The sequence below is a fragment of the Lactuca saligna genome, chromosome 3, assembly GCF_052625555.1.
Source record: "Lactuca saligna cultivar CGN05327 chromosome 3, ASM5262555v1, whole genome shotgun sequence".
Classification (NCBI taxonomy): Eukaryota; Viridiplantae; Streptophyta; class Magnoliopsida; order Asterales; family Asteraceae; genus Lactuca; species Lactuca saligna.
In genome coordinates, this window is record NC_136419.1 from 138284686 (window position 1) to 138356774 (window position 72089).

Below are 72089 nucleotides of genomic sequence, written 5' to 3' on the forward strand. Positions count from 1 at the left end.
TAACAACCACCGTAGCCAAAGATAATAGCCATAGCCCTATATTATGCTTCGGTTGAGGAACGAGAAACTAAATAATGCTTCTTAAGATAAGGGATCCTCCTAGAAGAACAAGTTAGCCAGTCCGTGGGCACCGTGTATATACATATCCTAGCCAATCAACATCATATTAAGAAACAAACTCAAATCCACCAGCTTTTCGAAAGAATTCACCTTGTCAAAACAATGATTTTAAGTAGCGTAGTACTCTATAAGTTAAATCCAAATGTTTTTTTCTAGGAATCAAGAACAAATTGGCTTAAAATGTTGACTGGATAAGCAACATCTGACCTTGTAACTGTTAGGTTTTGAGCACAATAACATCCTTATAGTGCACATACAACCCTAATGCTTTGGATCTAAGTTTTCTCTAATTATACATGCAGTACTCACTATATAAAGCATGAAACCTAACTAGCATGCAAAGGTGATATTTGAATCATAAAAAACTATTTAGAATATTACCTTTTGATGTAGTTTATAGAACTTGGCCTTAAAAGAGCTTAGTACCCCAAGTGTGATGCCTTAAACAAGTCACAAACATCAGTAAGCAATTAAAGGACAATGAGAGAGGTTTAGGAGACACAAAATCGGCTAGCTCTTCTTGGAATGCAAGTGGTAACCGATTTTAGGTCTTAGGATACACATTTATAGTGTAGAATTCCAAGAGTCATTTGTAACCCTAATTCTTACACTTAAGCTTATGATCCAACAATAGATTTGGACTAACACTTCATGGACTAAGTCATAAGCTTAGCCCATCACAAATCAATCATAAATCATTAGCCCAAACCATATGTATCACTGATTTACATAATCAGTCCCCATTAATTTAATTAGTCTCTTTTGATCACTGAATTAGTTCTTGATAAATACTAATTAAATAGTATGATTTCTCAAGTAACACTGAATTAGTTCTTGATAAATACTAATTAAATAGTATGATTTCTCAATTAATATATTGTTCTTCTAATATAATAATATATTACAAATAACATCTTTCTCAAATATCCAACCTATAAAATTGTTGGCAACCCAAAATGGATCATGCTACTATCGGTTCAAGTACATACCAATTATAGTTATGGGCTTAAACATCTAATCCAAAAATCTCCCACTTGGATAAGTCTAATAACTATAACTGACAATGTAACTTCAAAATCGGATTAGCAATTCTAACTCTAAAAAAGCCATTGTCAAACTTTCATGCGTCCAGTTGATAAGGGATCATATAATCCTCTGTTCTTCAAGATATCGTGTGGACAATGACATGAAATAAATCTATACTCATTGTCCAACAGTTTGTTTCCCGATTTCTTATTGGTTTGACATAGAACTTAATTGAACACATCAATTGAGTCCTGACCAGGCCCAACACATAAGTCAAAACAAAATCATCGAGGGGTCCAAGATATCGATTTTAATCCTCTTAGGATATAAGGAACATATAAAGTTCGATCTATATTCTTTTACTAACTACTCGTTAAATCATACACAATAATACGTTTTATAATATCAAGTTACTGATGTGGTTTCATATGATCAACGTACAACCAACTCATAATCAACAACTCATATATCTTGGTTTGAAGATTATATGATATTATCGTCCCACAATCACTTGTGATAAATTCCATGAAGCGATTTATGTGAGCGTGGGTTTAGTCCAATACTCAAATCTTATTTCAAGAGTACTCATGAATGTTTGTAGCAAACTTTTTCTATGTCTAACGCTTTAGAAAATCTTACAAAAACCCATTCATAACAGTCTACTTTCATAACCTACTTCCAAAGTATGATCGACTGTGGATGGTTTGAACAATCTTATTATTCAGGAAGTCAAAACATGCAAAAATGAAACAATAGTAAACAATTGACACAAGATAGTAACTTTACTTATTAGTAAAACTCCTTTTATTCAGTAATCAAACGTCAATCACATTTTAGCCATTACAAGTTTCTAAATATGTATCTAATCACTAAAACTAATATCATCCGTCAGCCCGATACTCATAGCATGCTACAAGTTTTTAACCTTACTCGATCCCTTCGTAAGGGGATCTGTTGGGTTCTCCTCTGACGATACCCCTTTCATTACAAGGAATCCTTCTTCTTCTCAATGTCTTATGAAGTGATATTTTTTGTCGATGTTCCTAGATTTGCCATGATCCCTTGGTACCTTGGCTAAGGCGACCGCACCCTCATTGTCATAGAAAATCTCCATAGGCTCCTATACAGCTGGTATAACTCCAAGGTCTCCGATGAAGTTATTTATCCATATCTCCTCCTTCGACGCTTCACTTGATGCTATGTACTCGGATTCGCACATTGAATGAACTGCAGTCTTCTGTTTGGAACTTTTCCAAGTTACTACTCCTCCATTTAGGGTAAATACCCAGCCTAACTGAGAACAGAAATTATCTCTATCGGTTTGAAAGTTGGCGTCACTATACCCTGTCACTCTCAAGTCATCACTCCCACCGAGGGTAAGGACCCAGTCCTTAGTCCTCTGCAGGTACTTAAGAATTTTCTTTTCAGTAGTCTAATGAGGTTTTATAGGATTCCATTGATATCTACTAAGCATGCTCAAACCAAAGGTTACATCAGGTCGAGTACATATCATAGTATACATGATCGAGCCAACAACGAAAGCATATGGCATTCAACTCATTTCTGCTATTTCGACATCTGTACCCAGACTTGGAGTCTTACTCAGTTTGGTATTACTCTAGATGGGCAATTCTCCTTTCTTGGAATCCTCCATGTTGAAACGTTTCAACACCTTGTCCAAGGAGGTATTTCGATTAACTCTTATTAATCTTTTACTCCTATTTCTCAATATCCTTATTCCTAGAATATAAGCAGCTTCCCCAAGGTCCTTCATAGAAAAACACCTCCCAAGCCAAGACTTAACCTCCTGCAAGGTTGGGATGTCGTTTCCTATGAGCAGTACGTCATCCATATATAATACCAAAAATCTAACTATACTCCCATTAGCTTTGGCATATACACAGGACTCATCATCGCTTCTCAATAAACCAAACTCTTTAACATTCTCATCGAAACAAAGCATGCATATGCGAGATGCTTGTTTTAATCCATAAATAGATTTCTCAAGATTACACACTCTATTAGGGTATATTGCATCTACAAAACCCTCCGGATGATTTATGTAAATATCGTTAGCCAACTTCCCATTAAGGAAAGCAGTTTTGACATCCATTTGCCATATTTCCTAATAATGAAATGCAGCTATGGCTAACATAACCCTTATATATTTAATCTTCGTTACTGGTGAGAAGGTCTTGTCATTGTCAAATCCAGGAGTTTGAGTAAAGCACATTGCAACCAATCACGCCTTATAAGTGTGTACTTTCCCATCTATGTGTTGGATTAGTGTCTAAGCCCGTAACTATGTTTGGTATGTACTTGACCCGATTGTGCATGGTCCTTTTGGGTTGCCTTCACCAAAGAAACTTGACAAGGTTATTTAGGAGAGAGAGAAGATATTATGATTTATTTATATTAATAAGAATAATATATTAAAGGAAAAATCATATTATTTGATAAATATTAGTCATAAACTAATTATGAATTAATTTGGTGACTAAAAGAGATTAATTGAATAAAGGGGCTTAAACTGTCAAATGTATAATAGTTAAGTTTTGGGCTAGCAAATGTAATGGACTAAGGGGGAACGAAATTATGATGGGATCCATCATATTTTTGTCAAAGTCCCTATTCGAGAAGGTACCATGGGCTGCTTGGTGACTAAGTTGTCTATTAGGGTTTAGACTGAAACCCTAGTAGCTTACAGTATAAATAGAGGCCCTTGCTTGCAATTTTCGGCACTTTGACTCCAAGAGAAACCCTAGAGCCGATTTTAGCATCCTCCCTCCTCTGTTATAATTTCCTTCTTGCTTGTGTGGTGTTTGTAAGCCATTAGAGGAGTTACAATTGTGACTCTAAGCTCAAGATCAAGAAGAATCAAAGGATCTCAAACCAATTGAAAGAGGTAATCACTTAGATATGTTCTTATAGTGTTAATTTCGAATTATACATGCTAGATCTAGGGTTACAAGTCTTGAATGAATTCCATGTACAATAGAGAATCCTAGATCCAAGCTTTAGGGTTTTGCATGAGCACATATGATGTTCTTTTGCATTAAAGCCATCAGTGGTATCAGAGCCTTGTTTGGTTTCTGTTATATGTGATGTAATTATCATGTTTTTGTTGAAAATCGTTTTTTCTAGCCTCTGCCTGACCCAACTCGGCGAGTCAGTATCTGCACTCGGCGAGTCAGTATCTGCAATCGGCGAGTCTGCCCAACTCGGCGAGTCCAGGTAGTGACTCTGCGAGTCCAAGTAGTGACTCGGTGAGTTCGGGAGTCTGACAGAGGATATCTCAGGATTTCTTGCTGTTTTGCTATAGAATAAATGCCAAAATCATTTTTTAATAATAAAATCCGAATTTTATTGTATTTAAATGATTATCCTTACCAAAACAAAAGATAATTTCAAATCATTTGAATAATAGTTTCTTTATATGATAAATTGGATTATTTAAATTATTTCGTAATTATCTTGTTACTAAAATTGGATTAGGTCAAATATAGATAATCATAAAAGTAATTGTTTAATTTATATTATTTGTTATTTGATCCTTTGTGTTTTGAAAAGTTCAAAACTTGTCCTCAAGTTTTGAGATTTAAATTTTATGATTAAAAGTTTTAATTTTCAATGATTTAAATTTCAAACCCTTAGAATTTTACAAGTTTAAAATTCAACCTTATTTTATTATATTATTACAAGATTAATATATATATATATATATATATATATATATATATATATATATATATATATATATATATATATATATGTATAACTTAAAGTGCTAGTCTTACCGTTAGTAGGCCTCATTCACGAAACTGATCTATAAGAGGGGGAGGGGGTATAAGGTAATGGCCAATAAAATGGTGGTTTAATGGGTGTCCACTCTTACCCACCGCTTCCTTGATTGGTGGAGGGACATTAGCCGAACGGGTAGGATAGGGCAATCCTCTCCTCGTTAAAAGTATAATGAATGATACAAAGTAACTACAATGTTTTTACAAATTCCCAATCTTAGTTACTTTAGGGTAAAATGTGAAAATGATGCTACTCCATGGAATTACACTTTGTACCCTTGTCAAATGCTAGTGGAGCGTGTTTCGTTAATCGGCACACTAATTTGGGATTGACATTGGTAGCAAAGGGTGGCTCGATGTTTTTCATAGATCAATGGAGCGTGTATGGTTTACCGACACTTTGATTAGGTGATAGGGACATTGACTACACCATGTTGATTCGCATGGTTATTCACACCTTGTTTGTGATCCTCTGTATCTTTGTCACAAACTTGAAGGGCATTAGAAATTAAAACATGCCATTGAAAAGTTCAATGAATCTCAAAAGAATCTAGGAGTTTTCAAATACATTTAAAACTTAATTTCCTTTCGTTTTGCATGGTGGAAATTAGTGAATCATCATTCACTTACCTTCTAATTATTTTCATTTAGATTACGGCATCCCTTTTCTAAGTTGTGAATAATGTTGTTGGATCCTAGCCCTAATTTTTCATTTGGGAGTTTTATTGGGGATTCATTTCTAATTAAACTTTGTTCCTTTCTTTTTTAGATGTCTGCTAACAACAACAACGCTTTTGGGTCATTCTCGCTAATGAACCTATCTCAAAAGGTGACATTTGATGGGTCGAATTTCAATGAGTGGATGAGATACATTCGTATGATCACTCACTACGAGGACAAAGAATATGTCCTCGATGAGAAGCTTGAAAAGATTAACCCATATGTTGCTACTCCTAAAGAGTTAACCGCCTTTGAGGCCCACGAGCGTGATGCTATGAAAGTTTATTGCATCATGTTGGCCACCATGAACCTCGAACTCCAAAAGTCCTATGAGGACATGTATCCATATGAAATGCATCAAGATTTGTTGGATAGGTACCACCAAAGCGCGAGGCAAAAGCGCTATGAGATCATTACTAACATGATCACCGCTAAGATGGGGAGTGGAGAATCCCTAACCTCTCATTTGCAGAATATCTAGAGGTATCTTGATCGTCTTCTCAAACTTAATGTTAAGTTTGATGAGGATTTGGCTATCGACATCATCCTCCACTCCTTTCCTTGTTGCTACAACCAATTCAGAATGACCTACCACATGAATAAGGAAGAGGTCTCCTTGAGTAAGCTTCAAGGACTGCTGAGAGCAACCTCACGGACAAATCTGTTACATCATCCCCTGCTGTGGCTATATCTGTGTTGGAAATTGGCCAAGGAAGGGAAAGAAGAGGAAGGCTCCTTCAAAGAGCCACCAAAAGGGAACGTCTCGTGATGGTTCATCCTCTACTGGGACCAAAGCAGGTTCTGCTAAACACTCCTCTGACCCTAAGGAAGCAAAGTGCTTCTATTGTCACGAGAAGGGCCACTGAAAACGAAGTTTCCCTAAATATATGCAGGACACTAAAATGGAAAGATAAAGCCCACTATCACAGGTATGTATTCTATTAAATCTAACAACTCATCACTTGCTACTTCATGGTTTATTTATATTAGATGTGGTTTCCACATTTGTTCTGGTTTGCAGGGCCTAAGAAGAAGTAGGGAGGTGGATCATGGGAAGATAAACTTGATTATGGGAAACAGAAGATCGTCGCAAGTGACCAGAGTCGGAGTTTATTCTTTAGTGTTGAGTAATGGGTTAGCATTAGATTTAAATAATTGTTGCTATTCGCCAGATATGGCAAAGAGCATCATTTCTTTTCATGGATTATATAGATAGGGTTTCAGATATTCATTTGATAATAGTAATGGTTCTATTAATGTTTATTTGAATGGTGTTTTTTATTTCAATGCATTTCCTTGCAATGGAATATATGAATCTGTGTTGGTTGTAGACAACTTAGGAAATGATGTGTTGAATATTGATTCGTCTAATAGTCTAGACAAAGCATGCTTGTGGCATTGTCTCCTTGTCTATGTCAACAAGAAACGCATAGCCCAACTCCAAAATGATGGAGTGTTGGAGTCATTCGACCTTAGGGAAGATGATGTGTGTGAATCTTGTTCACTTGGGAAGATGACCAATTCACCCTTTATTGGCACTTGTGATAGGGGTGAGGGTTTATTGGATCTCATACACACTGATGTGTGTGGGCCCTTGAGATCCACCACAAGCGATGCTTGCCGCTTCTATGAGACTTTTATGAATGATTATAGCAGATATGGATATATCTACTTAATCAAGCATAAGTCGGAAACCTTTGAAAAGTTCAAAGAGTTTAAGAATGAAGTGGAGAATCAGCTAGGCAGGAAAATCAAGATGCTTTGGTCAAACCGAGGAGGAGAGTACCTAAGTCTTAACTTTCACGACTATCTAAAGGAATATGGAATCGTTTCGCAATTGACGCCTCTGAGAACGCCATAATTGAATTGGGTGGCTGAGAGACGTATCGGACCTTGTTGGACATGGTTCATTCTATGATGAGTCGGGATTCGTTACCAATAGCCTTCCGGGGGTATGCCTTGGAGACTACTGCCCATATCCTTAACCTAGTTCCCACCAAGAAGGTTGTTAAAACGCCTCACGAGATATGGACAGGGAAAGCTCCCTCGTTGGCACATATCAGGGTTTGGGTTTTTGAGGCTTTCATAAGACGAGAGAATCACGACAAGCTTGAACCTCGTAGTGAGAAGTGTTATTTCATCGGCTATCCACATAAATCCTTTCGCTATCTCTTCTACAAACCGAGTGACAATGTTATCTTCATTGCAAGAAGAGGGGTTTTCCGAGAAAGAGAATTCATAATCCAAGAGGAAAGTGGGAGGCAAATTGATCTTGAAGAGATTCAAGAGCAAAGCGATGAAGGAACTTCTAACACTGGCACTCAACTTGAGGAGGAAACTCCTATTGAACCAATTGACGAGTCCTAACCTCTTAGACGTTCCAGTAGGGTTAGCATTCAACCTCAGTTTTATGGTTTTCATATTACTACTGAAAGGGATACGTTTATTAGTGATGAAACACTGATAAATTTGGACGAACTTAGCAGCTACAAGGAAGCCATGGCAGGCCTGGAGTCTAGTAAATGGAAAGAGGCAATGGACAACGAGATTCAGTCCATGTACGACAATCAAGTTTGGAATTTGCTTGACAATGTGTCGGGACGTAAGACAGTCGGGTGCAAGTGGATCTTCAAGAAGAAGACAGACATGGATGGGAATGTGCACAATTATAAAGCGCGATTGATCGCAAAGGGCTTTACTCAAACTCCTGGAGTTGACTATGATGAGACCTTCTCGACAGTTGCCAAGATAAAGTCTATTAGGGTGATGCTCGCAATATATGCATTTTGTGAATATGAAATATGGCAGATGGATGTGAAAACTGCTTTTCTTAATGGAAACTTGGCTGAGGATGTTTACCTGAATCAGCCAGAGGGTTTTGTCAATGTGAAGTATCCAAATAGAGTGTGTAAGCTTGAGAAATCCATTTATGGATTGAAGCAAGTGTCTCGCAGATGGAATCTTTGTTTTGATGAGAAGGTCAAAGAGTTTGGCTTTCTGCAAAGTGAAGATGAGTCATGTCTGAATGTCAAGGCCAGTGGGAGTATAGTGAGCTTCCTCGTATTGTATGTTGATGACATACTACTCATAGGAAACAACATCCCAACCTTGGAGGAGGTCAATTCCTGGCTTGGGAAGTGTTCGCTATGATGGACCTCAGAGAGGCTGCATATATTCAAGGAATAAGGATACTAAGAAACAAAAATAAGAGACTGATAGGAATCAGTCAAGATAGATACCTGGATAAGGTACTAAAGCATTTTAGTATGGAAAATTCCAAGAAAAGGGAGTTGCCAATCCAAAGCAATACCAAGTTGAGTAAGACTCAATGCCCGAGTATAGAGGCGGAGATAGCTGATATAAGCTGAGTACCTTACGCTTCCGCTGTTGGCTCGATCATGTACACTATGACTTGTACTCGCCCTGATGTGGCCTTTGCTTTGTGCATGGTCAGCAGATATCAGGGAAACCCTGGTAGAGCCCATTGGACTGCAGTTAAGAATATTCTTAAGTACCTTCGGAGGACCAAGGAATGGTTTCTAGTCCTTGGTGGGAGTGATGACTTAAGGGTACGGGATTAAAGTGACGCTAGTTTTCCGACGGATAGGGATAATTACCGTTCGCAGTCAGGCTAGGTCTTTACCCTTAACGAAGGAGCAGTGATTTAGAAAAGTTCTAAGCAGGAGATTGTGGCTGATTCAACATGTCAATCACAGTACATTGCAGCAAGTGAAGCATCAAAAGAGGCAATATGGTTGAAGAACTTCATTGGAGACCTTGAAGTTGTGCCATCCATAAAGGAGCCCATGGAGATTTTCTGGGACAATGAAGGAGCGGTTGCCTTAACCAAGGAACCAAGGGATCATGGTAGATTAAGGCATATCGACATAAAATACCATTTTATTAGACATCGGGTAAAAGAGGGAATCCTCATAGTGAAGAGAGTATCGTTAGAAGATAACCCAATAGATCCCGTTACAAAGGGACTGAGCAGGGTTAAGCACTTGCAGCACGCTAGGAGCATTGGGCTAAAGGATGATATGAGTTTGGATTAGATAGATAGGAAACATGTAATATATAATTTGTACTTGACAGTTGATATAGATAAAGGTGTTTTATTTAAGAGTAAAGTTACTATCTTGTGTTGGTTATTTATCTATTGTTTCAGTTTTGCATGTTTTTGACTTCCTGAATAATAAGATTATTCAAACAATCCACATTCATTCTTATGTTGGAAGTAGATATGAAAGAAGACTGTCATGAATCTGTTTATAGATTGTCTATAAAATGTTGTAGACATATCAATAGTTTGTTGCAAAGTTCATGAGTGCTTATGTATTGTGATTTGAGCATTGGAATAAACATGCATTTGTTGGTATCGCTCCATGAAATTTTATCTCAAGTGATCGCAAGGAGATAATATCTTATAGTCTTAAACTTAGAGATATGGTTATTGGTTGCTAGTTGGTTATGCATTGACGATGTGTAAATGCATTAGTAACTTGATGTTATAAAACATGTTGTTCTGCATGATTCAATTAGTAAATAGTAAAAGCATATGAGTCAAAGTTGATCCATTCCTTTTATTTTAAGAGGAAAAATGTGATATCTTGGCCACTCGATGATTTGGTTTGACTTATGTGCTGGTCCCGTTCATAACAAAGTTGATGTGTTCAACTAAGCTCTATGTCAAACGAATCAGAGATCGAGAAACAAAGTGTTCAACAATAAGTATTGTAAGGATGATATCTAGAACATAGGATTATACGATCCCTTATCTGAAGGAGAAGTTACTTATCAGAGTTGACAGCGACGTATAAGAGCTACGATTTCTAATCAGATCCTCAAGTCATATGTGAGATATAGTTACTAGAATTATCCAAGTGGGAGACTGTTGGATTAGTGTCTAATCCCGTAACTATATTTGGTATGTATTGGCCCGGTTGTGCATGGTCCTTTTGTGTTGCCTTCACCAAAGCAACTTGACAAGGTTATTTAGGAAAGTGTCACACCCCCGAAGCGGACGGCGGAAACGTTCGAGGGATATTGTGACTCCAATTGAATACTATCACAATGAATATACATGAATCATAACATAATTCATCACCATGCATTGGAATATTACAACTGATATTGTTTACATTCAGTACATTGTTTTAGACATTACAAATCCATAACATAAACTATCTGACATATAATTTAAGCAAAACACCATGACATTTCGTGATACTTATTCTTCGGCTTACCTGTTACCTGAGAATACAAGTTATTTTGGAAAACGTCAACATATGAAATGTTTGTGAGTTCATAAGTAATGTTATGGTAAAATGATCTGGTGAAGTTTGAAAAACCCAGAAAATCCGATATTTTCTGAAAAAAAATGTTTGTTTATAAAAAGTGTGAAGATCCGTAAATATGCTTGTTGATTTTCAAAGCATGTTTAATAGTTGAACTTTGTATACGTGACACAAGTGATGATGTTGAACTTCCTGGGAAAACCTGGTGTTTTCCCCAATACGTAAATTCCATGACTTGTTTATTGTTATACCAATACGACGAATGTTTTGATTACCCAGGTGACATTGGATTAATTAGGGTCTGTGAGTCGTTACAATCACGCATTTAATGAAATGACTAGTTTATAAATACAGATTACGAACGATCCTTAAGCCCAACAACTGAGGAAAAAGGAGGGTACGAAGCCCCCTTTATTTCCAGGAGTTATTCAAGGCTATCGGGAATGCGAAAGACACTTGACCCAACTTGCATTTGACTTCTCGTCCTCACTAGCAGTACTAATGGGCCATTAGGGCCCAATAACACATTAGAGCTATTGAAAGTCCTTTTACGTAGAATTGGGTCATAGAAGGCCCAATATCACGTAAGCATAATCCCTTTGGGCCCAAAGATCATGTTGATGGGCTAGCAAGGCCCAACAAGCATGATTTGAAACTTTCAAGCCCAAAGTTTGTATATTGACTCATTGTAATTATCGCGTGATTAACGAATTATTTTGGTTTAACGATTTTGTGTTGTTATTGATTCGAGACCGAATCAATTCGTTTTGTAACGATATGTGTTATTGAGAGTGTATTTCTTTTCCATTTCGTCGGTAGTTGCGAATCTTGTATCTTGATTTGATTTGTTTGTAAGTAAAATTTGACCCTTTTCATTACTCTTCCTTTTATAAAAATAACACTTTTGGTCCTTTTATATAAAAGAATTTCATTTTTAGTCCTTAAAACACTTTTCTTGACAATTTTGTATAATTAATTTGATGAAAACACGATTTTAACCCAAAGTTTATTTAGTTGATAGCTTCAGCCCCTCTAGAATAGTGATTCTCGGTTAAGGATCCATTTTTCACAACTTTTACAGTTTTGGCACAAAATTTAAAAAGTTTGCATTTTAAGTCCTTTTTGATAATGAAAAGCATTTTTGAACCTTATAAACATTCTATTATGCTAATTACTCCCTGTTTTACAGAAAATTTCATTTCCAGCCCTTCAACTTGTAAAATTTTTGCATTTTGAGGCTTATTGGGCCGAAAAGCCCAAAATTAGCCCATTAGGTTAAAAGTTTACATTTTAAGTCCTTAGAAATTTCTAAAAATCATGAAAATATTTATGGAAACTGTTTTGGCCCCTTTTAACCTTCCAGAAACCGTGACTTATTGATTTTTACCCCAAGTTTGCATTTTTAACAATTTAGGCCCAAAAATGGGTCTCATGTTCAAGTATGTTCAGCCTAACCTTATAAACTATTTTTCTTGACTTGATTAGTGTATAATAGCTTAAGTTATGTTTATTTACTTTCTCATGTCTTAGATATCGGTTTTTACACACTTTTTGATTACATATTCATCCCAGAACACATGATAACACACACATACATGCATCAAATCACACATAACATACATTTACACATAGATCTACACATTTTCTTGTATTCTCCCCCGTAAAACTCATAAAAACCGAAAAGGAAGGGGTATGAAACTCACCTTGAGTTGTGATTTCGGTTTTGAAGAATGTTGGGAGGAGTTTGATGTTACTTTCGACCCTAGCAAGCCCTCCTTTGTTGATTTCGAACTTAGGGGGTTTCTTAGAGAGTGATCATGATTTTGCATGGGTTAGGAAGAGATTTTTGATAAAAATGAGAATCTAAATCATAGATCCAAGCATGATCTTACCTTAGATGAAGAATATGTGGGATAATTTCCTTGAAAGGTCCTTAGATCTTGAAAATTTTAGAAAGAAATGGAGAGAGTTTCTTTGAGAGATTTTTGAGTGAAGTGTGTGTGTTGGTGTTGTTTTGGCTGAGAGAAAGAGAGAGGAGAAGATAGAGGTCTTGAGGTGATGTGTGCATGGAGACATGGGATAAGTTCCATGGAAGACCATTATGTAAATATGAGGTGGCCATGAGAAGTCAACTCCTCCTTTCATTTGGGCGTGGGCCGAGATTTGGAGAGGTAAAAGGAAAAGAATTGGGCCCTTAAATGTCTAAGTCCAAATGATAGATAATTTAGATAACTATTGGCCCAAAATAAATCAAGAAATGATTTTTATGGCCCATTAGGGCTAATTAGGTTAGTTATGGCCCAATGAGGTCCATTAAGGTATTTTATTTCATTCTAGGCCCAATATGACCCAAAATGTTAAAATAAATGAAATTGAGTCCAATTAGAGCCCATTCAAGAGTTCTAAGCCCAAGATAGTCCAATTGGAAGCTTATTGGTCCATTGGGCCCAATAAGGAAATCCTAGTCCAAAAACGGACTCAAACAAGGATTTTTTTAGGGTTTCCAATTGTTTGTTGGCTATTTGAAGTGCATGTATGATGTGTTTGATTGAGATTTTGTTGTTAATGAATAAGCATCTTACATGCTTTCCCATTGTTGGTTTACATTTGTTATCTTTTTTCAATGCTTGCAAGGCTTCAAATTCATAGTTGTGACAGAGAGTGAGAGAGAGAAGGTTTTATGATTTATTAATATATTATAAGAATAATATATTAAAGGAGTAATCATATTATTTGATTAATATTAGTCACAAATTAATTAGGAATTAATTTGGTGACTAAAAGAGATTAATTGAATAAAGGGGCTTAAACTGTCAAATGTGTAATAGTTGAGTTTTAGGCTGGGAAACCTAATGGACTAAGGGGGAACGAAATTATGATAAGGATCCATCACATTTTCATTCAAAGGCCCTATTCCAGAAGGTTCCATGGGCTGCTTGGTGACTAAGTTTTCCATTAGGGTTTACACTGAAACCCTAGCAGCCTACAGTATAAATAGAGGCCCTTGCTTGCAATTTTACCAGTGTACTATCATTGATACATGTATCACCTTCAGTAGTAATATGGAAACCATAAAACTTAGGTGCAATTCTAATTCTACTGGAACATCTCAGAGGTAAGGATTCGTCAACTGGTTTAACTGGAGTTTCCTCCTCGGGTTGAGCGCTAGTGTTTGAGGCTCCTTTATCACCTGAATCTTGAAGCTCTTCAAGGTCAATTTGCCTCCCATTTTACTCTTGGCGTATAAGTTCTCTTTTTCGAAAATCCCCTCTCCTCGCAATAAAGCAATATTGTCACTCGGTCTATAGAAGAGATATCCAAAGGATTTTTATGGGTAGCCAATGAAAATACAACGGTCACTATGAGGTTCGAGTTTGTCGTGAGTCTCTCGTCTTATGAAAGCCTCACAACACCAAACCTTGATATGTGCTAACCAAGGAACCTTCCCTATCCACATTTCGTGAGGTGTTTTGGTAACCTTTTTAGTTGGGACTAGATTAAGGATATGGGTTGTAGTCACTAAGGCACACCCTCAGAATGAGATAGGTAATGAAGTTCGACTCATCATGGAACGTACCATGTCCAACATTGTTCGATTGCACCTCTCAGCCACACCATTAAGCTGTGGTGTTCTAGGTGGAATCAATTATGAACCAATTCCACATTCCTTAAGATAGTCATGGAACTCAATACTAAGATACTCACCACTTCTATCGGATCGGAGCATATCTTCTTGCCCAATTGATTCTCCACTTCTTGTTTAAACTCTTTGAACTTTTCAAAGGTTTCTGACTTATGCTTGATTAATTAATTATACCCATATCTACTATAGTCATCGATAAAAGTCACGTAGAAGCGGTTACCATCCCTTGTGGTGGATCTGAAGGGTGAACACACATCTGTGTGTATGAGATCCAAAAAACCTTCAGCCCTTGCACAAGAACCAGTGAAGGGTGACTTGGTCATCTTTCAAAGAAAACAAGATTCACATGTGTTATCCGAATTTAAGTCAAATGACTCCAATACTCCATCCTTTTGGAGTTGGGCTATACGCTTCTTGTTAACATGTACAAGATGACAATGCCATAAGAATGCTTTATCCAAGCCATTAGACGAATCAATATGCAACACATTATTTCCTAATTTATCTCAACCATCACAATTTTATATATACCATTACAAGGCAATGCTTCAAAATAAAATTTATCGTTACTATAAGCATTAATACCACCAATCTCATTATTAAATGAAAAAGTAAAACCTTGTTTACACAAACCATGAGAAGAAATAATATTTCTCGCCATATCAGATGAGTAGCAACAATTATTCAATTCTAAATTTAACCCACTACTAAGCAAAAAGAAATAAACTCCAATCTTGGTGACATGCGACACTTTCCTATACTCCATGATCATGTTCATCTTCCTGTGCTCCACATCCCTACTTCCTTTTAGACCCTGCAAATCAAAACAAATGTGAAAACGACATCCTGTATCAAGGACCCAAGAATTAGTATGTGATGAGTTATTAGATAGAATAGTATAAATACCTACGAAAGTGGGCTTGGTCTCCTCATCCTTTATGTCCTGCAAGTATTTGGGGCAGCTTCAATTCTAGTGCCCTTTTTCATGACAACGGAAGCACTCAGCTTCCTTTGGATTGGAAGAGGGTTTAGCAGAATCAACTTTGGTCAAACTAGAAGAGGATCCATCATGGGAATTTTCCTTATGGCTCTTAGAAGGAGCCTTCCTCTTCTTTCCCTTCCCATGTTCAATACCCAAGACAGTGGTAGTAGCAGTAGGAGTAGGAACAACAGATTTGCCTTTCAAAATACTTTTAGTAGTTATCAGTAGTTCTTAAAGCTTGCTTAGAGTGACCTCCTCCTTGTTCATATGTTAAGTCATACGAAACTGATCATAAGAAGGAGGCAAAGAATGTAGGATAATATCAATGGCCAAATCTTAATCGAAGTTGACATTCAACTTTAGCAAGCGGTTCACAAACCTTTGCATCTTTTGCAAGTGGGTCATGATGTAGGCAATAATTTCATACCTTTCCTGCCAGGCACTTTGAGGGTACCTTTCCCTCAAGTCTTGGTGCATCTCATAGGACCAAAAGTCCTCATAGGACTTTTCAACTTTTGAAGCTCTACAGTCATGGTAGCAATCATGATACACGACACCTTTGTTGCGTCCCTCTCATGGGCCTTATATTCAGCAATTTGTTCATTAGTGGAAGTAAACTCATCAATCTCCTTAAGCTCTTTGTCAAGGACATATTCCTTTTCCTCATATTGAATGGCCTTGCGAATGTTTCAAATCCAATCATTAAAGTTCGATCCATCAATGATGTCCCTCCCACATAAGTTCATGAGGGAGAAAGATCCAAGAGTAGTTTACTTTGAAGTAGATATTTGAAAAGAAATACAAAGTTTTGATTAGATAAGGATACTTAATATAACACCCAAATGAAATATTAAGGCTAGAATCTAACACAATATTCTACAATTCAGAAGAGGGATGTCGTAATCCAATTAAAAAATATTTGAAGGTAGGTAAATGATGATTTACCAATTTCTACCATCAAAAACAAAAATGGAGATTAAGTTTTAAATGAATTGAAATTCTTATATTCTTTGAGATTCATTGAAATTTTCAATGGCATGTTTAAATCTCTATTATTCCCTTCAAGTTTGTGACTAGGATATCGAGGATCACAAACAAGGTGTGAATAACCATGCAAATGTGCATGGTACTCTTAATGTTACATATCACCTTATCAATGTGTCGGTTAACCACACACACTCCATTGATCCATGATTAACATCAAGCTACCCTTTTTCACCCTTGTTAGTCCCAAATTAGTAGGTCAGTTAACCACACACACTCCACTAACGACTTAACAAGGTGCAAAGTGGAATTTCATGGAATAACACCATTTTCACATTTTTCCTAAAGTAACTAAGATTGAGAATTTATAAGAGTTTAGTTACTTTATAATATTACTATATTTATTAATGAGGACTAGTGTCCGATCCTACCTGTTCGGCTAATGACCCTCCACTAGTCAAGAGTGCGGACGGTAAGAGTGGATACCCAATGGCGGTCATATTATAGGCTGCTTCCTTAAACACCCCTTATAGACTAGCTTCGTGAATGAGCCCTACTAACATTAAGAGTGACTTGTCTTATACATATATATACATACATACATACATATATATATATATATATATATATATATATATATATATAAGTATTAAACTTTAATATTATAATAGTATAGGGTTGAATTTTAAACTTTTAAAATTTTAGGGTTTTGAATTAAAGTTTCATAAATGAGACTTTTTAAATTCCAAAAGTTCATGGCAAGTTTTGAAACTCTTCAAGACCTCTTGAGTTTTAGAATTTATGTTACATAAATGAGACTTTCCAAGTTCCATAACTTGAGGACAAGTTATGAAACTCTTCAATACCTTTGGAGTTCTATAACTAAAAAAAGTTAATGTTTCATGAATGAGACTTTTAGTATTCCATCACTTGAGGACAAGTTATGAAACTCTTCAAGAAAGATTTATATCAAATTTAACTAATACAGTTATGATATAATTTATCATTTACTAATTTCACCTAATACTAGTCATATAGCAAGATAATTTCAAATTCTACAAATAATTAGTTTTTCACAAAACTGAGTAATTATCTTAAAATTTGACAATCATCATGTTATTGGATTGGGATACTCATTACCATATCAGTGAAATCGAATTTTATGAACCAAAATAGTTTGTGGTAATGATCTAATCCAAAACAGGCCACAAACTCAAAAATTCTACCAACAGATGATTCAACTCATCAAGCCATGCAATGGACTCGTCGAGTTCATCATCATATGATCCAAATCTTGAGTTAACTTATGGGACTCATCTTGTCGGCCTGGCAGAATCCAGAATTGCAAATTTTCAGGTTTGAAAATAACACAATTGCATCAATATAACAAAAAACTACCATAGGCACTAATACCACTATTGGGTTTTAAGCATAATAACATCCCTATGGTGCACATACAACCGTAATGCTTTGGATATAATTTTTCTCTAATTAGACATCAAATATTCATTATCAAAGCATGAAGCCTAACTAGCATGCAAAGGTGATATTTGAATCATAAAAAACTAGTTAGAATATTACCTTTTGATGTAGCTTGTAGAACTTGGCCTTAAAAGAGCTTAGCACCCCAAGTGTGATGCGTTAAATAAGTCACAAACCATATCTATCACTGATTTACATAATAAGTTCCCATTAATCTAATTAGTCTCTTTTGATCGCTAAATTAACTCCAAATTAATTCTTGATCAATACTAATTAAATAATATCATTTCTAAATTAATATATTATTCTTATAATATATTAATAAATCACCAATAAACTCTTTCTCAAATATCCAACATATCAAATTATTATGGTGAAGGCAACCTAAAATGGACCATGTTACTATTAGGTCAAGTACACACCAATTATAGCTATAAGCTTAGACACCTAATCCAACAGTAACATGGAAATAAAGTAATCTTCCTATCAGTATTTTATACTAGCTCGCATCAACATGTGGACTATGTTCACATTTGTCTAACTTTAGGTTTACTCCATAGGAAAAGCGCTTGCCATGAAACCTTGCATCCCATTTTCCTAAAGAATGTCAAGAATGTATTTTTGCTGACATATACCAAGCCATAATCTATCCTTGCAACTTCAATTCCCAAAATAACATTTTAATGGACCCAAATCTTTAATGTTTAACATTTTATTTAGATATTATTATAGTGACCTAGATTATGATGACATGTGTGGAATGGTAAAGATCAAGTGAATCCTACAAACATGAAGAATACAAGGAGTAAATAAAATTAATTTAAGCTCCATTAGAATAGTAAAAGTACAAGTTGGTATTGTAAATTTCTTTCACTAAACTAATATCTCCTAAATGGGTCTTACATTAATTAGGAGCCACTCACTTCCTATTTATAGGAAAGGCTAAACCCATTACATATCACAAGAGGGTAAGCTACATCCAAGGAGAACTTTGGACTCTAACATTCTCCCCCTTGAAGTAACACCAGTCTTCAAATCCACATTGAAAAGGAATACCCGATAAGCTTCGAATACCCATTTCTACATTCTACCTTTTTATAATCAACAAATGATTAGAAAACAAATGAAGGATGAGAAGCACTCGAGGAATAAACTTGACGAAACTCTTCCTCGATGTGTGACAAAAATGCAACCGCAAAAATCTTGCATGAAAAACAATCAAGAAAAGCTGAGAAAATTTTCCAAATTTTGTGAAAATTTTCAACTTATGAGTAAGAGTTGCAAGAATTTTTAAAACTAAGTATAAACTATCAATTTTGTAAATTCTGCAAGGACGCGTTGTGCCAAAACAGCTTCAAATGTGAAACTTAACCCCAAATGCGAAACTAGGCATAAAGTGTCAATATGCATTAATTTCAGGGACCAGATTTCAAATATTTTCCCATTTCTCAGAATTATACCCCAATGTCAAAACTGGGCAGAACCTATTAAAACTCTAAAACTTCAGGGATTCGAAATGAAAAATCTTCGTTTTTCCCATAAAAGTGTCCCCATATTGAAATTGGTTAGTTTCTGTCAACTTGTTGAAACTATAAGGACTCGAATCGAAATACTTGTTCTCCCCCAAAGCTATCGCATAATGCGAACAATAGGAATCAACATTCATCACAACTCGAAATCGCTAAGTATAAGTCGAACCACTCCAACTGTTGGGTTTTTATTCAAAAATCTGGTTTCACAACCGATTAAATTGACAACAGAAGCTTTAAAAAACGTTGAATAAAACTAAACTATATTACCCACTAAGGATCACGTTGCAAGATTTAGAAAGATAAAAACAACCATAGAAGGAAAAGCATAACAACCTTTGAAGACTTTGATCCTCATGGGAGGTTGGAAGTTAATGAAGTGTGGAATGAAACTCTAAAACAAGAGTTTTATACATGTATCCACCAAGAAAGAGTAGAACCATCAAAACATGCTAGTATTTGCTTGTAATTTGTTGCACATAAGCCTTTGAAATATATACTAAATATATGTTTAAAGGTGAAGCAACAAAAGGACTTTGTCTAGCATCAAAATGCAAGAGAATGGAGGAGAAGAAGAGCTTGTAAAGCTCGAAAATTTTGCATCCCTCTTAGAGACTATGGAGCTCTCGGATTTGGCTTCAAATAATAAGAAGAATAATGTTCATAAGAACTCATTCTAACCTTCCATTCCCTTCCGAATATAATGGCCAAAAAGCAAAAGAGAAAATAAAGTAAAAGGAGGGACAACATTCTTTCAAGCATGGCATACACCATTAAACAATTCAAAAGTAGACAATGCTTGGTCTCCTCTCTTATTTTCGAAAAAGCACATCTCTAAGAAGACAAAAATTATCTCATGGCTAGTTTATATACACATACATGTTATCTTTATAAAAATCAATCATTTTTATAAAGAATTCCAACTTATATATATATATATATATATATATATATATATATATATATATATATTACTAGTCATATATAAATATCTATTTTATATAAAATTATCTTTTAATAAATTGTAACTAGCTTATTAAGATATAAATATGAATATATAAAAATCTTATTTTATATAAAACTAGATTTTATATAAATTGAACTAGTTTATTAAGATATAAATATAACTAATAAATAATCATACTTTATGATATATTTCATAAGTTGTTATTTCTCCAATAAATATTATTTTCAAAAATAATAAATTCCCAATTAGTAAAATATTATTTCCATGAAATAATAATTTTCTAATTAAATACAAGTGTTGATATACTTATTAATAATCAAGTTATATTAATAAATAATCAATTGACAGTAACTTGCTATATGGTGTGCCCTATAGGACCATATATTACTAGCAATATCATTCTATAATGATTATATGACATACTAGATCTTTCAATCTCCCACTTGCACAAGACTCATCATAGATTGATATAGACAGTGGTGAACATCTATTAACATTCCGCTGCCCCTAATAACATATTACGAAGAATTTCATTCATCAACATCCAATTCCCAAAAGCTCTAAGCTTAAATTGATGTATTAAGGTAAGTTTATTAATTTTCCATTTGTTACAAACATCATGTTGAACATGAGCCTTCGATCACAATCAATCTCATTTGTAATTCAACTTTGGGTAACGCGCGTCAGATGTCTAACTCTCAACACATAAGAGAAACAAATCTCATCTTGACTACATAAGCCTCTTGCATTGTTCATACCACAACTAGAAATGACTTTTATAACTACCTGGTTAAGGAACCACATTTGGTCATATCAAAGCTCCACACTCCCTACACATAAGTACTACTTTTTGTCTCAGGTGTTAAGGATACAAAGATAATACCTTTTAATCAAGTGTCACTCACGACTGTGATTTATGAGATGATCTTGATGCAGGTCCATTCAGTACTAATTCTATGACAAGTACCTATGAAAATTGGTTACAACTTCTTGCCTACTTTCATCTGGTAAGAGTCAACCAATCCTTTTCATATTAGTCGTACTTCACAATTGCTTCCACAATCATGACCGACTATGATCCTTTAGAATAATAAGATTATTTATGGATTAAACATGTTAATATAGAACACAACAAGTATTAATGTATTGATCAAGCCCCAATATATCACATTATGTAATAGTTGTTACAATATTCCAATATCCAAATACTAAATTCAAATCAAAATCCCATTACTAGAATAATAAAGTCTTATGGCTGAAGTGTGACCACTCGTACTTAGCATAGAAGCAAAGACTTTATTAATGGGTTTGACTAAATTCAGTTTGTGCAAATTTTGTGAATACAATCATATCCATATTTAACATTACTCTAAGTAGAGTTAAATATTTTGGAGAATATAATTGGTGCTCTTATGTGACATAGAGTTTCTTAGCTAGATTAATTACACTCTATTACTCACAAAAGATTTATAGGTTATCCCTAAATGGAAGTATTCAACATAGTTTTTCAATGATCTAGTTCATCTAATTATATTTGATTTGAACTTCTGAAAAGTAGTCTATTCTTATTTAGTAGATTGTGCTATTTTGTTTTTCTTGGACCTCATTCCAATTAAACTTACTCTTCATTCCATAATGAAGTCATAATCCAATTATAATTCATAATTACCTATATTTATTTAAAAATCAAAATCATATGGAGCTCTTTACATTAAGATTTTGTTCTAAACTAATTATCTCATATACACTCTCTTAACTCTTCTTATGTACTCTCAGAATGTTTTCTTAACCATGTATTAAATTTTGTATCTCATGATATGACATAAATGATGGATTCATTTGCCAGGAAAATAGAATATAAATCATTTTAACTAGGTCAAATCTAGGTGCTAGATCCATTTGAGACAAACTAAAAATGGTGTCATGTGACAATGTCTAGAATCTTTTAAAGGAATCTTGTATCTTGACCTCTTTCAAGATATTGTTATTTCATGCAAAAAGAGTGTAACATCCGTTTATTTAATAAATAAATAAACAAATTAATGAATGAATAGTAGCCCTAAAAGTAATAATTATATAGCAAGGTGTTGGTATCGAGGAGTTAACTATCATAATTGTAGAAGGCGGTGATTAAAGTGTAAAATCTAGACTTAATTTGTAAGTAATATAGAAGGCAGGGACTATTTGGTAAATTATTGAGACTTAATTTGAAGAGAGTTTGAAAGATAAGGGTTTAATGGTAACATATGGACTTCATTTGGAAGTAATTTGTAGAGGAGGGGCTGTTTAGTAACTGTTGGATTTATAATGAAATGAATTCCAAGAACAGGGGTGTAATGGGTAAACATGAGAACTGTTTTGAAAAGATTTTTATGGAGAGGAACTATTCTTGGCATTATGTAAATAAGTTTATAGGGATCGGGTATATAACCCATCGCCCTTACAGGAACCCTAACCCTAATAGAAGCAATCGGCCGCCACTCCTACTTGTAACTCCAGTCACCATGAGGTTCGTTCCTTCGGTTAGCCGTGGTTGCCAAAATTACTGTCGTCTCCAGTCGAAGACGCTGCCACCGGTGAGAGATGTCAACCCCCTAGCGCCGTTGCCGTCGCTCCAATCGCTGATGAGAATCATGAACACCTCTCTGTAGTTGCTTCTGTTGCTATACTCGATGGGTTTCACACCACCATTTTCCTCCTCTGATTCTCTTCGATGACCTTTGTTCCTCTCCCATGCCGAATTGGCTCAAGATCGTTTTGGAGTGGTGGATTTTGAGTGTTACTGTTACATACGCTTTACTACCACCATTTCTTCTTCTCTTTTTCTATTTGACTCCGCCTTCGGCCAAAAGCCGTGACCGCCACTGCTAGTGCTACTCTTTCCGCCATTTAGATCATCTTCATCGTTGCAATGCGGCTGTCTCACCGTTTCGGCCGCTCATCGACCGTTGCACGCCACCAAGTAAGTGGTTCCCCCTTATATTAGCATTTGTAGGCTTGAATGTTGCTGTTGCAGGTCGTGTATTTCGAGATTGTGTGATGGCTTGGCCGAAAAATCGAAGAAGTTCACCGTCATCATTGTGAGGTGGTGGCTGCCACCATGCACCACCGTTGGCCACCAAAAGGTGGTTGTGTGTGTTTATCTATTTAGTGTGTGTTTATATATTTTTTCGGTAAAACAATGTAAAATATAATTAGAAAGTGGAGTAATGAAAAGAAACTCAAACTACCACTGTAGGGAGGTGACTGTTGTCACTAGCCGTCGTGTTGGGTGGCGGTGTCCTTAGTTGTATTTGGATTTCTTTTGGAATGCTTGGACTCGAGTGGACTAGAACCTAACCACCACCGTGAGGTGGTGGCCACTGCCGTGAGCCACCGTTGACCACCACTCCCTGAGGTGGTAGTGGGTGGTACCCAACTTGTGAAACTCTAGTGGGCCTAATGAAACCCTAATGGGCCTATGGACTTAGCTTTTCAGCCTAATTGGGTTGTGAGGGCTTAGAAACCCTAATTAGGGTTTAGAAAAACCCTAATTGTGAATTACACCCGATCACACCATGTGATTTATCTAGTAGATTGATGGACTTAATGGGTTAAGTCCTTAAAGTGCTAAGTAAGAAACACTTAACCCTAATTGTCATTTTAGTTGAAAACCCTAATTTCACTTGGGCTTTGAGTTGGGCCTTTCTTTTGGGATTTGGTGATTGGGCTATTAATGGGCCATCCAAAAATAACCATAAGGACTAGAATAATTTAATAGACTTTAGGGTAAGGCCAATGCAAGAGGTTTGGGCCTAATTTGTAAAATTAGAACATAGATAGGCTATAATTAGGCCTTTATGATTATGAGACATTAGGCCAATAAAAATGCCAAGTGTTTGGACTGGACTAAATGGTTGGGCCTTACAATAAGACCATGTAAAGATTTGGGCCCAATTTAGAAAATTAGGCCATAGTTGGGCCTTAGTTCATTATTAGACTTTTGGGGCTTTTATTAGGCCTTGGGCTTGAGTCAAGCTAAGTTAGGAGTAAAGTAGTCTTTTACCCCAAGCATGTACTTACGGGTATGTGTTGGGGACCCAATTATTAATTGGCTGTTATTTTGATAAGGAGTCTTATGATCGATTACTTTTGAAGGTAGCCTATTTATAATATAAGTGGCAGTGAGGACGTAGTCTCCCCAAAATTTTACAGGTAGGTTGGCTTCAAACGTCAAAGCACAAGTTATGTCAAGAATATGTTTGTGTTTTCTATCTACTACCCCATTTTGTTGTGGAGTACGGGGACATGTGGTTTTTATCAATATTCCCTTTTTCTCGTAAAAATCAATCATGGAGGATGATATGAACTCTCCCCCGTTATCATCTATTATTTGTTTAATACTCTTGTCGAATTATGTTTTAATAATGTTGTGAAAATCAGCTAAGTATATGTTGGCATCACTTTTATATGTAAGTATATAAACCCAAACTGCTCTACTAAAGTCATCTACTATTGTAAGGAAATAGCCAACTCTCGAAAGAGAAGGCGTTCTATATTTATCCCAAACATCAACATGTAATAATTCAAAGTAGCTACTAGTTTTTATTGAAATTTTTGGAAAGGGAAGCCTAGTGTGCTTAGCTTTAGTACAAGAACTACAAACTCTATTTTTAATTTTAGAAAAAATATTTCTAAGAATCTAACTTGATCTAACTTTAAACTGGAAGCATGAACCAATCTGTTATGCCATAATTCAATTTCAGATGCAGTCATCATAGCTCTTCTCTACTCTGCAATCAATCTCATTTGGTATAAACCACGACTATACTCACCTTCGTCAATCAACTTCTCCGAATGTAAGTCTTACATAAAACATCGTTTGGGAAGAAACGTTACCACACATTGTAAATCGTTAATCAGACGGCTAACTAAAAGTAAGTTACAATTAAAGTTGGGAATATGAAGAACTTTATTGATTTTACTATTAATTTTCTAAAAAAAAAAAAACAATTGACTTTTACTTCCACGAGTATAGTTTCGCCATTAGGAATGGTAACAAGAGTTTCAAGGAACTCACTTATTATGTTTGTAAGTAGTTCTTTGTTGCATGTTATATGCCCGGTAGATCCTGAATCAACAATCCATGCATCATCTAGTTCAACTTTACCTGCCATGTTAACTTTTGGTACTTCATTATCGCTAATTTCTTCCTTGGAGAAGTGTTTGATTTAGTTTTTGATATTGCTCCGATGATAACCCCGGTATAGGGACGGTGTTTGTTTCAACATAAGTTGCTTTAGTCTTTTTCCTCTCAATCTTCCCTTTGTAAGGCCTCCAATCCCGGTACCCAATTTTTTTTAAAGCATCCATCTTTGTTGTGACCGTTCATTGCACAAAACTACATACTACTATTTTTTCATCTTTGTTTCATTTTGAATCCTTTGGAACAAAATTCTTTTTCTACTAGTTTGAGTTTGTGGGCATCTCCTTTCGTCCAAGGCTAAAAGCTTGGAATGTGGTTAGTGTAGGTTTCATGGAGCGGATTTGTGTTTTGATTGTGGAATATTCATTATCGATTCCCATAAGAAATTCATATCTTGGACTCGTTGAGGCATTTTCCTACTTCAGATGTGGAAACGATGTAGGTACACCGTGGAGTCGGAGACACAGTTCGAATCTCATCCGAGAGACCTTGTAGTTTAGTGTAGTAGGTAGATACAGACATCTCGTCGTGACGCTTGATTGTGAGAGACAGCTTCAATTGGTATGCGCTAGAGAGCTTTCTTTACCGAATCTTTCCTCAAGGTTGTCCCAAATTTCCTTTGTAGTGTCCACATACTTCACACTGGATCCAATTTCATTCTCCATGGTTGTGGTTAGCCACCCTTTGATCATCGCCTCACACCGCATCTAAGACATGTATTCTTCTGATTCCTCTTCTAGTTTTTAAGAGTTCCATTGATGAACCCAATTTTAGTTTTGGCAAATAGAAAGTTTTGCATCTCCTACACCCGATCGTTGTAATTCTTGTCAGTGAGAACACCGTTCGCGTGTAATTGTCAAGAGTAATTTGAGGAGTAGAGGTGATAAGGAGAACTAGAATGGATGGTTCCTTCTTGTTTCTTTCCTTTCGATTCCAGCTTGTCTCCTCCTGCCATCATTGGAGCTTCTTATCGCAGGTACAAGACCCGCTCTGATACCATAAAAGTTTTAATGGCTCAATCGTATTATCTTTCATACGACAAGCAAGTCATTTAAATACATGAAGAAGCATTATGGAGCAACAAAACAAAAGAATCCTAATCTAGAAACAAATAGGAAACAATAATCAAAAGGGAACCGACTTTAGAAATGAAATTAAATAAGGAGTGTTTCCTTTACATAGATATTAATATTTAAAAATAACCCAAACATATATTTATAGTAAAATCTATAATACCTAAAATTTAATCCTAATAATAAAGTTTATTAGTTTTTTCTTAGTTGAAGTTGTATTCTTTATTATTCCTTTATCTAATTTACATCAAACACACACACACATATATATATATATATATATATATATATATATATATATATATATATATATATATATATAATATGTTTTTTTTGTTTATGCATTAATATCACTCTTATAATTTTTTTCTACTTTGATTTTTCAGTATTTAAATTTTGTAGAAATTTTAGATTAAAATTTTTTATACAATCTATGGATATTTTATGCTTGTAAATTCTTTAAATTTATGATAGTAAAAATTAAAATTTAAAAATTTTCCTTACCTAAAAGTTTTCACATTAAAATAAAAAAATAAATTCTAAATTCTCCACTAAAGATCCACGGTCCACATTAGCGTGGGGTGAGAATTTATTTAAAAATTTTCGATAGAGATTTACACGATGATTCAAGGATTGAGATGGAGTTGGGTTTCCACTATTCCAAGACCTTGTTTCCACTTTCCATCCCTATTTTCCAATTTTATATTCTTGATTAGCAAATTCGTTGAGATGCAACGCATAATCATCCATGTTTATTCTAAACTAGTGTGTTACCGTTAGTGCTAAGTAAAGTTTACAATTTCGTTTTTTATGCAAAATATGAGAAAGTTTTGTAGGAAATGAATACAAAGATATTTCAATTTCCAAAGAATTAATCAATTAACTTATATATAAAACAAGTAATGTGTTGTTTTGAGTTTTTCTGTTCTACAATAGAACGAAACCAAATTTAAAATATCAATTTTGTGAAAACTAAACACATTATTGTTACGTAATAGAAAAGGAGGCCTTAAACTAAACACAGATATTCTACATAAAAATCTGAAAATATAATAATGTTTGTTCTATATTCTTTTTCAACGATTCTTGCTTGTGTTGAATGTTTAAAGCAAGTGGTATTACGTATTCATGTTCAAATAAGTCCATTGTGACATTGTGTAGCTGCCCGCCTGTCCGCCTCTTTCACATTTACAAGAATGGCTGGCGGCTGCCGTTGAAGTTTTTGTTGCCGGTTTCGATTTGTTAATTTTGGTATGCGGTCAAGGTCATGGGCAAATATGTTTTGTCAAACTTTGGATCTCTTTTGAACGATATATTATTTAAAGTTAAAAGCACAGTTAAATAGATAACTGTTTTGAGTGATTTATAAATAAACAAAACGATTTAAGTTACATTTTACCTCCGATGGCAAAATGTAAAAAAAAAAAAAAAAAAAAAACAAAACAAAAAAAAAAACAAAAAAGCTCCAAAAGAAACAAGTTGAATTTTTGGAAAAGTATATTCGTAACGTATACTACTTGCTAAATCGATTTATTCGGCAAATTAAAACAAGTATATATATATATATATATATATATATATATATATATATATATATATATATATATATATATATATATATATATATATATATATATATATATATATATAACGTTCAAATAAGAACCATAAAAAGTTAAGAACCATAAGAACCACTATTTTTATATTGTAACTTAAATCATTAGATATATTTGCTCAATCTTATTTCACAAGACAACTTTTCTCTCACCTCTCTCTCATCTCTCTCTTTCTCTCTCTTACTTCCTACCATGCCAACCACCACCACCATCGCCGGCACCGTCGTCGGCGCCGGAATACAACGATCTTCATATTTGTAGTCGCCACCTTCAGATCTAAAGCATTCACCTTCAGATTTGGTGTATTCACCTTCAGATCTAGAACCCTTGACTTTAGACTTGTCATTACCATCGAGCGCCGCCTCCTTCCACCGTCATCTATCTCACCAGTACCGACTATCGCCTTCAATCAGCCGCTTTGCTTTGCTGGAACACCTAGAAAACGCTAAACTCGATTTTGAAGTCTGAAAATGCTTCTTCTCCAAATCTATAACGTTTCTGATTTGATGAAGCACAAGAAAAACTCTTTGATCTGTTTCGCCGGAATAACAAATGTGATGGAGTATGAAGCTCTTCGATGGATTTGTACCAGATATGTTATGTGTCGCCCCCTTCCTATCTATAACTCATTTTCATCTCTGTCTCTCTTATTTCTGGTCAAAACACCACAAAATCGACACCTGATCTGATGTGTATGGTAGGGCTGTGCAAAAAACTGCACAAACCGCACAAACCGCCCGCACCGCACCAAACCGCACCGCATAATGTGGTTTAGAATTTCGCGGTGCGGTTTGCGGTTCATCATTTTATCAAACCGCAATATGTGGTGTGGTTTGCGGTTTGTATTTATAAAACTGCGGTTCAAACCGCACCGCACCACATGTTATATATATACTTTTTTTCTTTATTTTGTTATAATTTCAAATCACGATTTAGAAATGATGTATATAAATATAATTCTTACAATAACCAAATATCTATAACGTAACATTAAATCACTATTAGATCAAGATCTCATGGTTTACAAGAATATATCAATTATAACGACAATATAAAGCAATCACAATGATACTTACAAAACTATAGTAACATGAGTCACAATTTATTAAAAACGATTTAACTCGAAAATTGTATTTGTTTTTATAAAATGAAATCAATCATTTTTTTTAACCCGGTCAGATTTTTGGTTTTTTGATAGATTTAATGTTAAACAACTCATCAAACCGCACAAACCGCAACTAAACCGCATAAACCGCCCGCATCAAACCGCATCGCATCATGCGGTTTTGAACATCTGTGGTGCGGTTTGCGGTTTCTAAAATATTCAAACCGCATATGCGGTGCGGTTTGCGGTTTTGACTCGAAACCGCACCAAACCGCACCGTGCACACCCCTAGTGTATGGTGTTTACATTGATAGGTGTTTACAAAAGGAAGTTCTGAGAAAAAAAAGATGTAGACAAGGTGTTTGATGAAATGCCTCAATGAAATTTGGTAAGTTATTAAGCTGTGAATTTAGTTGTGAATTCATATTTTTTGTATATTAAACCATGAAGTTTGTGTATTTAGCAATGATATTTGTGTTTAAAATTGTGAAAATGCATTAACCTGTGATTTTGTTGTTTAAACTATAAATTAACCATATTAAGCTGTGAGTTTTGTATATTTAACTAGGAATTAATTGTATTAAATTGTGAATTGATTGTATTAAATTTTTAAGTTGATAATATGCTTTTGAATACATACTTTTTTTTTTGTATTAAACATTGATTTTTCTATATTTAACTATGAATTAAATGTTTTAAGTTGATAATATATCTTTCTACTGGCATTTGTTGTGGATCTCTATGATATAGTTCTTTTTTTTCTGTTAATGTGTGAATTTGATGTTTTAATCTCTCGTTTGTCATATAATTTTGGTAATCTTAGTTTTAACTGCTATTAAGTTGTGAATGTATAATTTTTTTTAATTAAACTTTAAATTTATTATACTAGTTTGTGATTTTTTATATTAAATTGTGTATTAATTGTAATAAGTGTTTTAAGTTGATAATACGGATGTGAATACTACTTTTTCAGTATTAAAATATGAATCTAGTGTACTAAGCTGTCATTTTTGTGTTTTAAACTGTGAGTTGATTGCATTAAGCTTTGAATTTTCTTTTTAAACTACAAATTAACTGTATTAAGCAGTGAATTTCCTATTTGAACTGTAAATTGACTAGATTAAGTTGTGAACTATGTGTATAAAACTATGACGTTACTTGTATTAAGCTATGAATTTTGTGTATAAACTTTGAATTGACTATATAAATAGTGTTAAGTTGAAAATATGGTTGTGGATGCATACTTTTTGTATATTCAACTTTGAATTTTGTGTATTAAACTATGATTTTTATGTTTTAAATTGTGAATTGACTGCATTAAACTGTGTATTTTCTTCTTAGACTATAAATTGACTATATTAAGCTGTGAATTTTGTGTATTAAATTATGAGTTGATTGTATTAAGTTGTGAATGAATTAACATTAAGTTGTAATTATTATATAATTTTTTTGTTTGCTTTTGAAATAATGTAAATTTTATTGACGGCTTAATATATTAAATTCACAATTTTAAAATATGAATTGTTTATGTATAAATTTTTTTGTTAATTTTTTTCTGAATATATATTTATTTTTTGTGATGTATAAGTATGTAAGAATACATTAGTTTGCATTTAATTCAAAATGAGTGAAATAAATGGTTTTATTAATCTGTGAATGTAGTTGATATTAATGCATTATTTTGTTTACAGATCTGACTTAGAAGAAAATAATGATTGCGATGCTGGTACAGGTAGTTGGTAGCAGCGTGTGGTGGTGGTAGTAGAGTTTGAATTTTTTATTTCTTTAAGTTTGTGAATTATTATAAAATGGTTTGTATTAAGTTGTGAATTAAACTATCAATGTACAGTATAAACTTGTAATTTATATAAGTTTTGTGTTCAAATATGAGAACAGATAAGAATGAAAATATTATACTGCAAATATTACAATTTTGCCATTTTTTAATCAAAAAGAGAAAAAAAAAAAAAAAAAGATTTTCACATGTTCAATAAGAATATCATGTAAATATTTACTAACTACTCGGGGTTGTTAGGGTTCTTAATCTTTTATGGTTCTCATTTGAACCACTCCCAATATATATATATATATATATATATATATATATATATATATATATATATATATATATATATATATATATATATATATTGAAGTTCAATAGAGTATTATAATTAACCAAGAAACCAATGAACAATCTTTTTTTTCAACTTTTAGAACTCATTTTTTATCATATATATATATATATATATATATATATATATATATATATATATATATATATATATATATATATATATATATATATATATATATATATATATATATATATAGAAAATTCATAACTTTTTATCTTTTTTTCCAATGATATGAAATTCGTTTTTTTTACGACAAATTCACAATATGGATTTTTTAAAATTTCACAACGTGAATCCGGATTCACACGGTGAATCCTAAAAATATTTTTTACATTCACAATGTTAATATATAAATTTAGATATTTTTAGATTTTTTTCCGACAAAGAATAATGTCTAGAAAGTGAAAAAAAAGATTTGGTTCCTTGAAGAACCAATAATGATGGTTCTCTATTGAATTTTTCTATATATATATATATATATATATATATATATATATATATATATATATATATATATATATATATATATATATAAGTGGTTTCAATTGAGAAAAATGAGGTTGAGAATAAGGGAATCATTCTCAGTCAATTATTTAATCTAACCATAAAAGACACGGTGACAAACTTGTAAATATGATACAAACATTCAATCTCAAATATGTAACTGTAGAGAATTAGATAACAATTCAAACACAATCCTAATTGATCGTTCATCATCCAAATTTCTTCTCCAACCTTCAACAATCATCCAAAGTTTTTCAATTAAACCATCATCAACGTCATCTAGTGTTAATCAATCATCGATCATCGTCAATAACATGTTTATCAACACCATTCAACAGTTGACAACCAAAATTCGTTTTGGTTATTTTAATCTGACCTTCAATTCTGCTTGAATACGATCAGATCTTCAACATCTACGATTAATTATACTTCGAACGTCATTAGATCAACATCGTCGATAATAAAAAAATCCACTTCATATCATTATTCAACATCGATCATCAAATAAAACTTCAAAATTGAGGTTAGAAAAATATCAAATCGTTTGTTTTTTTGAAAAATTTCGTATAATTCTCTATCAATCTACTATTTTGTAAGATTTAAATAGTCAAAGAATCATGCTTTTAACGTTTTTAAAAAATTTAACTTGTATGCACCAAACTGTTTGATGAAATGCATAAACTAAATTATCACGTTATATTCGCATACGAATATGTTTTCTCACCCGAATTAGTATATGATTATTAAAACACAAAATAAATATGCAAGTGTGTATGTTATTCATTTGTGAATAACATATAAAAATTATATATATTTGTAAAAATACATTGTAATATTCATATGCGAATATACTGTGTAATATTCATAAATGAATATATCATATAATATTCACAAGTGAATATATTATGTAACATTCACATGTGATATACTATGTAATACTATGTAATATTTACATATAAAAATATCATCTAATATTTATAAATGTATATATCATCTAATATTCACAAGTGAATATACTATGTAATATTCACAAGTGAATGCATCGTCTAATATTTAAATATGAATATACTATGTTTATTATATGTTATATTCGTATATAAATGATACTTAAATTGTAAAAAAAAAAAATTAATCATACTTTTTATTCGTAAGTAAATAACGAATGTACTGTAGTAGAAATCTGATACATTTTAATCCATTATGAATAACGATAGCTGAAAATATTAAAAAAAAATTATTTTTATTTTAAAGCTATATGAATATAGATGTCTATTTGTAGAGAATAAAAAATCATGAATTTTGGTATATTTAAAATCATTTTTCGATAAAAATAGCTTCTTAAAAATAAAATAAAATAAAAACGAAAAAAAAACTATGTTTTTGCATATATTAAGGAAACATGTTTTGTTGGAAAACACATGTCTATTCCTTTCCCATTTCTGCTGGTACGATGAAGGATTTTGCGGTAAAAATAAATGACTGACTGAGAATGATTCCCCCATTCTTAACCTTTTTTATTTTCTCAATTGAACTTACCTCTTTCTCTCTCTCTCTCTCTCTCTCTCTCTCTCTATATATATATATATATATATATATATATAATGTATTAGTTATTTATAATAGAATAAAGTCATTAAATAGTCATGTTTTTAGATTCATTCTGTATATAAATATACTATATATAGTACTTGTGGATAAGCCTATAAAAAATGGTAAACCGTACCAATTGAGACCAGATGCTCATGCTAATCCATCACAAAGTCCATGTACGAGGTCAATCACTGATCACTAACACTACTTTGAGTGTTCTAGGCTTTAAGCCCTGAACATCTTGTGTAGAACTTCACAAATGAACCATTAGACTTCGATCGCAGGGGCTCATATAAGCACGTAAAAACACAGACTTGAGAATGTTGAGGGTAGGTAAGGTAGTGGATAGGGAGGCATATGGAGGATATTAAGGCTAAGAATTTATACCTTAAATGCAGGTTCCCTATAACATTTAAAAAAGCATGATAAAAATTTTCATTTTTAAAACCATCCCAAAATCCACAATTTTCACAAAACATTATTTCCTTAACTAAAACTATGAATCAGAGTATCCCAAAATCATAAGTCAAAAGAATCTGCGATGATATGCACAATCACGCCTTCTCCTTGCCCCTGTCTTCTGATGTACCTGAAACCATAAAATCAAATTTTAAGCTAAAGCTTAATGAGTTCCCCCCAAAGTCCCCCCCCCCCCCCCCCCCAACCAACACATACACAACCAAATAGATAACATCATGCATACATGAGCCTTTAGGATGGTCCAAACAAACAAAATCTAGTCTTTAAGTCTCAAATGGATCAAAAATGCATCTTTCTCAAGTTAATCCATTACGTCCAAGTCTCAAATGGGAGTGATGACTTGAGAGTGACAGGGTATAGTGATGCCGGTTTTCAGACCGACATAGATAACTTCCGCTGTCAATCGGGCTGGGTATTTACCCTAAATAGAGGAGCAATTACTTAGAAAAGTTCCAAGCAGGAGACCATGGCTGATTCAACGTGCGAATCAGAGTACATAGCAGCGAGCGAAGCGACGAAGGAGGGGATATGGTTGAAGAATTTCATTAGAGGCCTTTGAGTTGTACCAGCCATAAAGGACCCTATGGAGATTTTCTGTGATAATGAAGCAGTAGTTGCCTTAACCAAGGAAAGGAGGGATCATGGAAGATCTAGACATATCGATAGAAAATACCACTTCATCATACATCGGGTAGAAGAGGGACTCCTGGTAGTCAAGAGGGTAGCGTCAGAGGAGAACCTAGAAGATCCACTCACAAAGGGTCTGAGCAAGGTTAAGCATTTGTAGCATGCTAGAGCATTGGTCTGAAGGAAGATATTTGTTTACTATCTTGTGTCAATTGTTTACTATTGTTTCACTTTTACATGTTTTACTTCCTAAATAATTGGATTGTTCAAATTATTCACAATCGATCATACTTTGGGAGTAAGTAATGAGGCAAGACTGTCATGAATTGGTTTGTAGATTGTCTAATTCTTTAGACATAGCAAAGGTTTTGCTGCAACAATTCATGAGTACTTCTGAAATAAGATTTGAGTATTGGATTAAAGCCACACTCATATGAATCACGAGTGATTGAGAGCACATAATATCGTATAATCTGTAAACCGAGATACATGAGTTGTTGTTTATGAGTTGGTTGTGCATTGATAATGCGTAAACGCATCAATAACTTGATGCTATAAAATGTATTGTTGTGTACAATTTGATGAGTAAATAGTACAAAAATATAAGTCAATGTTTATTTGTTCCTTTTATCCAAAGAGGGGTAAAAGTGATATCTTGGGCCGCTCGATGATTTTGTTTTGACTTATGTGTCGGGCCCGGTCAGGACTGAATTGATGTGTTCATTCAAATTCTATGTCAAACATATTAGAAATCAAGAAACAAACTATTGGACATTAAGTATTACTCTATTCCATGTCTTTGTCTACATGATATCCTGCAGAACGGATGATTATATAATCCCATATCTAAAGGACGCATCATTTGACTAGGTTAGAGTTCAAAACGGATTTTAAGAGCTACGATTGCTAATTGGATTTTGAAGTTGCATTGGCAGTTGTAGTTATCAGACTTATCCAAGTGGGAGACTGTTGGATTAGGTGTCTAAATCCATAACCATAATTGGGATGTACTTGACCCGATAGTAGCATGGTCCATTTGGGTTAGCTTCTCCATAGCAACGTGATAGGATGATTTATTGAGAAAAAGGTTGATAAATAATTTATTAATATATTATAAGAATAATATTTTAAGTGAGAAATCATATCATTTAATTAGTATTGATCATAAATTAATTTGAAATTAATTTAGTGATCAAAAGAGACTGATCAAAAGAACGGGAACTGATTATGTAAATCAATAATAGTTGTAGTTTGGGCTAATGGGTCCTATTGGTATAGGATGGACGAAAATCTTTGGGGAGCCCATAGATTTTTCGTCCAAGGCTTACCATATAGGAGTCCATGTGTTGTTTAGGGCCTAAGCAAGGGAATTAGGGTTTCCAGTTGAAAACCCTAGTGAGCCTCAACTATAAAAGGAACCCCAAGGCTCCTAAAATCGGCCACTTCATTCCTTAGAAGAAACCTTGTCCGAATTGTGAAGCCTCCACCTCTTTCTCTTGTTCATCCATTGCTAGTTGGTGTTTGTGACTCCATTATAGGTGAAACAATTGAGGCACTAAGCTCTTGAAGGTAAATATCTACAATCAACAAAGAAAAGGTATTCTTCTAACCTTGTTCAGTTATCAATTTCGAAAATTGTATGCTAGATTAGGGTTTTGCTTTGGATAATTTAATTTGCATGTATAACTTGAGAGAAACTAGATCCAAAGCAATTAGGTTGAATGTGCACCATAGGAATGTTGTAATGCTCAAAACCCATCACGTAATTCAACGAGAAACCATCCAAGCACTTCTAAATCTCTCTTGATTCCGAAGGAGGAGATCGATGCCCGGGATCAATCTGAATTTCATGTTAATTTCTAATTAACATCACAACAATCCCACAAATATAATTTGTTTTATTTCTTTTTCTTTGGCACACTATTGCATAAAAATCTTTATGATTTTTCAAAGTCGGGTTCTAATTTGTGTTGATTATTGTTATCTAGAATTCTATTTATGGATGACTGGCTGATTGTTCTGAAATTTTAGAGCTGAAAAGGCGGTTTCTTGGGGATAATATTTTAAATTAAGGCATGTCTTTTTTCACCGCCTGACATCACACGTGCCACTTGTTACATCACCTGACATGTACAGCTGTCACGTATTTCTCGACTACTTTACATGGATATAGGAACGTCAAATGATGGATTTTTCTCTCTCCACTTATCATAGACGTATAAAAGGAGTTTAACATTTTATTTTCTCTCACCGCTCTCTTAAAGAATTCAAACTCTCTCAAAGCAAAACCCTTTCTCTCTCTACTATTCATCATCGTCTCCACTGCTTCCATGGCTGGTTCATCTGAGACTACCTCGTTTGCTGATCAATCTGCTTCCGTGATGATGTTGAACATGAAGGCTCACCAAAACCTTACCCTTGATCTTGATTCCTCTCGATATCCTAAAGCTTTAAGGCCTATGATCGAATATCTCTGTTTCTCACTACTGGCTCAAACATTAACCATGGCTGAAATTGTACCCTTCGTTCATCTGTCGAAGGCGTACACTATTGAAAACTACATTCAGGTTGATGGGATTATTACATTTGAGGTTGCTTCTCACAAGACTTCGATTTCAAAAGCCTGTTTCTATAGATGTCTAGGGTTTACTGCTACTGAAGGGCTGGGTGATCCTAACTCAATTTTTTCTTCTGCACTGATTGAGATGTTCTACCAGATGGGGTTTATTGGCGATATCTCACTTCTATCAAAGTTTAGGAAGTCAAGTCTACCTCCTATGTGGAATGGGCTTTTCACGTTGTTGTTCAAAGAGCTTATCTGAAAGGGTTACTGGGTTTGATATTGCTAGTAAGCTATTTTACACCTTCTATGGTCTTTAAATAGGAATCAATTTGGACTATGGTGCTATTCTTTGGACTCAACTTGTTCATAACACTGTTTCTTCGACACAACATTCTGAGATCTTGTGTACTCGGTTTTGGTCTGTCATCGTCAAGCGAGCACCAGGGGCGGAACACGAAAAGTAAAACTAGGGGGGCCGAGAGATATCTTAATGAAATACAAAACTAGTTTGGTTTTATTTCAAATCTACCTTGTATGTGACTTTAAAAATAATTTAAGTAGTTTTACAAACTATTTTATAATTAATAATTTTAATGATACATATAGAATTAACAAGTCAAACTTATTGAAAATAAGGAAAAAGACTATATTTATATTTGTTCATTGGTTTTTATGTTTTTCGAAACAAATTTGTACAACTTCATTCCTTTGGTTTGAAGAGTCTTTTTTTTACAACACAAATTACACACATGCATAAAATGTTACACATAAAATTAACAATTCTAAAGAAAGCAATTACCTCATAAACTAAAACGATCGTATAGAATCAATAGTCGAAAAAACATGTGAAATTGACAATCCTAATAAATTATAGTATTAAGATTTGTAAATCCTAATGAAAAGTAACAGAAAAAACCAAAAAATAAATCATATTTTGATTATATAAATACAACTATAAAGGAGGCATTAATTTTTGATAATTTCAATATTCATAAATCACATCACATTACAGTAAAGAAGAAAAGCAGTTACAAAAACCAGAAGCTTCTGGCTTCTGCTCACAACTCTTAAAATAGGTAAAAAAATAAAAATAAATAAATAAAGCTTTTCATATATCCTATCCTATTCACTTAATAAAAAAACGCAGTCGAATAGAAAGCCATTAACATAGCTAGAAATAGAGTGGAATGTGCATACAGTGATGACGATACCTCAAAGACGAGATAAGCGGGATGCAAGGTCGGTCAAACACATAGGCAACGGGGAGCAAGGGTTGCAGACAATAACTTGAACCATTCATAAGGCAACTATGGGCAATCGGAGAGGTGTGAATAAGGTTTCTTAATTTTACTTTATAGCTTTATTTTTTCAATTTTTGTGGGCTTTCTAAAGTTGAGATAAAACAGGTGGTGTTGGTTTTTTTTTTCATAGTTTAGAGAGGGGTTTAAATTGTTTGATATTTCGATAGAATTTGTAAAATTTTGAATTTAGGTTTTAGATTATTAAGTATCCTCTCACAGTCTCTCAAAATTTTCTCTATTGTTATACTATAAGAAAAAGAGATACGAGTTGATTGCTCCAATAAACCTTATTCTTTGGCAAGATATATTTCTATTTTTAAGCTTGTAATGAATATTACTCTTTAGTAGGCAAAAAAGCGCAGGGGCCATGGCCTCCCCTGGCCCCTTCAAGCATCTGCCACTGGCTAGCATTGATTCACTTCTAGGTTCTGGTGGTAGAAGATTTGGTTATGGCTACAATTCCAATTCTACAAACGTCCTCTTTTTTAACCTATGATCCAACCAAGTTCAGCTTTGTGGGTTATATTCTGAAAGCCATGTGGTTGAATGTTCCAACTGACAATGTCATCGTGAACGAGTACCGAAAGCTTCCTGCATCTGGTGTTTGATCCATGCCTGAAGACCTCGATAAAGCTATTGAAGAGGGTACCAAAGCGAAGAGGGGAGGTAAGAGAAAAGTAAAGGCTACTCCTTTGGAAGTAGTACCAAACTGAAGAAGGTCAAGAAGCAAGCTCGTAAACCGAGATCACCTTCTTCGATTGCTCAAAAGCCTTCTGAATCAAGAACTCACTCGGATGTTCGGAGGAATGAACAAGTTCACAAGGAAGTTGAGGATATAGCTGCAACTTTAGAACCATTAGTCTCAGAACCAACTTCTATTGAATCTATTTCGAAGGTATCATCTCCGATTTCAACTTCTGTTCCTTTAACTAATGATTTCATTCACATGCCCACTCCTCCACCTTCTCCGAGTACCACTTCATCTCCAATTATAGCCAATACACCTATCACCATTGCTCCATTACCAATTTTTTCTGTTTGAGTTTCTCAACCATAAATTTTTGTACCTTTATCCACTCTGTTGTATACCGACTCCATAGCAACCACGACCACCATTAGTACTCCGATGTTGACTGTCAACGTATCTGATACTCCAGGCATATGATTTCGGTGTTACTATTGGTCTAAGAACTTTAACAGCTTCTCCTCTACACGAAGATGATCCAAATGTTCTATATGGGGATGATTAAGATGATATTTAGAATTTCATTTTTAGCCCATTCACAGTCCATCAAGAAAGCGATGATGATGAAGCCTAATAACAAAAGGGCAGTTTAAAACTTTGAATTAAAAGATGGAAAAGATTTTGGAGTCTACCAAATCTTACACCAATTATGAGTACATGTTACAATCTTATTAGACCACTATGGAAATGCTAACCAAAGAGAATGCGAAGGTGCTTGCTGCCTCAACCAAGACTATTGAGGCATATGAGAAAACCATTGCTGATAAGACCGAAAAAGTCAAAAAACTATATGCTGAAGTCAAACAGTTTATGGTTGATTTCCGAAGCTCAGGTGATAAGAACACTGAAGAAGCCAACAAATTCATTACAAGTCTTGGAAATACTTTATAAACTGAGAGAGAAGCCTTTTCTCATGTTCGACGTGAACTGCAAACTGACACCTCTGAGATGATTGTTTCTGTTGTTTCAAAGATCGAGCAGCTTCAGAAGGATCTTGCTGCTGAGAATGCCATCATGGATAAGTTGGATGTGAAGACTAAAAAGGTCAAGGTTGTTTCCCTCAAGCTTAACAATGTGAATAAACACTTGGATGATATGGAGTCTGAGAAAGTTGTCATCAAAACCTATGTTTCCGAAATTAATCAATATATGCATCATATGGTGGAAACTCGGGATTCCATTCTTACCGTTTTGGTTCGCCAACACCTAACTGAGAAGCTCAAGCCAGGTTTTTCCATGTTAAACCAAAACCAAGGGGAGAACAGGTTAAAGAGAAGGAATAACCTAAGTCTCAGGTTAAGAAGCCTACTGATGAACAACCTAAGCCCCTAATTAAGAAGCCTACTAGTGAACAACATGAGGAAAAATCGAAAATAGATCCAAAGGTTAATGAAGCTTCGATCTAAAGGGAAAGAAAAATTGATAGATGATGATGATGATCATGATGAAGTTCTTTTGGGGGTGAAAAACTGTTAAGGAAGAAATGAGACAAGGTGCTTGATGATCTTCCGATTCTTCGTAAAGAATTAGAAGCAAAGGAAGCAAAAGCTAGAGTTGCAAAAGTTACTCTTGCGACACAGATGTCACTATTTCCTCCATGGACTCCTAAACGAATTGAGAAGGAAGAAATAGATGATCCGAGCATTAAATGGTTGGAGCCATCTGTTTCTTTTGAACTAAACAATACTTTTGATTCTCAACTTGACTTTCCTCTCACTCCGAAAGCCTTCTCATTCCGAGACTTTGAACATATTGAGAAAGCTCTACTATTAGAATACGATGTCAATAATAACTTTTTCTCATTTTATCTCAAGCATGGTCAACCTTAGTACAAAATATGGAGCTTAAAGAAGATGGTCGTAGTGAAAATTTATACTCCTTTACCAGCTGAACACTTCATAAATATCAAATTCAAAGGTTTTCGAGGAACAGATTGTGCTGAAGAGGATTTCACACTTGCTGATCTACCCTATATGAATTTGAATGACTGGATTTCGTTGTTTCTAATCTTATTAAAAGATGAAGTAAAGTATGAGTCAATCGTTTCTCATCTAAGAAGAATGTTGATTTGCTACATTTATGAAGTAGCAAAGCTGGTTGTTGAAATTGCTTTTGTATTGAAGAAGAAACAAGTTGTGAATCCGAAAGAAGATACAACTGAATTTGAGAAGAGAAAACTGAGTAAAATGAAGAAAGCAGATTGGAGAGTGGTATATCAAAGAAGAGAGGGTGATAAAGTTAAGAAGAGTTTGTTCTTTTTACTAGACAAACATTTATACTCCGCTACAACCTTGAACCATATCATTAAGTTAACCGTAACATGCAAAGTAAATAATGAAGGAGATCTGAAATGCTTCTTTGATATGATCAAGTGGTATATTATCATTCAGAACACACTTCTAATGACCAAGTTGTTCAAGGTTCATAAGGTTCAACATTGAAGAATCTCCTTTCTTTATTTGACATAAAAGGGGAGATTTTTGGGTTATTTAATGTGTTGTGTCAAATTTTTATGTACGTAATTAGTATTATGTTAACGGATTGGGCCTGTCCATTCGTGTTTATGGTTTTCTTGGGTTAGACTATTTAACGTGAATGCATGTATTGTTTTAGGGTTAACGTTTATATTGCCATACCTAGCTCTCACAGAGAAGTTCACTCTGAACTTTTCTAGAAGTTTGATAATATTAAGCATTCGGCACATCTTTGATCTTTGTTCTTGTTGTTTGATTCACTTTACTGTTTAGAATCTATCGATCATAAGTTTATTGTTTCATCAGCTGCTCACAAGCCAGCTGTTATGACCTTCACACTTCTTCTTACCAACTCTATACTTGATACATCAAAAGAAGTATTTTCACATACATACTCATCTCTTACATAGGGAAGTCACACACTCCCAATGCTTATAACTTCTCATTTCTCTATGACACTTGGTCATCTCATCCTCTACTAGGATTTGTCACACCCCCAAACCAAGGATGGCGGAAACGTCCGGGGGTGGAGGACTTCATGTATAGTATCACAACCACAATTTCAATAGTAATTTAAGCAAACACAACCAACATATATATAATTGAAAAAGTTACATCGCTTGTATGAATTTCATGTTTCAAAATCAATTACAATATGTTGACAAAAATATGAAAAGTTTGACGCCTTAACGTCCCATCCTCAAAAGCACTTGTTTACCTGTTTAGTGTTATCCTGAGAATACAAGTTGTTTGGAAAGTGTCAACACAAAGGTTGGTGAGTTCATAAGCTTTTATTAATAAACTTAGTAGAAGTCTTTCACATGTAAATGTCGCGTTTGTTTCAGAAAAATCCGATATTTTCCTTGAAATCCGAAAAATGTAGCCTTATAACCAAAGACTAATATGTATAAGAAATCATCATTTCTTAGTAGAAATGTCGTGAGTTTAAAATGATATGGAAAGTAAATTTCTTTATCAACCTAAAACCTACTTAGGTTTTATGAAACCCCATAAAATTTATGAATTGTTATCTCCCTAGGTGAGTCGCTATAATCATACTATGACTATGTGAACCTGCCACAACGTTTCTCAGGCGTCGCGAAAATGAAATGATATTTGTCACCCGTAGACCTGCAGGTCCCACTGTAGCTAGCAGCAAGGTGTGGGGTGTCAAACCCAATATAGATCTATATACAAGTATCACGTTCTCCCTCAAGGAGATTCTGATTACAACTACCAAGAATTATATCCCGCACTCGGACGTACGGGGAGAGAGAGAGAGAGTCTCACTACATAGGTTAACAAGTTTACGTGAAATGTGTGTGGATATAAATCTTTCTTGTAGGAATGTACCCTTTTTGTACGAGTGTGTTGAGTGATGTATCATAAACTATACCTATTATAGTTTATCTAAAATGTATATAATATGTATGAATTCTTTTATGGAAATGTATTAGTGTTGTGAATTTATCCAACTATACTTTTTATAGTTACATAATACGTGTTATAAATGAATGAATAATATTTAATATGAATGACTTAGTTTCAGTTCATAATGATAAACTAACAAGGAAACACATTCAAATATTAGAACTTATGATTATACACTTTGCTCAACATATTACAAAGTGTTATGATATTTACATGCTGTTGGCTAACTTTAGCAATTCTGCGCTGTTTTGGAAAAATCATAGAAAAATCATACGAAGTCGAAAACTAGATCCGTAAATTCTGAGAGTTCAAAAAATGTGTCTAGTTTACTCATAATTTTTATCACGATTTTTAATGACCTCCAACTTGGGTGAAAATGTCCATAATCACAGACTGGTCCGGATTGTTGTTTGAAATGATAGGCAGTTTTGTAAAAATCACCATAAATTGTAGAAAAATCATATGGAGATGTGCAAGTAGTCATTTTAAAGCTACAAACTTGAACTATTTGCACCTTGTACAGTTTTGAAAACAAAAATGTTTAAGATGCCCAAAACAGTCCGTGAATGGAGTTGAACTTTTCTGATGAAGGCTGTTAGAAAATTTTAATTATGTTCTTAGTGTTTTAACTTGTAACCCCCCCCCCCCCCCCCTGAAAACTTGAGAAAACATGAAAATGTAGGGGTATGAACTCACCTTAAGTGATTTCAGTAGGTAAGTGTTGATGAAGAGAAGTGTTCAACCCAAGAACACTTGAAGAATCACTTGAAGATTCGAAGATCTAACACAATTATGAGAGAGTTTGTTTAAGATATCCATGATTCGAGTGGAAATAATTGAGATAATCATAAAGAGAATGGATCATTCTTACCAAATGTGGAGGAAAATCCAAAGATCAGCCCTCAAATCTCGAGTTCTAGAGAGGGAAATTTAGAGAGAAAAGAGTTTGATCTTTTTGGTGAAAAGAAAGGAAATGAGAGAAATGAGGAGAGAGGGTGAATATTCAGCTCTCCAAAAACGTGGGGAGGAGTGATGATTGAGTGGAAAGGACATTGATGTGACCTAGGTAAGGTGGGGAGGTGTGGCTGGTCATAGAGTGAGTGTGGGAGTGGTTGCTTGTGTCATAAAGTAAAGCAAAGTCAACACTCCACCTCTTTGTACTTTACCCAGTTGCTCTTATTATTTAAATAAGGATTTTTATGAAAATATGATTAAATTGAGAATATTTAGGGTTTATTATGTTAAAATATGATTTTGGGTGAAAATCCCGCGTTAAAATAATTAAAAACGGGCCTTAAATGCAAAACTATGCGAAAACCGGGAAGAAAATGAGTTCCCAGCGAGACCTCTCGGTCCTAGGCCGAGGTTCGGTCCCTAGGCCGAGGCTCGGTCCATGCTGAGGTTGGAGTCGGAAGCGAAAGGCGCGAGTCAGATGCGAGAAGTGAAGGGCGAGGGTCCGGTCCGAAGGGTCAGTAGCGAGGGTGGGGTTCGGTTCGGGAATAAGAGGCGAGAATGTCAGAACCGAACGGACTGTAGTGAACAGTAGTGAACAGTACCTTCGGTTCGGTTAGTGAACAGTACCTTCGGTTCGGTTCCTCTTGAGCAGGGTTCGGTTTCGGTTAGTGGTGAACAGTACCTTCGGGTTCGGTTCGGCTCAGGAGGGTTCGGTTCGGCTCAGGAGGGTTCGGTTCCTCCTTGCTCTAAATCCCTAAGAGGACCTTCGGGTCCTAAGAAGCTTCTCTCTTCTCGAGAGGTTTCGGTTCCTAATGTCTATTTTTCTCGTTTTTACCCCGTTTTAAGCTGTTTTTGACACGGTTAAGCGTCGGAATGACCCGAATGATTCTAAAAAGTTACGGGAACTATTTGAGAGAGATTCGGGAGAGATTTCTCACACTTGGAGAGATTTGGGAGATTTGACATTCTTGGAGAGATTTCTCATACAAAGAGATATTTGCGAGAGTTTTCACATACTTAGAGGGATTTGGGAGAGATTTGACATTCTTGGAGAGATTTCTAATACAGAGAGATATTTGAGAGAGATTCCGCATACTTGGAGAGATTTGGGAGAGGTTTGACATAGAGAGAGATAGTGTGGAAACGATTGAGAGAGGTTCCATGTGGGATAGTTGTGAGTGTCCGACATCGAAATGCATGGTTCGTGAACCCTGTTAAGCCTTGTTTAAGGATCTTACACACTCCCGATGAGTATGCAACATTGTTTTATTGGTCTAGTTCATTGATTAGAACTAGGGTTTAGGAAATTTTTAACACAAGACTTTTCTCAAGTGATGTTTTCCCATTAATATAGCAAGTTATACAGTATGAACATAACACAAACCCTAATACACAAGGTTTAATCGAGTTGACCGGTCTTGACTTGATGACTTGACTTGACTCAAGATTGACGATTGTCACATCATCCCCCCGTTAGAGGGAATTTCATCCCGAAATTTAAATTCGGCTGGGAACTTCAAGGGTTTGGGAAAAGATGTGGATACTTTTGCTTCATTTGATCTTCACGTTCCCAAGTAAACTCAGGCCCTCGTTTCGCGTTCCATCGAACCTTCACTATGGGAATGCGACTTTGATTTGTTCTCTTGATCTCTCGATCCATGATCTCGACGGGTTCCTCCACAAAGTGGAGATTTTCATTAACTTCGATTTCTTCGAGTGGTATTACGAGTGTCTCGTCAGACAGACACTTCTTTAAGTTGGATACGTGGAAGGTAGGGTGTACATTACTAAGTTCTTGTGGTAGTCGGAGTTTGTACGCCACAGGACCAATCCTAGCAAGGATTTCGAACGGACCGATGTACCTTGGGTTTAGTTTCCCTCGTTTACCGAAACGTATCATCCCCTTACAGGGGGAAACTTTGAGTAGTACCCGGTCTCCGACCTGGAATTCTAAAGGTTTACGTTGCTTATCCGCGTAACTCTTTTGTCGATCACGAGATGCTTTTAGTCTTTCCCGAATTTGAATGATCTTTTCTGTGGTTTCCCTTATGATTTCAGGCCCAGTAAGGGTGCTATCAGGGACTTGCCCTCTGGCTAGCTGAGTATCTCCAACTTCGGCCCAACACAGTGGTGATCTACACTTGCGACCGTAGAGAGCTTCGAATGGAGCGAATCCAATGCTAGTGTGATAACTGTTATTATAAGAGAATTCGATAAGCGGTAGATGGGTATCCCATGCCTTACCAAAATCTATCACACATGCTCTCAGCATGTCTTCCAACGTCTGGATGGTTCTCTCGCTTTGTCCGTCAGTTTGTGGATGGTAGGCCGTACTCATGTCTAGCCTAGTTCCCAGAGACTTCTGTAGGGACTGCTAGAAACGCGAGGTGAATCTACTATCTCGATCAGAGATAATGGATGTTGGTACACCATGTAGTCGCACGATCTCTTTAATGTACGTCCTGGTTAACTTTTCCATCTTGTCTGTTTCCTTTATTGGCAGGAAGTGCGCGGACTTGGTCAATCTGTCCACAACCACCCATATGGTATCCATCCCACCTGATGTCTTAGGCAGTTTGGTTATGAAGTCCATGGTTATTCGCTCCCACTTCCACTCGGGTATATCCAGTTGTTGAAGTAGTCCTGATGGCTTCTGATATTCCACCTTGACCTTGGCACAAGTGAGGCACTTGCTCACATAAGTAGCAATTTCAGCCTTCATGTTTGGCCACCAGAATAACCTTTTGAGGTCTAGATACATCTTATCTGACCCAGGGTGAATGGAGTATCGAGTCTTGTGGGCCTCGTTCATTACAACATCTCGGTACCCACCGAACTTCAGTGTCCAGATTCGATTCATGAGATAACGAGTTCCATCCCCTTTGACTTCCAAGTTCTTATCCATCCCCCTTAGTGCTTCGCTTGCCACGTTTTCTGGTTTCAAGGCTTCTAATTGGGCATCCTTGATCTGGGTGGCTAGTTGGGAGTGGATGGTCATGGCTAGGGATTTTACTCGGCAACCCGAGTATTCTTTCCTGCTTAAGGCATCGGCTACTACATTGGCCTTGCCCGGGTGGTAGCAAATTTCACATTCGTAGTCATTCAGTAATTCCACCCATCTTCTTTGGCGCATGTTAAGTTCTTTCTGATTGAGAATGTGCTGAAGACTTTTGTGATCAGTGAAGATGGTGCACTTGGTGCCGTAGAGGTAGTGCCTCCAGATCTTCAGGGCGAACACCACCGCTCCCAGTTCAAGGTCGTGGGTTGTGTAATTAACTTCATATGTCTTCAGTTGCCTTGATGCATAAGCGATGACTTTTCCCCTTTGCATGAGCACACAGCCGAGGCCTTGATTCGAAGCATCGCAATACACTACAAAATCATCGGTTCCTTCTGGAAAAGACAAGACCGGTGCGCTGCATAGGGCTTGCTTTAGTGTCTGGAAGGCGGCTTCTTGTTTATCTTCCCATTCGAACACCACACCTTTCTGAGTCAAGGTGGTGAGAGGCTTAGCGATCTTGGAGAAATTTTGTATGAATCTTCGATAGTAGCCTGCGAGTCCCAAAAACTATCGGATTTCTATTGGCGTTGCAGGTGTTGACCAATCTTCGATTGCTTTGATCTTTGAGGGGTCCACATGTATTCCTTCTTTGCTTACTACGTGGCCAAGGAATCCTACTTCACGGAGCCAAAATTCACACTTTGAGAATTTGGCGTAAAGCTTCTCGGTTCTAAAAATCTCCAGAACTAGTCGTAGGTGTTGTCTGTGCTCTTCTTCGCTCCTCGAATAGACCAAGATATCGTCGATGAATACGATGACGAATTTATCCAAGAAGGGTCGACACACTCGATTCATCAGATCAATGAACACCGCAGGCGCGTTAGTTAACCCGAATGGCATTACTACAAACTCATAGTGCCCATAACGAGTTCTGAATGCCGTCTTGGGGATATCCTCTTCCTGAACTCGTAGTTGATGATAGCCCGACCTCAGGTCGATTTTTGAAAAGTAGCTGGCTCCTTGGAGCTGGTCGAAGAGGTCATCTATCCGGGGTAGGGGATAACGGTTCTTGATAGTGAGTTTGTTTAGTTCTCGATAGTCTATGCACATGCGAAAAGACCCATCCTTCTTCTTTACAAATAAGACTGGTGCTCCCCAGGGCGAGAAGCTTGGCCTGATGAACCCTTTGCTCAATAGTTCATTCAGCTGGCTGGATAGTTCTTGCATTTCTGTCGGTGCTAAGCGATATGGAGCCCTGGCGACGGGGGTAGCTCCAGGGATTAAGTCGATCCGAAATTCGACTTGTCGTGCGAGTGGTACACCAGGCAGATCGTCTGGGAAAACATCAGGGAAGTTGCATACTTCTGGAATTTCTTTGATGTCCTTCACCTCCTGTTTCTTGTCTACGATGTGGGCTAAGAAAGCATGGTATTGCTTTCGGAGGTACTTTTGGGTTTTAACACAAGAGATGATTTGTAGGTTCGCACTAGGTTTATTGCCATAAACGGTGAGAACGTTGCCATTCGGCAGATTGAGGCGGACGGCCCTTTCATAACATAGAATGTCGGCACGATGAAGGCTTAACCAATCCATACCAATGATTATATCGAAGCTTTTTATGGTGACCGGCATAAGGTCAATTTTGAACAAATGGTTGTCTAGAGTGAGAGTACATCCTATGTAAATATCATTAGCGCGCTCAACCTTTCCATTTGCCATTTCTACGATGTAAGAATCTTCTAGTGGTTGAGAATTTTGCTTAAGTATATGTTTGAATTGGTGACTTATGAAACTTCTTTCTGCCCCACTATCGAAAAGTACGCATGCATAAGAGTTATTGAGGAGGAACGTACCAGTAACCACAGAGGGATCCTTGACTGCTTCTCCCTGCCCTAAAGTTAGGACTCTCCCTACACCCCCAGCATTAGGGGCTCGTGCCTTGGGGCAGTTCCTCCTGAAGTGTCCCGTTTCACCACATCCATAGCAGGTTTGGCTTGCTCCAGTGTTGGCGGTCGTAGCGACTTGTGCGGCGGGTTGGGTAGTCGCTCTACAGAATCGTGCGGTGTGCCCCTTCTTGTTGCAGTTATTGCAGTGTAACTCTCGACAAGCACCGTTATGGTGGTAGTTACACTTGTTGCACTTGGGAAGAGTTCCCGTATACTTTTTCGGCAGCGCTGGAGCGACAGCAGTAGTGGCGGCACGAACAGCAACAATCTGTTGCTTTTTGGCGGGGTCCTGAATTGGTTGTTTCTTTTTATTGCCCCAGAACCTCCTTTTGTTGTTCCTTCCTTTTGTTCGGTCGGTGGTGGTTATCACGGTACCACGGCTAGCCCTGTGATCTATGAGTTGTTGTGCCAATTCCTTGGCACTCTCAAAGGTAGTGGGTTTCGAGGCCAATACACTATCTTGAATCTGGGATGACAGCCCCCAGAGATATCGTTCCACCTTCTTCTCTTCTGGAGTGACCATTGTTGGGCAGAGGAGTGCTAAGTCATTGAAACGGGCAGTATAAGTTTCAAGATCAGTGCCTGTCATTCTGAGGTTCCAAAGTTCTTCTTCAAGTTTTTGTATTTCGCCCCTCGGGCAGTATTCCTTTAACATTAGGGCTTTCAAATCCTCCCAGCTGATTGCGTTAGCTATTGCGGGAGTAAGTGATTTAACTCGGCCATTCCACCAAGTAAGTGCTTTTCCAGTGAAAGTGAATGCCGCATACTTGACCTTGCTCGCTTCGAGACAAGCGCAGATTTCAAAAACTGCCTCGGTCCTTTCGAACCATTGCACCAGCGTGATAACGCCCCCGCTTCCATTGAAAGGGTCGGGTTTTCCATTCGGGAAGTCTTTGTAAGAGCACTCCCTCGTACGCCCCGTGCTGTCCCCATGAATGGAATTGGTAGCTCCTGATCCAGAACCGCCAGAACCATTGGTTCCCATTTGCGACATTGCTGCCGCCACGGCTGCCGTTACTGCAGCCTGGAACATTGCAGGATCAAACTTCGGAGGTGGTGGTGGAGGCGGCACTGTGTTGTTGGAAGGCCTTGGTCTTTTCCTTGGTGGCATGGTTCTGTCATAAAAAAAATGACCAGTCGGTAAGACTTCAATAGTGATAACGAGTCGAGTGTTATTGGTTTCATCCCTCTTGTATTTTATCAAAACTTTATTATTTGTAAACTGTTTGTGTGATCAGGTTATGATGTATAGTGCCAAATATTCAATAAATAAAACACATGCCAAATTTCATTGATAACTTTTAGTACATAACGTTTAGAGGGAAAAGTTTGACCACATAAGGGTCTACATTACATCGTTACAAGGGATAGTTTTGGCATTACAAAAGCCCTTCGAATAGTGTAATCACATAGTCGCGGGGTCGACCTACATACAAAGAGTAGCACCAACGCGTACTCATGAAATTTTACTACCAAGACGTGAGAATAGTAACGAGTTCTAATCACTGCGACCCTTCTTTGACGGAGGCTGCGATGATGTCGATGCGCCCTGTAGTTCCGCCAATCTGCATTCGGCTGCAACCATTCTCTCTTCGAGCGCCATGTATCTTTCCCGATACTCTCTTGTTTCTGCTTGAGCTGCGAGAAGGTCTTGAATGAGTTGGTCTCTGTGGTGGGAGTCTCGTTGCAGGTCTCTGGTGCGATCAGTAGTAGACTGTACGATGGCACTTAACTCCCGGACCTGATCGGTCGTCGTCCTACCACGATCATCCATACTTGCTATTCGTTGTATCGTGACGGGGAGAGCTCTGTCAGCCGGTCCACCATGAGTGAGATCATAGTAACCTCGTTGGTAGCCATATGGTGACTGCTGGCGTTGTTGTCGGCTCCATCTTTCGATCGTTGTTACCCAAGGGGGTTCAGGTCCGTTGTATCCAAAACGGTGTGCGGGTACCCTCGCGATGTAGGGAGGGTTGAATACTTCTGGTGGTTCCTCTGCTTCGTTCCCAAACATGACTATCTCATCACCTTCCTCTTCTTCCTCTTCGTCTTCCTCTTCTTCTTGGTTGTCTTCCTCTTCTTCTTCTTGTTCGTCTTCCTCCTCGGGCTCCTCCTCGGGATCCTCTTCGGGATCCTCCTCGGGATCCTCTTCGGGATCCTCCTCGGGCTCATCATCGATCCATCCCACGTTTCCCTGATTGGGAAAATAGGGGTCCCCTGGTATGTGAAATCCTGCCATGTCGTCTGCACGAGAAATGGGGTTAAGAAGCACATATCGGAAAATAATAATCTGGCACTATAGAAACGTACAAATACTCCTATAGTATTTTTAAATGTTTATATTTGGTTCTTAGCGTGTTCTTTATGGAGTGTAATTAGGTTATCAGATTTATCGCTCATTACGACTATTCCTTAGTGTGCGTAAGTTACTTCTTGGACGGATATAGTTGATCAGGCCATATCCTTCCCAGAACTGATTACACATGCTAAGGCGTACCAATAATGTTCGACTCCTCCTCTTTCAATTTATGTTCTCCTAAGATATGACACCACGCTAGTATAGAATGCATGTAAGTATACTTTAAAACAAGAAATTATTTGTTTTCTAAAAGTACAACTCGTTAAAGAATTTTAAGAATCAGAGACCTTTAGTCCAAAATGTGTTTATAGTTTGTATATCTTATGTGGTTTGACATACTTAATTCACTATAAACCGTGCTCTGATACCAATCTGTCACACCCCCAAACCAAGGATGGCGGAAACGTCCGGGGGTGGAGGACTTCATGTATAGTATCACAACCACAATTTCAATAGTAATTTAAGCAAACACAACCAACATATATATAATTGAAAAAGTTACATCGCTTGTAGGAATTTCATGTTCCAAAATCAATTACAATATGTTGACAAAAATATGAAAAGTTTGACGCCTTAACGTCCCATCCTCAAAAGCACTTGTTTACCTGTTTAGTGTTATCCTGAGAATACAAGTTGTTTGGAAAGTGTCAACACAAAGGTTGGTGAGTTCATAAGCTTTTATTAATAAACTTAGTAGAAGTCTTTCACATGTAAATGTCGCGTTTGTTTCAGAAAAATCCGATATTTTCCTTGAAATCCGAAAAATGTAGCCTTATAACCAAAGACTAATATGTATAAGAAATCATCATTTCTTAGTAGAAATGTCGTGAGTTTAAAATGATATGGAAAGTAAATTTCTTTATCAACCTAAAACCTACTTAGGTTTTATGAAACCCCATAAAATTTATGAATTGTTATCTCCCTAGGTGAGTCGCTATAATCATACTATGACTATGTGAACCTGCCACAACGTTTCTCAGGCGTCGCGAAAATGAAATGATATTTGTCACCCGTAGACCTGCAGGTCCCACTGTAGCTAGCAGCAAGGTGTGGGGTGTCAAACCCAATATAGATCTATATACAAGTATCACGTTCTCCCTCAAGGAGATTCTGATTACAACTACCAGGAATTATATCCCGCACTCGGACGTACGGGGAGAGAGAGAGAGAGTCTCACTACATAGGTTAACAAGTTTACGTGAAATGTGTGTGGATATAAATCTTTCTTGTAGGAATGTACCCTTTTTGTACGAGTGTGTTGAGTGATGTATCATAAACTATACCTATTATAGTTTATCTAAAATGTATATAATATGTATGAATTCTTTTATGGAAATGTATTAGTGTTGTGAATTTATCCAACTATACTTTTTATAGTTACATAATACGTGTTATAAATGAATGAATAATATTTAATATGAATGACTTAGTTTCAGTTCATAATGATAAACTAACAAGGAAACACATTCAAATATTAGAACTTATGATTATACACTTTGCTCAACATATTACAAAGTGTTATGATATTTACATGCTGTTGGCTAACTTTAGCAATTCTGCGCTGTTTTGGAAAAATCATAGAAAAATCATACGAAGTCGAAAACTAGATCCGTAAATTCTGAGAGTTCAAAAAATGTGTCTAGTTTACTCATAATTTTTATCACGATTTTTAATGACCTCCAACTTGGGTGAAAATGTCCATAATCACAGACTGGTCCGGATTGTTGTTTGAAATGATAGGCAGTTTTGTAAAAATCACCATAAATTGTAGAAAAATCATATGGAGATGTGCAAGTAGTCATTTTAAAGCTACAAACTTGAACTATTTGCACCTTGTACAGTTTTGAAAACAAAAATGTTTAAGATGCCCAAAACAGTCCGTGAATGGAGTTGAACTTTTCTGATGAAGGCTGTTAGAAAAATTTAATTATGTTCTTAGCGTTTTAACTTGTAACCCCCCCCCCCCCCTGAAAACTTGAGAAAACATGAAAATGTAGGGGTATGAACTCACCTTAAGTGATTTCAGTAGGTAAGTGTTGATGAAGAGAAGTGTTCAACCCAAGAACACTTGAAGAATCACTTGAAGATTCGAAGATCTAACACAATTATGAGAGAGTTTGTTTAAGATATCCATGATTCGAGTGGAAATAATTGAGATAATCATAAAGAGAATGGATCATTCTTACCAAATGTGGAGGAAAATCCAAAGATCAGCCCTCAAATCTCGAGTTCTAGAGAGGGAAATTTAGAGAGAAAAGAGTTTGATCTTTTTGGTGAAAAGAAAGGAAATGAGAGAAATGAGGAGAGAGGGTGAATATTCAGCTCTCCAAAAACGTGGGGAGGAGTGATGATTGAGTGGAAAGGACATTGATGTGACCTAGGTAAGGTGGGGAGGTGTGGCTGGTCATAGAGTGAGTGTGGGAGTGGTTGCTTGTGTCATAAAGTAAAGCAAAGTCAACACTCCACCTCTTTGTACTTTACCCAGTTGCTCTTATTATTTAAATACGGATTTTTATGAAAATATGATTAAATTGAGAATATTTAGGGTTTATTATGTTAAAATATGATTTTGGGTGAAAATCCCGCGTTAAAATAATTAAAAACGGGCCTTAAATGCAAAACTATGCGAAAACCGGGAAGAAAATGAGTTCCCAGCGAGACCTCTCGGTCCTAGGCCGAGGTTCGGTCCCTAGGCCGAGGCTCGGTCCATGCTGAGGTTGGAGTCGGAAGCGAAAGGCGCGAGTCAGATGCGAGAAGTGAAGGGCGAGGGTCCGGTCCGAAGGGTCAGTAGCGAGGGTGGGGTTCGGTTCGGGAATAAGAGGCGAGAATGTCAGAACCGAACGGACTGTAGTGAACAGTAGTGAACAGTACCTTCGGTTCGGTTAGTGAACAGTACCTTCGGTTCGGTTCCTCTTGAGCAGGGTTCGGTTTCGGTTAGTGGTGAACAGTACCTTCGGGTTCGGTTCGGCTCAGGAGGGTTCGGTTCGGCTCAGGAGGGTTCGGTTCCTCCTTGCTCTCAGTCCCTAAGAGGACCTTCGGGTCCTAAGAAGCTTCTCTCTTCTCGAGAGGTTTCGGTTCCTAATGTCTATTTTTCTCGTTTTTACCCCGTTTTAAGCTGCTTTTGACACAGTTAAGCGTCGGAATGACCCGAATGATTCTAAAAAGTTATGGGAACTATTTGAGAGAGATTCGGGAGAGATTTCTCACACTTGGAGAGATTTGGGAGATTTGACATTCTTGGAGAGATTTCTCATACAAAGAGATATTTGCGAGAGTTTTCACATACTTAGAGGGATTTGGGAGAGATTTGACATTCTTGGAGAGATTTCTAATACAGAGAGATATTTGAGAGAGATTTCGCATACTTGGAGAGATTTGGGAGAGGTTTGACATAGAGAGAGATAGTGTGGAAACGATTGAGAGAGGTTCCATGTGGGATAGTTGTGAGTGTCCGGCATCGAAATGCATGGTTCGTGAACCCTGTTAAGCCTTGTTTAAGGATCTTACACACTCCCGATGAGTATGCAACATTGTTTTATCGGTCTAGTTCATTGATTAGAACTAGGGTTTAGGAAATTTTTAACACAAGACTTTTCTCAAGTGATGTTTTCCCATTAATATAGCAAGTTATACAGTATGAACATAACACAAACCCTAATACACAAGGTTTAATCGAGTTGACCGGTTTTGACTTGATGACTTGACTTGACTCAAGATTGACGATTGTCACAGGATTGCACCCACAGTGTTTCTTGAAGCGGGTCATATCGATATTTGCTCTCCAACAAGTACATACAAACTTGAATGCAACGCCTTGCTATTTCATCGCGTGAAATCGATCAATCTGATTCATATTATTCATTATTCATAGTTGTTCCCACAACAGTGAGTGACTATGAAATGTCATCTCTGTTCGATATGTTTTATTTTTCTAAAATCAAAACCACAACAAAGAAGTCGGTTTCAAAATCCATCACATCAAATATCATTTGTCATGGTTTTTGTTTTATCAATATTTAGGGTTTTTTGTTTTTTGGTTCATCACATTATTTTTTTTCTTTGGTTTCGGCTTTTATATGTCTAACAATTTCATCGAGATGTCATGTGTATGTCAGTTGATTTCTAAACTACTTGATTAACTAATAATCATTGTTTATGTCATGGTTGTTACAATTTCATTTGTTTTGCATGAAGATTTATGAAAAATTATCCAGAAAAATGACATGGAAATTGTAAATTCGAAAGACATTCTAATCTTCCAAAAAAATAATAAATTGAATTACATAGAGCGAAATTGTTGGGGTTTTTCGAATTGGGTTTTTCTTGGATCAATAACAATACACCGGACTAAGTTTAATATTCCGATTTTACAAGGACCAAATGTGAAGATATCTTCAAAAACAAAAATGTATCTTCCATTTAGCCGTTGAAAACTACTTTGTATTTTTTTTTTTTTTTTTTTTAAGTTTTCAGATAATAAAGTAGAGTTTTAGTATATACTTCTAAAAACATGGGTGTGTACGGGTGTGTACGAATGAGTGTGTGTGGATGATGGTGAGAATAAGGTTGAGGATGAGGATGAGGACGTTGTGTTTATATTTTAAAAACTTTTAAAATTAATTAAATATGTAAACAGTTTTTCAATTATTTTTCGAGTTTATGTTTCGGTTTTGGATTTTCTACACATTGGTATCAATTAATAAGTAGGCCCTAAAAACACAAATATTAATAATTAATAATATATATGTATATGCAACGACAAAGATGCCTTCTCCATTTCTTTCAACGAAACTCGAATTCTTTATTCCTGTGAAATTTCTTTTAGCATCAGATATCAAGTATTCATGTTCAAATAAGTCCATTATGTGGAAATAATTGTGTACCTGCTTCACCTGTTGACGTTTACAACTTGTCCACCGTTGGAGTTTAAGCACACCATTTCCTAGCGGTTTCGGTTTGTTAATTTTTGTGTACGGTCATGTCTTTTGCAACTTTGGAATTGTTTTTATTTATACAATTTTTAAATCACCAATTAGTAAAAATGATATTTTTATTTAGAAATTTATATTTAAATGAGTTGATTCGAATTATAGATTTTTATCTTGGGTCGGTAAAATGAAAAACTGTAACCGTAAAAGTAACAACTCAATCGCATTGAAAGTTGTCGAATGAGAATTTCTAATATATAACCCTTTATAGTATAATTTTTTTAGAATGATTTACATATATGCATACACTAATAATCTATTAAATCTACACCATTCTTCTACAACAAAACTTGAACGTTTAATCTTTGGTTGAAAGATATTTATCCGTCAACTCTTGATACCATTAAGTCAAACGACCTTTTCTGATTGTCTTTAATTTATAAATTATATAACAAAAGAAATGAAATATTTGTTTGCCGGTTAACCCAACTTAATATATTTCGACTCGTATCGAAATATCAGTTGTTTTGGAATGAATATGTTCCTCAAGTTAGCGGTGACCTCAGACTATCGGGATGGAGTCAAGAGGGGTACGGAGATGAGTGTAAACAAGATGTAAATCAGTTGACTTAATTGCATATAATTTTTAAAGTCATGGGCGTTGTGTATACGGTATTTGTGGGACGTGATTATGACATAATGTTCGTTTTTATTCTTATGGACTTATTTACGAGCATGTACCCATCAACTTTTTAAAAATCTTTTATTATGAAAACTGATTTTTTTTTTTTTTATGTAACATCTGATCCTCAAATCTATAAACTGTTATAATAATCTTATCAAAAAACTATAATCAAAGTTATTACTATCTTACAATTTGTAGCTTATACAATATTCAAACTTTGCATCTTTTGAACCACTTGTAAATTTCTTCACTTAACTTTTCATATATTCTGTTTTACGACAGTTCAAACTTATCAGCTCTCTATCAAGGTATAAGATAAGTTATTATACTTGATTCTTGTGTTTTCTTTATTGCAAGATTCAACCCATTCAAGAAAGTCGACAAAAAGGTGATTATCAAAGTCTAAAATGATAAGCAAAAGGAAACAAAAACAGTAACCACAATCTTAAAAGTTAAAACTTAAAAGTCCAAGTCGTCTCCCATTTGTGTGCATTCTTATTCTACCCGGCTCACTCTACCAAATTCTAAAGTACGCATTTATGCGTTCACTTGCGTATCACTGATGTCATTAAATATGTTTTTAAATCATTTGTTTTTATTGTTACAAATTGGTTGTGGACTTTTATTTTTATGTATATTAGGACGAAATTTGTAAAATGTGATTATTTACTATAATGGAGTTAATATGGATTTGCGAATATTTTGCATGACAAATTAATGGAGTTGTCAAACTTTGACTATTCGTTGATGGGATTTAAAGATAAGTTGTCCCACACTTCAATTCAACTTGTAAATAAGAAATACAAATACAAATCTACTTAATTTATAGATATTTTGGAAAATGTATTTTAAAAACAAAAACTATAGTTTGTTACGTTTTTAAACTTTTTAGTATTTTTTTTAAATAGTTTATAATGTCTTATTTTTTCATAATTCTTTTAGTATAAAATTTGAAAATTATATATTTTTTAATTGATAGCACTTTTTATTGATGAGATTTATTAGTTTTATAATCATATCATTACACATCATTATCAATTCAGAGTTTAATAAGTTATGATCATTAAACTGTAAATAATATAACAAAATGTTTTTGGTTAGAACATATATGGATATTGATCTTTAATTAAAAGTATTAAAAAATTATTATTTCTGATATATTATGCAAAAAAGATTAAAATTTTTAATTTACTTAACTGTAAATGATCAGTTATCAAGATTCATAATATTTTTGGGGAAGTGTGAGAATAGTCCTTCACAATTTGATAGAAAGGTTATGTCATAAGTATATTCTTTAATTAATCTTATACCTCCTAACATCAATCTAATCTATTTTTTACATTTGATTTTACATTATTTTTTTCCTTTTTTTTTATTTTTTCTTTTATTATTATTATTATTATTATTATTATTATTATTATTATTATTATTATAAATTTCGATAACCATATAAAATTCGGACAACATTACAAAATTTGAACGACTATATAAAATTGAACAAAAGTAAAGTTTGTTTTCAATCTGCATAACACACCACTTAAATATCATAACGAACCAATTAATATATTCGTGATAAATAAATACAAACTTTACTTTTGTTCCGTTTTGTATAGTCGTTTGAGTTTTATTATGTTGTCCAAATTTGTCGTACCAATTTTAAAATTTCATCCATATTTATAATGTCATCCGATTTTAAAAACCGATTTATAAAATATAAAATTAAAAAGAAGAAAAAACCGATTTTATATAGCCGTTGGAATTTATAATGTTATTCCATTTATAAAATGTTGTTCGAAATTTATAATAATAATAATACTATTATTATTATTATTATTATTATTATTATTATTATTATTATTAAAATATATAATAAAAATAATTAAAAACCGATTTTATATAATCGTTCGAATTTTATAACGTCATCCAAATTATAAAATTTTGTTCAAAATTTTTAATATTATTATTATTATTATTATTATTATTATTAAAATATATAATAAAAATAATTAAAAACTGATTTTATATAGTCGTTCGAATTTTATAACGTCATCCAAATTATAAAATTTTGTTCGAAATTTATAATAATAATAATAATAATGATAATAATAAATTAAAAACAAAAAAAAAAAAAAAACCAAAGATAACCAAAAATCAAATCACATAGTGGTATTGGAAAAGAAATGGAGTATTTATAGAAAACCCTGACTTAATAGTTTTAATTTTATACACTTCTCTATTGTTTAAAAAAATAGACAAACATATCATGATTAATATGTTTTGTGCTATACAAATAGATATAAAAATTGTTATCCTTTCGTTGAAATACAATTTATGTTACAAATCATAATTTTTTTTAAGCAATGAATGTTGTAACATAATATTTTCTCCCTCTCTCTTTCTCTCTCTCTCTCTCTCTCTATATATATATATATATATATATATATATATATATATATATATATATATATATATATAGATAGATAGACACGCACACACATTATAAAAATCATATTATGGAAATGTACGAAAAAGAAAAAAGAAAAAAAGGTCGAGACATGTGTTTAACACATTTTCCTTAAAACAAATATATCTGCTACCGGATGTTTGTTTTCTAGGATACAACATCTAGAAATGATTCTTTTAAACCACCCGAACTCTCAATAGGTCTAGATTACTTAGATACATCAAGAAATAGAAGATGAAGTCAAGAAGAAGAGAATATCGTTGCACTTTTTGGTATGTATCAAGTGTTGTAGAATTTTTGTATTTATACTACAATTCATAACATATTAATTGACATTAAAACACAATTTGTAACCGATATGTGTGTTTGTGTGTGGCCGATTTTATAAGTGTGTATACACTCTCACAAAGTTTTCCAAGAGTTTGTGGTGATTTGTGATTCCATTTGAGGCATTCACACTATTGGTGCTTGGCCCTCAAACTCCTTAGGAATCAAACTCATCATCAAAAGGTATGTAATCTCATCTAATTCCTTTTATGTTTAAAAGTACCCCATGCCATGTTAGATAGGTTATGAACCTTGGAAAAATTATTATTTTCCATGTATTTAGACAAACATAGATCCAAGGTTTATTAGGGTTGCATGCACACTTAGGAAGTGTTAGATTGCTCAAAACCCAACAGTAGTATCAGAGCCTAGGCTTGCTTGTTTGATACTTGATGCAAAATAGTGAAAAAGTCGAAATTTTTGTTGTCTGCATGATGGACTCGCCGAGTCCAAGGCAAAATTCATCCTACTCGCCGAGTAGGTTCGTGCACTAACGAGTAGAAGGTTCAGAATGCAGATTTTCGACTTTTGCTGCTGGAAATGGACTAGAAACTTTACCCTAAACTGTTTTGATGTTTTAAAACTTATTTTAGTTGGTGTAATGGTTGTTCTAATCCATTTACAATAGCATATATCAAAATTTCATGCTTTGTATGTGTTCATATAATTCTTGAAACTTTGATAATCATGTTCATGTTCTTATGAATTTAGAAGATGATAGGAATTATTTGCTGAATTGTTTAGAATTAATTCTTGATCATTTTTGTGTTTTAATGGAGTCCATAATTTGTCCTCAAGTTATGGATATCCAAAGGTCACTTTTCTTTAACACACATTAAAAACACATAAGTTACATAAAATAAAGAGTCTTCATTTTATGAACCTTTAATTCATAAGTTATGAAATGAAAAGTTTTGAAGAGTTACAAAACTTGCCTTTAAGTTTTGGAATTTGGAAAAGTTTCACACACTTTAATAAACTTTAATTCCAACACTTAGAATTTTAAAAGTTAAAATTCAACACTTATACTATTTATAACATTAATGGTTAATTATATATATATATATATATATATATATATATATATATATATATGTATGTATAAGAACAAGTCGTTTTACCATTAGTAGGCCTCATTCATGAAGCCGGTGTATAAGGTGGGTATAAGGTTGTTGCCTATTAAATGGCGACTTAATGGGTGTACGCTCTCACCCACCGCTTGCTTGATCGGTGGAGGGTCGTTAGCCGAACGAGTAGGACAAAGACTTTAAATTCTCATTAAAAGTATAATGATTATTATAAAGTAACTAAATATTTTTTTTTATTTAATTCCCAATCTTAGTTACTTTAGGAAAAATGTGAATTTGGTGCTAGCCTATGGAATTCACACTTTGTACCTTACCAAGTCGTTGGTGGAGAGTGTGTGGTTAACCGACACACTAACTTGGACTAGTAAGGATCACGAAGGGAGACTTAATGTTTGTCATAGATCAATGGAGCGTGTGTGGTTAACCGGCACATTGATTAGGTGATAATATTAAGGGTACCAAGTGAATTGGTATGGTTATTCACACCTTGTTTTGTGATCCTCGGCATCCCAGTCACAAAATTTAAGAGGGCACACTCGAGATTGAAACATGCCATTGAAAAGTTCAATGAATCTCAAAAGATCTAGGAATTTCAAATCCAATTAAAACCTAATAAATTATTTTGTTTTTCATGGTGGAAATTGGTGAATCGTCATTCACCTACCTTCAAATATTTTATAGCTTGGATTACGGCATCCCTTTTCCAAATTATAAAATATTGTGTTGGGTCATAGCCTTAATATTTCATATTGGGTGTTATATTAAGGATTTTGAATCAACTAACTTGATTTTCTCCCATTATACATGTCTGGTTCGGACAACTATGATCTTCCTAAATCTCTTGAAGATGGTGTCCCTCAACACCATGCTTCACTTCCTCCACCTCCTCTAATTATTCTCCCTCACCCACAAGTTCTTGAAAAGTTTAAAGTCACTCAATCCCTATTGGCAAGCATAGTCTATGTGTGCTCACATCTTTGAGATAAAGTCACATATTGATAAGCTGGGAGAGTTGGGTGTCAAAGTCTCGTGAAAGTTGGATGTTCAATCACTTTCTTAGTAACATAGTGAGTCTCTTTGGGACTACTATGAGACAGACTATGACATGACCCTTAATGATGTTATCTATTTGCTTGGTGTTGTGGAATCAGCAATGATTTGGAACACTAGTAAAGCAAATTTGATTAAAAGAACAACTTCCCAAGTCTTAAATAGACATTGACAATGGTAGCATTGGATATCTAGAAAAAGATTTCTCTTCCCAATGGAAAGGGATCGGCTATAGTCAACTCGGTTGACCAAATAGTAAAGAGAAAGGCAAATTCTGAGATAGTCTCATGTGCCATTACCAAAGGGTCCATGTGTTTTGTTGCTAAAGGAATGGGCATTGGTTGCGAAGCTGCCCTATTCACCTGAAAGGTCATAAGGTTGATCAAGTCAAGAGGTTTGACTGTACTTCGGGTAAAGTCCACTGTCTAACTCTATTAAGTTCCTATTTGGAGATTCTTATTACATAATGTGAATGGCTCACATGCCGATGTTTTAAGAATCAAAGAAAATATAGGAAGCTTAAAGTAAGTATATGTTGATTCTGATTGCGAAGGTGGGTTTCGATCGCATGGTTCGGTAATCAGAATTTTGAGCTGTTGCTTAAGAGTTATAATATATTGCTTATGAATAGATAACAACAAGGTTTTCATGTGGATTGTAAGGATAAGTTTTTCTGCAAAGTTTTAAAATAAAAGAAAAAAAAGGTTTTAATTTTATTTATTTTAAAAATATCCTTACAATGGCATCTGTGGAAAATTGTTGCTTATATGTTTCCAGTAATAGCAATATTGAAAAGTGGATTTGATTCTTTCATTTGTGGTAGTGTCTGAATTTACCAAATGAAGAAAAGTTTTTCATCACCCAAGTTTCAATTGGACAGAAAGTTGGAATCATACATGTTGTATTGTATGATGAATGAGAATTTTCATCTTTGAAAATTAAGACTAATTCTTTGATCACATGTATATGTGAGTCAATTGAAGGACTAAGGAATTAGGTACACTGGGTGTGCGCTGGTCAAGGTCCACCACAAAGATTGATTTGTCATGATTTACTAAAGATTAGTAAATATGATTATACTTATAAGGTTAAGTATAATTCTGTAACATTGGAAAGGTTACAATGTATGACAAAACAAAAGAGAAGAATCAAATTAGGCAGAAAAATAAAAGTTTCTCAAATCTGAAAGGATGGGAGAGTACTTTAGTATCATATTTCATGATCATCTTAATGATTATGAAACCATATCACAAATTCATACTCTAAGGACGTCTTAGTGCATTATTATGGCTAAGAAGAGAGGTCATGAATTGTTGGATTGGTTAAAATCAAGAAGATGAGTCATACTTCGTTCCAAAACAATTCTTAAAGTCATACTCCAAGATTGTAACCTTGAGTGACATAAAGGAAGATTTATTAACACTAGTCAAATGTAAGAGTAAAATGTATTCTACTCTTGTACATTTGAGATTGGTAAGTTGTGATGTCTTGGATGAGACAAAGACCAACTAAGACCAATTGTGTGAAGTGTTAGACTTGATAAGAATCCGCACTACCCCTTGAATATTTGTTTTGTCAAGGAATGGTTCTTGACTGGGGAAACTTATATGTCAAGGGGACAGTGGGAGCCTTAAAGATCCTGAAAGAGTTTCAAGATTTGATCAAGAGTAAAACCTGTAATTTATCACTAGCACACGACTTAAGGTTTGCAACCTATCGTGTTGACATAATTCTTATTTCTGTACCTACTTCAAATAAGTTGAATTTGCATGTGAGTTATCAGAGTTCAACTTGGAAGCATTGGTGGGCCTTGTGCTACCAAGGTGATAAGAAACTAAGATTAAACAAGTTTAATCCATGTAAGGCTGAATTTGTCACTAACCTTATCTTGTGATTATGGTTTTGACAAATTCACATGGATAGGAACTCATACACTATAAAATCTAAGTGTCATAAGGTTTCTCTCCGATTCATGAAAATGATGGTGAGGAAACGCTTTCACTAAGTAGATTTTACGTAGATATCAATTGTGTTATTTGCATTTTCAAAAGTCGTTAGTGGAGCGCGTGTGGTTCACTGGCACACTAACATGGACTTGTGAGAAATGGCAACGGTCTAAACAATTAAGACTATGATTATGGTATCCCTTTTCATAGTTCCTGAAATTTCTTAGACACACAAGTGAGCTATCTATGGAAAGGTGTATGAATCTAAATTTTAGAAGCCCAACCGATTTCTGAATACATGTCAAAGCTAGTGGGAGCATAAGTGTTATGCTAATAATCATCATGTTAGTGGGAGCATGATAATTATGATTAGTATTGCAAGCTAGCAATGTTAATTATAGAAAAACAAAAGTTTCAATTCGTGAAGTTGCAGGGGTTGAAAAAGTCGTTTTGCTATAATTAAGGGAGAGAAAATTATACTTCATTTCAATTCTAGAAGCTTAGATTGAGATTTTAATCATCTTTAGTCAAGGACATATATATGAATTTTATGTCTGAATGGTTCAACTTGAAGAAATTCTATATATATTGCGTTTTCAAAATTCGATTATGATTACGGCATCCCTCTTCATAGTTAAATTTTGAAAACATGGCAAATAAAAAATATTGTAGCAAAAGACTGGTCTAGTATCATGTCTTTATGTCAAACATCATGAATCGTGTCCCATATGCTTCGGATATAGGATCGATTGCATGTGCTATAATATTCATATTTTTTAAATTTTCCAAATGTTTAAGGCATTGAGAAGGGAAAAGTCTAGAACTGGATATGACTAAAGTGATTAAGCAATTGTCGAGGACAAATCTGAGGTTCGCCAAAGATTGGTTGCTCAGGGAAAGTTGGAAGTATTGTGTAAGTTGTCGGAAAGGACCGTATTGACATGTTCTGAAAAGAAGTAACTCTTGTTCGGAAGTGATAGTCAAAATGGGACTATGGAAATGTCTCCATAGGTGGAAGTTATTCAATCTATGTAAGATTAGAAAACCTTAATGCAAGAAGGATGTTCAAAGCAATGTACTTTGAATATGAGACTTCCGTTCCATAGAAGTTGACCTTCTTTGGAATACTCTGTAATGACTGGTGACAAGGTTTTGGTGACTTTGTGAATAATCATTACAAGAGGAACATTGCATAAAAGTTTAAAATCTAACAGATTTTTTGGTAAATGACAGGAATCGGGGATTCTCACATTTACAATAAGGATTTGGGATTGTGAAATGAGTATCATTGGAATCATGTTCAATTGATCTACATCACAATGTAAGGATCATAGACAAACATAGTGTGCATACTTGGAGTATGGCATAACTATTGTTTAGAAAAACAAAGTGTACATGCTAGGAGCATGGGACGACTGTTGTTTTTATTCAAGTCTTAAGTTGATTGTTTGAAACATTATACAATGAATAATGTGTAATAAATATGGTGATAAATAAAAGGTGGTTCTATTTATATTCAAAAGGGTTATGAGACCATATTGGATTCGATTATTATTGTGTTTCACTTTGCATGTTTTGACTTCCAAAATAGCTAGGTTATTCTTTCTGAATGACTAAGTTATTTAAACACTCCACAGTCGTTCATATGTTGGAAGTAGGTATGAATGAAGACTGTCATGAATCGAGTTTGTAGATGGCTAAATGGGTTTAGTCATAGCAATGGTTGCTACAACATTCATGAGTGCTCATAAGTTATGAGTATTGGAATAAACCCACACTCACTTGTATCACTTCATGGAATTTATCTCGAGTGATTGTGAGACGGTAATATCATATAAATCTTCAAACCTAGAGATATGAGTTGTTACCTATGAGTTGGTTGTGCATTGATTGCACGTAAACGCATCAGTAACTTGATGTTATAAAACGTGCATTTGTGTACAATTCAACAAGTAGTAGAACAAGCATATGAGTCGAAGTTTATCTGTTCCTTCTAGAAATAGAAGCGATATCTGGGCCCCTCGATGATTTTGTTGTGACCTATGTACTGGCTGGTCAGAACTAAATTGATGTGTTCGATTAAGTTCTTTGTCAAACAAATCGAAAATCGGGAAACAAACTGCTGGACAATAAGTACGACGTTGTTCCATGTATTTGTCCGGCTGATATCATGAGAACAGAGGATTATATGATCACTTATCTAAAATGGCGCTTCATAGTTCAACAGAGTTTTCGAGAGCTACGATTGCTGGTTGGTTCCTGAAGTAACATACGCAAATATAGTTATTAGACTTATCCAAGTGGGAGTCTGTTGGATAAGGTGTCTAAGTCCATAACTTATTTGGTATATACTTGACCCGACCCAGCATGGTCCATTTGGGTTGCATTTCATCCAAACTATTTATGGATAATTTTATGAGAGTTGTACACATATGATTATTAATATATTATAAGTTATAATATATTAATATGAAGTCATGTTATTTAATTAGTCTTAGTCTTAAATTAATTATGAATTAATTTAGAGATTAAAAGGAAGACTAATTAGATTGTGAGCTATTGGTTTTATATGGTGTGGGCTAACACTCATTTTTTAATGGGCTAGGCTTGTATGGAAGTCCATGGATGATCCATGGAGGTTTTTACCCATGGATCCTTGGAAAAGGAAAGGTCATGAGTTATTAGGGTTTCACCCTAATCATGTACACTATATAAGCATGCTTATGTTGCATGAAATAGCTACTAGTGTAACTAGAGTATGTGTGTTTGTGTGTGGCCGATTTTATAAGTGTGTATACACTCTCTCAAAGTTTTCCAAGAGTTTGTGGTGATTTGTGATTCCATTTGAGGTATTCACACTATTGGTGCTTGGCCCTCAAACTCCTTAGGAATCAAACTCATCATCAAAAGGTATGTAATCTCATCTAATTCCTTTTATGTTTAAAAGTACCCCATGCCATGTTAGATAGGTTATGAACCTTGGAAAAATTATTATTTTCCATGTATTTAGACAAACATAGATCCAAGGTTTATTAGGGTTGCATGCACACTTAGGAAGTGTCAGATTGCTCAAAACCCAACAGTTATAAGTAGAGTCTTCTGGAGGGAGAGCCAGAGTTTGTGTGTAGATCTATATGGGGTTGACAGCCCCACACCTGAGCTGTTCGCTACAGCTAGACTAGGCTAGTCTAGGGTGACAAACGTCTTACCTTAAACAAGCTGATGCCTGAAAAACTTCATGCCAGACAGATCAGTCATATCAAGCATGTTTATAACGACTCACATAGAAGTGAACTCCACTGTAAATTTACGGAATACATATACATTTGTGGTGATACAAAAATCATACATACATTGTTACTCAGTCTTAGGGTTTTTAGACGACAACACTTTTACGAGCAGAAAATATTGGATTTTCTAGGAATCATACATTATACAGTACCTTCTACTTACAACAGAAAGTATACGATTTTCTGGAATACTATATATGTAACATCCCAAGTTTAAAAGCAAGAGTTCAGGGGTGTAAAGTGTACATTGAGGGAGCTACTCGACGAGTAGGTGCTGTTAATCGTTGAGTCGAAGTGGGATTTTGTTGGGAGTTAAGTGACTAACTTGCCGAGTCGGTAGCTGGACTCGACGAATTGGTGCTGGGTAGAGAAAAAAACCCTATTCTTAGGGTTTTCACCCTATTTAAAGGATCTATTGTCCACCCCTCAGCCCCTTACGACCCTTTTGAGATCCAGAAACCCAAAATCGTGAGTAAGAGTCCTTGGAAACAATTTGGAGCCTAGATAAGTGATTTTGTGAAGAGATCTTGAAGATCAAGAGGTTTGGATCAAGGAGATTTGCGGAGATTCGAATTATTCTTCAATGGGAGGTCATTTTGGAGGTAATGAATCGTTATCTTGGCCTTCTCCTTTCTAGATCCATCTTTAATGGAGTTTTAGGGTTTATTTGACGATAATATGATGAGATTTTGGTGCATGAGTTAGATCTGGAGTTGAAACTCTAGATCTGAGTTCTATTTGGATCCAATATGCAGAAAGTCCTTTGAATTACTATGAAAAAGCCATCCCCATGAGTTATGTTCCTTTCTAGCTTGGTTTTTGAGTTTTAGGACATGAAAGCACGTAAAGGTAGCAACTTTATGTTGCTAATGCACTCTATGGACCCAGATCTATTATTTGGAGCAAAGGAGTAGATATGTATCTTTCGATTATGGAAATAACCATATGAACTCGACAAGTCTGGGAGATGACTCGTCGAGTTGGGTTGGGGTTTGGTTCGATTAAGTTCCAAGTGAACTCGACGAGTTTGGGAGATGACTCCGCAAGTTGGTCTGCGGTTTCAGGCAGTAAGTCGCGTAGTCGATGAGTCTGGGAGATGACTCAGCAAGTCGAGTTGTTTATGGTGGGTATCTGAGTTAAGTGAACTCGGTGAGCCACTAGGTTGACTCGGCGAGTAGGGTCAACCAGGAAGGTTGACTTTGATCAAGAGTTGACCAGTTGACATTCGAGAGTATGTTGGTAATTTTGGTTATGATAGTTATTGTTTCCTTGTAGTAAAAGGTGGTGGTGTTCGTGGTGGTGATCTGGAGTTTCGATTCTATCTCTCTAGCTCGACAAGTGCAAGGTGAGTTATCCTCACTATATCAACAGGGTCTAAGGCACCAAGGCCGACCCTTTATCGGATGGGAATCCGGGTATTTGTTTTATATGTTTTTGAGTTGCTAGATCTGCATCCTAGTATTTGGATGGTATTATGCTAGTGAACTAGTTAAGGTCGGTATCCTGGTATTTGGGTAATGTTATGCTAGTGACCTGGTTAAGGTCGGTATCCTAGTATGTATGGTAATGTTATATTAGTGACCGGTTAGGTCGGTATCCTGGTTAGGATGTTGTTATGTTGTATGGTCTTATTGAACCATTTGTTTGGCTGAGGATTGTTATGTGATTAACTGTTTTACGTGCACATGGTTGTTGACTGGGGTTCGGTTGAGGTGCGTCTTGCTTTGTGTTGTAGGCCAACATACCCAAGGCGGACCAGATAGACCGTAGGCCCATCGAGCGGTCCGAATAGGCTGAAGGCCCCAAGAGGGCGGTTCAAATGTGCCGAGGCTCGGAGAGTGGATCAGATCGAATGAAGGCCCGGTATGGGCGGACCAGTCATACTGTAGACTCGGAGAGTGGACCAGGTGGATTGAAGGCACGGTGCGGGCAGACCAGTCACACTGTAGACTCGATAGGCATGGTTGTTCTTTATTGAGATATGAAATGAGTATGGTTATATGTGGTTGGTATTTTGGGGGTAACTCACTAAGCTTTCGAGCTTACAGTTTTAGTGTTTTGGTTTCAGGTATTTTAGTAGATCGTGGCAAGGCGAAGGCGTGATCATAGCACTCCTCATTTTTAAAATGATGTTTGTAGGATACTCTGATAATAAACAAACTGGAAACCTTTTTGTAATAATTAATGGATTTGGGTTGTTTTGAAAAGTTTAAATTTCTTGGAAATTTTTTGGATGTTACACTCTATATACATTTTCAAAACAGTAACACATATGCTCTAATACAAGATTTGACACAAAACTTTCAAACCATTTTATAGAAAAATGAGTAAATTACTGAAATCGTCCCTGTGGTTTGGTCAAAATTGCACGTTTGATCCCTAACCTTTTTTTTTGCACTCGGATCGTCCTTGTGGTTTGATTTTGTTGCGTTTTTTGTCCCTATGGTTTGGTAAAAGTTGCATGTTTGGTCCCTAATTTTATGTATGTAAGGGACGAAAAATGCAACAAAATCAAACCACAGGGACGAAAAACGCAACAAAATCAAACCACAGGGACGATCCGAGTGCAAAAAAAAGTTAGGGACCAAACGTGCAATTTTAACCAAACCACAGAGACGATTTCAGTAATTTACTCTAGAAAATATCGGATTTTCTGGTGCTTACAAAGTGATACAAAACTTTTCATACAAACATGCTTATGAACTCACCAACATTATATATGTTGACCATTTTCAAAATAACTTGTATTCTCAGGAAATCGTTAAGCGGGTTGGTCACCAAGAACACATGGATTTTGTTGTATTTTTGTTATCATCATACAGTAATATTTTGGAATGTAATCTATAATCCAATACACTTATGTAAACAATGATGGTTGTATTCAAGGTTCTAAAAGGCGTGAGGCGTGGCGTGGCGGCAAGGCCAAGCCTCAAGCTTAACGATTTATGGTGAGCCATGCTGTTTTTCAAAGCGTGATGTAAGGCGGCGATTTTGTATTAATTTATAATTATATTACCGCATAAATATAAATTTATATAAAATATACCTAATTTTTAGAAGTGTGATATAAACAACTAATAACAGAAAGTTAATAAAAAACATAATACTTGTATGTCCGATTAGAAAAGGTATAAAAAGAGAAAAAAAACATGTCTCAAATGAAAAAACACGCGCCATAACACGCCATAACTCGCCATGGCACGTCATATCACGCCTTGCCACGCGCCACGCCTAACAGCAACGTTATGAAGCTTTTCGTAATGGCGACGCCATGCCTCACGCCATGGCGCGCCTTTTAGAACACTGGTTGTATTACTTTATGTGTGATTATGATGTTGTCTTGATTCAATTATTTACACTTTGATGATATTACAAGATGAAGTCACCCAACCCCGAGACGTTTCCGCTGTTCTTGTTCGGGGGTGTGGCATACTATGTTATAAAATTGAATAACACTTTATAGTGTCATTTATATGGATCTATTTCATCACACCCAGTGATGTTGAAAGACATATTCTAAATTTTGTTACTCGCTATTCCAAAGGTTGCTTTAAGTCATAAAATGACTTTATTACTTACACATTTTTTTGCTTTCCCTTGGGTAAGATAACTGTTTGGCAGCTCCATGCAGATTTTTACTTCTAAATCTATGTTTAGAAGTTGTAGTTTCATATCATAATGACATGCTTCCAAATTTCGAGAAGTTACAACCACATATAGTTATAAGAAAAGAGCATAGAAATGAAATTAATCAAGGCATTCTTCAATTTGTAATCCAAACATATATTTCAAATATGCGATAAACTCTTGTTTCTCAGTTTCTTCATCTCCCCCCGTAGGCAGCACTCAGCAAACATGAGCTCCTTCAAGCTCTCCCAAACCATAGCATTCACTACTGGCAGGGTTAGGGATTTGACCCGACTATTCCACCAGGTTAATGCTCTATCCGTGAAGGTGCAAGCAGCGAACTTCACCTTGCTCGCTTCTGAACATGCAAAGATATCGAAGACCGATTCGATCTTTTTGATCCATCGGGTCAGGGCAATGACGCCTCCATTGTTGTCAAAGGGTTTGGGCTTTGTGTTCATAAAGTCCTTGTAGGAACACTCCTTCTGATGTCCCTGTCCACCTTCCAGATTGAGGGGATGAGCGCCACTTCCTGACCCGCTAGAGCCATAGGAATTTATCTGTGACATCACGGCAGCTAGAATGGCAGTAACCACTGCTTGAAACATAGCAGGATCGAACTGAGGAGGTGGTGGAGCTGGATCTGTTGGAGGATTGTTGTTCTTCCTGTTGGGTCTTTTCTTTGGAGGCATCTTTTTCTATATCAGGAAGAAGAAGATGGTAAGTCCCTTAGACTTTCAAATCAAGAGATATAAAACAAGGTATATCTCTATCTGATGGGTAAAGTGTTCTACTAAGCAATAATTAAGGAAAGGTTACTAATACAAGTAAACTATCGCTAAGAAAGAATAAGTAGCAACACTTGGAACGAATCTCTACAACATATTTGGCTCTGGCTAAAATACTCCTATTGTATTTTAAGTTGTATGTTTTGTTCTATCGATATCTCGTGATAGGAATACTTGGTAAGTTTTAGGCCTGCTGCAACACCACAGTCACTCCCAATCACATGTTGGTCATGTCTCAAATAAATATAGTTGAT